We start from the raw sequence: 72089 nt of genomic DNA on the forward strand, positions 1-72089 counted from the left end.
AAACTGATAGCGAACAGCATGGATCCTGATCAGACTGCGCGGTAAATTCCCCCCCCCCCCAAAAAAAAACAAAACAAACAACATCTTTACATACTTCTTGTCACGTACTGCTATTACGCACACGTGCACAAACAAAAATGAAACAGCTTAAAGGTATATTATATATTAATTTGACTAGCATTACAACAATTGACTTTTTCTTTGAAATATGATAAAAAGTGTAAATTAGTATTGTGTGATAATAGGTGCGTTATTGTTATCACATACATGTATATATAGGGCTAGACAATCACAGTCCTATCAACGTGACTTCATGTGGATAAAATAATATATATTCTGTTCTTGCTATTTCTAATATTGCCTGGAAAATTAAGTTACTCGTCTCTATGAAGAAGTTTGATGTTTATTGTAGAAAATAAACGTCAAACTCCTTCATAAAAAAGTGTTACCCCTATAAAACGTAGGAAGTTGATACACTTCGTGTAATAGATACTAATATATCTTTATTTTGTTTAGAAAACCGTAGATATGTTAAGTCTAAAAAAAATATTAAAAAAAACAAATAAGGCAGAAGAATTTTCTAAATGGCAAACATACCAACACTTTAAAAAGTAAACATTGAATACTTTAAAGAAACGAGAATAAAAATCTAAGGCCAGCCGCACTGACATAAAATCGAAGAAGGCACAAACCTAACCGAGAGAGGTAACAAGCGGAAAATTGGAAGTTAACAGACATGTCAATGACTGATACTATTGATAATTTAATAAGTGAAATGATAAGATCTAAAAGAACTGTTACGGGTATAAAGTGACTTTTACTATTTGAAACCTAACATTACAATTGATACAAAACAGATTATCTTATACAGTATTTTTTATGATTTTGCAATGAAATAAAGTAAATCACAAAAAGGCTCAAAGACGTCAAAATGAATGCAGCACAATACTTAACAATATTATTCGAATTAGTTAAGAATGGTAAACCTTACTGTTTTTGTTTTATTTTCATAGAGTATACCCTGAATTTATGAATAAACGTATAAATCAACCGCATTGCCAAAGTGATTGATTCATACAATGCAAATTGGAGGGAAAAAACAATATAAAAACTAGATGCAGAGCTGAAAATATATAGTGAAAGGTTAATATCATCAGGATATCGTAGAATACTACCGACTTAAGACATTTTGTTTCCAACTTCAAAAGTAGTATAGGGGTCTCTTTGGCCCCAAGACTGCGCATGCGCGGCGGCCATTTTGTTTTCTATTGATAGTAACTCATTTGCATAGAAGAAATGACCTTACTACACATGCACGTCGGCCGTGTTGAATAACAGACGCGCGGCGGCCATTTTGGATTCTTTTTTAAGAATAACATCATCACGTTATAAATAGAAATAATATCTCCCGGAAGTATACGGAGCTGACTCGTATACACGATCTTAGGGCTTGAATCGCGGACATTGAAGGTCAGGTCCTCGGCCCTAGACGGGGAGATAATCACCATTATTTTAACTACAGATAACCTTTGTATAAATACGTGCTTAACTACACATATCAATTAGTAAAATCATTGTTCGAATAAAGTAGAATCTCTTTAAAAAATGCAAACTGCTTGATTACATTTTTAATTTGTAATTAAAACTGACTAAATATTAATATCTTATTTTTAATGTGTGTTTCTATAAACATTCCAAATAAAAGAAAATACATTAGTAATAAGATATAATTGAAAACCGACTGACTAATTGACTCTCTATAATACTATAAATAAGACAATTAATTTATTACTTTAAATTTGTTTCTTTATAAAATTCTTAACATATAACAAAATATATGAAATTTATTTTCAATTTAATTCGATATTATGACTCTGTCAAATAATGTTTCTATATAAAATAATAATAAGGACATTTACTGTAAAATAATTTAATAAATATCTGCGTAAAAACTGACTAAATATTAATATATTATTTTTAATGTGTTTTTCTATAAACATTCCAAATAAAAGAAAATACATTAGTAATAAGATATAATTGAAAACCGACTGACTAATTGACTCTCTATAATACTATAAATAAGACAATTAATTTATTACTTTAAATTTGTTTCTTTATAAAATTCTTAACATATAACAAAATATATGAAATTTATTTTCAATTTAATTCGATATTATGACTCTTTCAAATAATGTTTCTATATAAAATAATAATAAGGACATTTACTGTAAAATAATTTAATAAATATCTGCGTAAAATACATACATACGATGTTGACTCCTCGGCGGTCCGAATCCAAATGACACAAATCATCAGTGTATTATTTCTAAATGCTCTGATCACGAGTGTAAAGTCGCCACAATGTATGGCGTGTGTTTATTTAGGGACGGAAACACTAACAATGGCCTATTGAAATGTTAAAGTTAATCCCTTTAAAGTAGCCACTTGGTCTGGCGTATGTTTATTTAGGGACGGATATGCGGACAATGCTCCATTCAACTGTCAAAGTTTATCCGTCTAAAGTAAAAGCGGGTAATTAATTATTTATTGAAGTGTCAGTTTACCACTGGGGCATAATTTTAAACTCATTTTGGAAAAGAAACGTTTTAAAACTGATCATCACGAATGTGCAAAATTATATATAAAAAAAACTATTATAACCGAACAAAAATACAACAGAAAAAGCGTTTTTCGTCTTTTGTGCAACATTTTACGATATACATTTTGATTTGTTTCGCATCAAATGATAGACCTGACAAAATGCTTCAAAATAAACCCTAGGTTCTCGATTCGATTTTTAGCCGTTTTCGAGTTATGGCCAATTAGCGATTTTTAAACCATTTTTTTTAAAGTTTATAAAACCCTTAGATTTATATGCCGTTTGAAAAATCTCTGCCAGTAGATACAGAAAATGTATTATTATATGGATCTATCTTTTACTATTTCTGAGATAGGAGAGTTTGAATATGGCAGACAAAATCACTCATGCGGAAAAACGCGCATAACTTTTTCGTTTATGAACGAAACATAGTCGTGTTTGGTATCAAATTGAAGGTCTTGACGAGTACATTTTAGTCACGCGATCAAACCGGATGTCAAGTCACTCATGCGTGAAATCCATTTTTTCTCCTCAACCAACGGACCGATCTTATCAATACCTGTATCGAACGAAAGGTATTACTCACTAGATTCAGAAAATGTATACTTTTGTATCGCTGACTCGGATAGGGACCGAGAAATGAAGTAAAATCACTCCAGCGTAAAATGTGGATTTACACCTTTATTAGTCAATATAACCCGGTCATGTTTGGTATCGTACGAAATGTTTTAAGGCGCTCTTTATGAATACTGACTAAAAATCACTAGTGCATAAACGCTCTATTTCTATTAAACATTCTTCATTGAAAATACTGTACTTGAAATATAAACTCAACTTACTGCGTTAATGATGTTAACTCCAAAACGTCCAATCACCAAATGACTGAAGTCACCACTGCGATACATAATACGCATGCGCTGATCTAAATTTAGAAATGACATTGTCCAATCTAAAAGCAGTTTCTCTTTTCTTACGGACTGAATGTAACCAATCAGACAGAAGGATTATTTGACCAATGATTTTGGTCACGTGACTATTAATAACATAAATAGATGGATAACGGCTTGCCAAAAGTAGCACCCAATCAGGTTTTAATACGTATGTATAAAAAAAAGAATATGTTTTTCTGCGTATATTTCATAAACATGTATGACTGGAAAAAGGATCTGTCTTCTATTTATCTTTTGCTCCTCCACCACCACCGCCGCCGGCGGCTATGTATTTGTGCAATGGATTATTTTGTGCTTAGAAAATAGATATCAGTTCTGAGTGCATTGTTGTTGAATAATGCACGGTTTGAGTTCAAATGTGTACTAATATAATCACGAAGGGCGATAGGCCTGAGTGATTAATTACAAAGCATTTGAACGAAAAACGTGCATAATTATACAATAATACACGAAGAATTAATATATATTTCGACTCTAACACGTCAAGAAAAACTGTAATTATTATTATAAAGTTGGACTTTATGTTTGGTGGTTAAATTTGTTTTCCAATGGAAACGTTCTTTAAAATCTGGATACAAAGTGATCCCTCGGAAGCAATTAATCACAACAAAGTTACATAAGAATTGCAGACTCGGTTTGATTTAGTCTGTACATGAGGGATACTGAATTAGTGCTACATCCCTCACGCCCCCTAGCACCGGCTTGAGCGGTACTTAATTCTCAACACTTAATAGTGCTGGCATCAATGATCCCGAATGACCAGAGAAATATAACAACACTGAAGTGAAGTAAGTTTAAAGGCTGTTCCAGTTGGTTGAAAAAACTGTCGTTAAATCTAGTGTGTAGAAACATTATGAGAATAACGAATTTTGTAAACGTTGATAAAACTTTGTTTCTTTATTTTATTTCACTCTATGATTTTTTAAAGCGAAATACAAATTATTTGATATAAAAGTGAAATAAACGTTAAACCTAACTCGTTTGAGACATTAAAAAAGCGCTCTTGATTTGAATGTTTTGCACTTGCTGTTTAGCGCTACATTAAGACGTCACTAAACAAAACTTTAAACATCTGTACAGTGTTAACGACTGAATTAAAGATATTGGTGCTCGGATTCATTTTCTTAGTTAGACCATTTTCTTTCATTCTAGATAGTTTTCACAACGAAATTCGACAAAAAAATGTTTTTCATTTATCAGATTTTCAAACAAAATGGCACCCTCAATGTGAAAATACACAGGGAGATTATAAGAACGGCGAGTGCATTGTTGTAGAATAATGCATGCTTATTGCCTTCTTTGTTTATATAGAAAGATTTCCGATAGTGTTAGAACACATGTATACTCAATATGAACTCTGTTATAAGTCATGTTTTAAATCAGAAAGCATTTGTTTAACGTTATATATTTGGTATTAATGGAATTATCTAATGGATCCAAACGCAATGCTTAAGTTACATCTATAATCCTCTTAAAACGACTAAAAGCAATCTTAGGAATATATCAAAGGTGTCTAAAGTCAGTGAAAAAGCCACAGTCCCACTTGTGGGTGTTTAAGTGGTATAAAATATTTTCTTTTAAGTTTAAGCTGGATGATTAAAGAGTTTCATATTTGAAATTATAATTCTTTGAGAAAAAAGGATTTAAAAAAGAAAATTTACGTAACGGTAATTTCAGTTAAATCATCACAAAGAAAAGTCTGTGCATATGGTAATTACTTGCGACCTTTTGAGTATTTTAATTCCTTTTATAAACTTGTATCCTTTTATTTGATAATTAAGATAAACAATTTTGTTGATGCATAAATAGTAACAAAAAGAGCCGTTGCATGGTACTTTGGTCTGAAAATCAGTTTTTGTATTATACTAAGAAAATAATTAGGAACTCGTAATTGGAAATAATTTATACGTGATTTTAAAAGTAAATTAATCATACTTTTGTTCAATAGCATCTTAATTTCTTTGCTGTAAAATATAGAATACATTATGTTATAACCAGTACTTATACATAAACTTTCCTTTATATATTAATCGCTATATCAGAATTATTAAATTCTGGCTTAAAATTTTGAATACGAAAAACTGCGTAATTAGAAAAATTTATGATTTGATGCTGGAAGATGAAAAGGTAAACTGGGCTCATAACGTAAAGAAATTATTATATAGCTATGGATTCGGCTATATTTGGGAATCACCACAAAATGTTGATATTAACTGTTTCATTACATGTTTTAAGCAGCGGTTAATATATACTTTTGTGTAAGACTGGAATAGTAGTTTGACTAACAATAGTGTTTTATTTGTGTATTAGAATGTTAAACAAGATCTTGTGTGTGAGGATAACCTGAGTGTTTTTAGATAAAAAAAAGTGTTGACAAGTGTTAACAAAGTTTAGACTCTCTTCACATAAACTACGTATTGAGTCCGGTAGATACGGACAGAATAGAATATAAAGGAGCGAGAGAGTTTGCGAATTATGTGGATCAAATGACATTGAAGATGAATATCATTTTATTTTAACATGTACAAAGTATAAAAGTGTAAGAAAACGATATAAAGACAATGATTACTATGAACGTCCTAGTGTGTTTAAACTCACTCTGTTGTTTAAATCAAAGAATGTACACGCTTTGAACAATCTAGCTTGCTATCTGAATTGTGCATTGAAAATAAGGAGTAATTTGTTAACATAGTCTCATTGTATAAATTATTTGAGTCTGTAATAGTAATATATTCCAAAGAAGTACTAAAGTTTATTGCTTTTGTTTCAATATTGTATTGCTCTAGAAATACTTAGTAGCCTTAAAAATATAACAAGATAAGTGCATTTCTCTTGCCGAGATAACAATTGTTCGATATTTTAAGAAAATAATATAATTGAAATCGACTTTGTATAAATAACCATTATATTATATCACTCTCATGATAAATAATTATGTACTGATGTGTATATATATTAATATAAGAATATTCATACTTTTGTAATGTTTATGTGATACCTTGATATATACTGTATTTCTGCTAAGATGAAGAGCTTATGCTCAAGTCTGAAAATAATAATATATTTGTTCTGTTCTGCTCCGTTCATAAACGCTTTCATCATATAAAAATTCAAACTAATTAAAACTTGTTTTAAATCAATAAATGCGATTTTGTTTGCACGGGTGTTTGTTACAATCTCACTCAAATAAGTTATGAAGATAAAAGAACGTGTTAATATTCTTATGTTGTATTGCTTAATTCATACATTTCTGATGTCCTGTAGTTGTATTTAGCAATTAAAGATATTCATTTATTAGGAATCTTCTAGTTTTCTAAAATTTAGTAACAGTAAAATAATTTAGAAATTGAGGGATACAACTAGACAAAGAATATATAAAAAGTTCTGGAAAGATATTAATTGGTATATATAAGGGCACATTTTCAAGGCAAAGGTAACTTTAGGTATTTTTGGATATCAAGTGAAAACACTTTTAGACAGAATAAATACATGTGTTTATCAAAGTGTGGGAATTATTTTCAACAGTGATTTGGATATTTAGTTAAGTGTTCATTAGATATTGAGATATTTCCAGGATCAAATTTAAGATTTGTTGATTAATTTTTATTCTTGTGAGATTAAGAACATTTAAATATTATCTTATTTGTAACTTTTCTGTAATAAATTTTGTTATTGTTAAAAGTTTGTTGCTGGCTTAACGTTTCGTAACGCTTGGCTCGTAACAATTGTACGCATTGTGCGGACGTACAGACATATGGACACTGTTATAGGAATAATGACGTTATTTGCTGCTACATGCGATGCTTATATACTATGGTTGTGTACGAATTACAAAAAAAAACACCTTTTCACGGAATTTGCACGTCAACATGCGAAGCAAGACATCTAGCTCATTAATTTCTTTCAGTCGCATTTTCATTACTTTTAATGTATTTTCCGAGACACCTTACAAATTATTTCCCGGAACATCATAAAAAGCCATTATTCTTAGATAAAAGACTAAATTTTACATGGTGCAAACATGTTCTAGCATTGATTTGCAATTATATACGACGTTCTTATTGTATTAAATCATTGTTCTCAGTGTATTGTAAAGTGATATGTGTTTCAGATAAAACAGAATAAGACATCATGTCAATAGAAATTTCATTCAATTGCCTTTATGTTTTGGAAAATGTGAGCAATAGAAAATTCTATATTTATAATATATATATATATATATATATATATATATATATATATATAGAGGATATCTGTTTGTTTTGCATGTAATATTGAAATATATTTCACTGAGTAAGATAAAATATGTTCACAAGTGACGTAGACACGAGAGAAAATAAAATAGCCGGTGTTCACGAATGAAATATATTTCAATCTTACATGTACATGTAAAACAAATAAATTTTATTTCATTTTCATGCTTATGTGTGATTTAAAGAGACTTTTACTGATTTTGCCGCCTAACGTCGCCCATTCTCCTTTATGACGTCATCACATCTTGACGTTACATGATCAGTTTTGAAATATAGTTCTGTTTAACTCCATTAATCCATTTAGTTATGATATCCCTTTTATCCGCATTAAACCTTATTGAAGCTGGATTAAAACATTTTACATGAGACAAAATGTAAGGACTGTTTACTTTCTGAGCATTTCAATATGTTCTCAACTGAAATAATGTATTAAACGACAAATGTTCTTGTACATACGCGCTAATTAAGAGCGTTACACTAAAGGCGCGTCAATAACAAGAAATGGAATGTTGTCACTTAAACAGTTGGTTATGTGATAAATAGAATTCTTTAGAAACCTTGACCACTCGATCACGGACACACGTCAGTATGAGCAATAAATGTTCGTACTACAATATTGTAACAAGTAAAATGATTTCCTGCGGGGAACATTTTTAATGATAAAAGATATTTCATTTAACTACTTTCAACATTGTTTGGGGGGGACAACATATAGTCGATCAATATAGAAGAAGGTCTTTGGAAACAGGTGACCGTTGATGACCGGAGAAGGTCGAACATAAAACAATTATTTCTTTTTAAGAAAATGATTAAATAGGCCTACCATTTTATGAATAATTCCGAGCAAAAAAAATAAAGTAAACACACAAGTTATCGCAGAAAATATCTCTATTTGTTATGGCAGTTGCCACTACGTACGATCGAATATTTCAATTTTGTAGATTTTCAGTTGTCTGTAAAATTTGAGATACATATTAAAGAAACATTGATACTTTTCAAGCACATCATTCAAGTTTTTTTCAACCTTAAACGGTACAATATTTATAGAAAATAAGAAATATCACGTAATAGTTTTTGGTTCTAATTAGATGTAATTCTGCCTAATTCCCTAGAGGTAAATCCGTCACGTACCGGCAAACGGTATTTAGCCAAGTTTTCGAAAGGGTCAATTAACCAATCATGTAAGGTTTACAGATCACGTGCTCCTCCATGTACCGAAAACAGGTCACGTGCTCCTCCATGCCTCAAAAGTTAAACGCGTACCAATACCCTGCGGTCTCCAGACCGCAGGGAACAATGTTGAAATGAGTTCACAATACAAGTGAAATAAATTATGTCGTCTAAGGTTCGTTCTAAAATATCATTTCATAAACATTCTTCAAATCAATGTTTTCACGGACAAACACACATACACAATTGAAATAGCTAAAAGGGGATATCATATATTTGTTTTGACTTGCACCGCAATTGTATTTCTATGAAAAGTGATACAATATGTAACGTAGTATTGTGTGGTTATAGGTGTGTAATTGTAACCAAATATCTATATAAGGCTAGACAATCACAGTCCTGTCAACGTGACTTTATATGGAAACAATGATATATATATATATATTCTGTTCTTGCCATTTTCAATATTGTCTTGAAATTAACCATTCCCACACAATTGTTCTCCTTTTTATTGTTATAAATAAATCAGTCGCATTCACAATGTTTATCAACATTCAAGGTTTGTTTTGAGGGGATTTCGACTCTTTATGACCTCTTTATGAAAGAGTTTGATGTTTATAGTAAAAATAGTTTTCAAACAAGCCATATGACTTGAACAAACAATGGTAGTTATAATAACAGATATTGTGGATATTGTATGATTGAAACAAGTCTAAGTCATTCATTAACGTATCCAGAGTTCACTGTGATAACTATGATAAATAATATAATTGTGAAATATTAACGCTCTAACCTGACCCACGTGGTTCAAATTAGGAAACCGCCATTTTATTCATTTAATGGAGAAAACTTTTGTTCCTGTGACTGCTTATTGTATTCATTTAGATGACATTTACAGAATAATGAATGAAAAATTCAAATCGAAGAAATGAAAATTTTTGCCTTTGTCTTCTTTAAATCAGCTGAGGTCTTTTCGGGGAATTAAGAAAAACAGTCGCTGGTCCCACTTAACACTATGTGGGTGTTTTAGTGGTACAACAGATTTTCTTTTAAGTTTAACCTAGATGATTAAAGAGTTTCATGTTTTAAATAATTCTTTGAGAAAAAAAAAGATAAAAAAAAAGAAAATTTAGGTAATGGTCCACCATTTTCAGGTAAATCATCACAAAGAAAAGTGTGTTCATATGATAATTTCTTGGGAATTTATGAGTAACTATTTTATTTCCTTTTATAACTTTAGAAAAATTGGTTTGGTAAAATTGTTTGGTAAAATTGGTTGCCTTATGAGTGCACAATTAAAGTTCATTACTGGAACTGTATAAACTGTCAAGATGTTGGCAGATAAAACACAACAAAAGTACTTAAATACGTTCAATTCAGAGAATTTAATTTAATGTCTAGACGGGAAGGAAAACCGTAAAAGAGATAAATTTAACCATTGTTACATTTCTCTTCTTGTTTCTGATGACATTTGCCGATCTGCACGTACATGTACACGTAAACACTTATTTTTCATTATTTCAAACTGATATCACAGTATTCATATTTATATTAATATGTTAGGGTAGTAAGTAATGTAATTTGAACATATTTGTTGTCAACTATGTATCCTTTATTTGATAATTAAGATAAACAATTTTGTTGATGCATAAATAGTAACAAAAAGAGCCACTGACATGGAGCTGATTGTCCTTTAAACATTTTTTTATATTTTACTAAGAAAATAATTAGAAGCTCGTAATTGGAAATGATTTATCCCTTATTTTAAAAGTCAATTAATTATACTTTTGATCAATACCATCTTAATTTCTTTGCTGTAAAATATAGAATGCCTGATGTTATAACCAGTACTTATACATAAACGCTTTCATCATATAAAAATTCAAACTAATTAAAATGTGTTTAAAATAAATAAATGCGATTTTGTTTGCATAGGTGTTTGTTACAATCTCACTCAAATAAGTTATGAAGAAAAAAAAGAACGTGTTTATACTGTTATGTTGTATTGATTTATTTTATACATTTCTGATGTCCTGTAGTTGTATTTAGTTATAAAAGATATTCATAGATATCTAGATTTATTAGGATTCTTCTAGTTCTCTAAATTTAGTAACAGTAGAATAATTTAGAAATTGAGGGATACATCTAGACAAAGAATATATGAAACGTTCTGGCAAGATTTTAATTGTTATATATAAGGGCACATTTTCAAAGAGGTAGGTATCTTTAGGTTATTTTGGATATCGAGTGAAAACACTCTTTAGCCAGAATAAATACATGTGTTTTACAAAGTGTGGGAATTATTTTCAACAATGATTTGGATATTTAGTTAAGTGTTCATTAGATATTGAGATATTACCAGGATGAAATTTAATAATTGTGAAGTATTTTATATTCTTTTGGGATAACGTTCATTTAAATATTATCTTATTTGAAACTTTTCTGTAATGAAATTTGTTATTATTAAAAGTTTGTTGCTGGCTTTTCTTTCTCGTAACGCTTGGCTCGTAACAATGTGTACGTATTGTACGGACGTACTGAAATATGGGCACTGCTATATGAAAGATTACGTTATTGTCTGCTACATGCGATGCTTAAATAATATTGTTGTATACAAATTCCTCAAACAAACAACTATTTATGGAATTCGCACGTAAACATGCGAGGTAAGACATCTAGCTCATTAATTTCTTTCCGCCACAATTTCATTACCTTCAATGTATTTTCCGGAAAATCTTACAATTTATTTCATTGAACATAATAAAAAAACATTACTCTTGGATAATAAGACTAACTTTTACATGGTGTCAACATGTTCTTGTATTGATTCACAATTATATACAACGTTCTTATTGTATTTGAATATTGTTTTCAGGGATTTGTTATATGATATGTATTGTTAAATGATATGGTTTGCAGATAAAACAGAATAAAACAGCGAGTCAATAGAAAATATGATTTATTTGCCTTTAACCTATTTTCATTTTGAAAAAAAGTAATGTGATCAATACAGTATATAATATTGGTATAAAATTATCTATTTCATACTAAAGAAATATCATCATCATCTCCTTATTGGCAAATATATATATGAAGCACAAGATCACTAAGAAAGGGAGGCGTTCAAATAATGCAACCCCAACACGACCCAGCACCACAGGACTACCGTCAAGTAGTCCAGTAGGACACCAAACAAAAAAAGGATATGGCACAAATTAAGTCGCATGTATAATAATATCATTACTAGTCAATAAATTCAGTACTTATCTCGTATATATTGTACAATGGAAATACTTTTTTCAGATAGTATCATGCTTTATTCATAGAGCTAATCGAAACCTGAGCTCAAGGATTGTTAGATTTAATGATACATTAAATGGTGCCCAGTACACACCTATGGGCCATGATTATGTAACATTCGACATACAGTAAACTCCGCTTATAACGAACTCATTGGGACATTCAAAATATGTTCCTTATATCCGGAGTTCCTTGTAAGCATATAGCGAATTAGTTCCTTGTATCAGAAGTTTATATAGCGAACAGTTTTACATATAACGAACTAATTGTTTACCGTGGTCCTTCATTTAGAAGAGCATTTGATTAAGAGAAATAACTCTTGGGTTCGTCATTGTTTTCTCCCTTATATTGATTCAATAAAGAAAAAAAGAAATAATTGCAATGTTGTTTCTTTTAATATAATTTTTATGTATAAATATATCTATAAGATAATTATATGATATGTACCATATATGCAATATTGTTATTTATTAACGATACAGTATCATGCACAAAAAATCACTTTGCTTTAAAGAAGTCGGTAATTTTAGTTTGGGAATGTTTACAACTCTTCAGGTTAAATTTAATATCCAATTAACTTTTAAAAACTGTTTCTTCAACATTTGCATTTGACTCGAAGTATGACCTAATCTTGTGCAAACAATCAATAGTTTCATTTTTTGACACAAGCGGCAGATCATCTAAATTGATTTCGTCTTCGGAAGATTGACTGTCATCGTCATTATTTGTTCCTAATATATCCGGTACATTCGGCCAAGTTTTAATCTGTGGCTATGAAAACGAAAGTAGAAAATGCGTGATCTGTTTACGGATAGCCGATATTTTGGAGTTCGTTATAAAAGTGTAATTTTCTGTACTTTTTATGGCATTGGGACTAAAAAATTAGTTCCTTATAAGCGATAATTCCTTATAACCGTGTTCGCTGTAACCGTAATTTTTTACATTAAATACAGAAGGGCAAAATTCGGGCCAAAATATTTTGTTCCTTATAACCGGAAGTTCGCTATAACCGTGTTCGCTATATGTGAAGTTTACAGTATTATATAAGTAAACGCAAATTTGTTTACCAATTTTACCCTTTATAAGATTGCAATGAACGGAAATAAGTAAACGTTTAGTCACACAGACAAATGATTGATTTTGTATTAAAAGCCATGCATTTTTAGAGTTTTATTGTATGAAACAGTAATAGTTGGTTTTTTATATTTCGTTTGTGTTTACATGCCAAATATGGCGTCTATTAACGTAGCCGTCTGTTTGGTATGTTTATATCATTTCTGATCAACTGATGTAGCATATTTAAGCGAAACATCTTTAATAAATTGTGTTGGTTTTTGATTTTTTATCCTAACGAAACATAACAACATATCTTTCGAAATGTATTGCATTTTCGAAATATTTCTTATCAGCTTTAAGCCTTATCAAATCAGGATTTACACCATTTACATAAAACAGAATGTAATAACTGTATACTTTCTAACCATTTTAATATGCTCCCTACTGAAATAATGTATGCATGACAAATGGTCATGTACATATGCGCTAATTTGTAAGTGTTACACTTTGGGCGCGTAAATAACAAAAATGATCATTTTCATTTTTAAACTGTTCTTATGTTGGTTTTGTGATAAAAAGGATATAATATACGTGTAGATTCGTTACCTAATTAATTGCAATCGTTGAATTAAATGCTAGCCAAAGGCTCGCATACAACTCGTTCAATAATTTAAAATTAAAAATACCTATATCTGTTATATGTTTGTAGTCAAGTATGACTATCACTGTATACTCCTCCCTAATAAAACATATTTTGACATTTTGTGTTTAATATTGTATTACTATGTTTCTATTGACTTAAATACAGGATATTGAATGAGTATAAGTTATTTACTGAATTTATTGAACGAGTTGAATAAAATTATATTATTAGAGCCTCTGGCAGACATACTAAAGAATTCAATATATTTAGTAATGGACTAACACGAATTGGATATTCAGTTTATCACATACCAAAGACAAAGACTGATTAAGGCGATAAAGAATCATATTTCATTGACTCGACTAAAGTGTAACGCTAAAATTTTGCGCGTCCTAATGCTATGTTTATATAACGCAAATGACGTCACATCAAAATATATGCACGGCCCTGCAAGACAATTGTTACGGAGTCGCAAAAGCGGCACGGGTATGTTTTAAATAACAAAAATAAAATATAGTTATGTTTAAAAAAATGAAAACATTGCTAAATTTCAAATATTTACATTTTTAAAATAGATAAATACAGAATCCATAAAGAAAGCCCAACACGACAAAATTGAAAATGTTGCAGGCTTGGTTTGATTGAGCCTGTTCATAGACGATACTGAAAGGTTGAAGTTACCGTCAACGCCCCTAGCACCGGCTTAAGCAGAATTCAACATTTAAACATGAAATAGTAAAATTTTGAATTTAAAAACATCCGCAGATGTGTTCATACGGCGGTTATCGATCGTAGAACATTCAATGTGACACAGTAGTGCCATTCCATGGAAAGAGGCGTATGGTCCCCAAGTAATAAAAAGCGTTACCCTAAACGAGAAAACAATGGGCGGAACTAAATAAAATGGAATTTTGAAGGAGATCAGAGGTTATGAAGCCTGCATATCACAGAAAAGACGTCAAAAGACAAATTTAAAAGGCAGGCAACATATTCTGAGGGTGATTCAACATTATTCAAGTAGGAATATCGGAACCACCCAACTAGAAAATGCCAAAAAGTTGAAACTAAAAATACCACAAGCACAACAATCATGACGTTCTGAACGATCTTCAAGGATCGAAAATACATGTATAACATCATTGATTTAATAAAAATAAAAATTAAATTTACATATTTAAAGCACCTGTTTACTGTGTTACTTATTAACGTATGACATTTAGGTAGAACTCTGTCAGTTCATTTATGCTATTTTCTGAATAAATCATGTGGCTTTTTAATCAAATGAAGTGAAGGACATACTATATGACGAATACGTCAGAGAGGAAATAGTTTAGGTATAGAAAAATGCATATCTTGAGAAAGATGGCATTTCTACACTTTCCTTGACGCTATATACGTAATTGTGTGAGAGAGAGAGAAGAAGAGAGAGAGAAGAGAGAGAGAGAGAAGAGAGAGAAGAGAGAGAGAGGGGAGAGAGAGAGAGAGAGAGAGAGAGAGAGAAAGAGAGAGAGAGAGAGAGAGAGGGGAGAGAGAAGAGAGAGAGAGAGAGAGAGAGAGAGAGAGAGAGAGAGAGAGAGAGAGAGAGAGACAAAAAATAGTGTAGGTCAGTCTAACACTTGTTGATTGAAATATTTTTCGTAATACATTGTCAAATTTGAACTGTTTTCTTTTTCGCTTTTCATACTTATAATTATAATAAAAAAGTTTTAAGAACAATACGAATCAATTCTACTTATCTAGCTCGATGGCAACTAGTTATGGTGGTAACCAAGCTCTGTCGAATGTACGTTAAACAGTTACCTGAGAGCTAGCTATTTCCGTCCGTTTCTTGCATATAAGATATCAATTATATTTAGGAAAATAAATACGAAAACAAAATATTTTTATGTAGCACTTTTTTCTTTAAGTAGTTTTGAATTCCGAACTTTATTCATAACAGCAAAATGACGTTATTCTAAGAACACAATTCATTCATAAATGGCGCGCGCGAATGACGTCATTTAAATCACGCGTCTTACATTGGTGGTGTTAAATAGGTTTTTCTAGCACCGGTGTAAACGGTAGATAATCTGTTTAAGGCGGTAACGTGGCACTGTCAAGGTTCCGTTAAACAGTTACCCGAGAGCTAGATTCTCCCGTCTGTACCTTCTATCGGTATTTGATTCTTTTCCTTGCATATTACATATCAATTATTATCAGAATATAAATTACGAAATCTGATATTCTTATAACGCATTTTTTCTTATAGTAGTGCATGAACTTACAACGGCAAAATGACGTCAATCTAATTCAGCAAGATAATAATGTTGATTATTCTGGTTTTCACGCATTCCTATATCAAGCAAATGAAGTGCATTGGTAGTGTTATTTGTTGTTTTCAGTGAATCAACTTTTACAAACTACGTTTTAAACCATGCTTAACATATTTTACAGAAACTATGAGTTTTTTCGATTACATAATTGTTGACACACTTTGTTTCAAACAAAAAAGTTGTTGATGATGTTTTTTTTTCAGCAGGAGTCATCATAAACTTATTCATGTTTTGCTGTCGGTATTTCAGTTCATTTTCATATTGAAACTTCACTTCACTTAAGTGTTGTAATATTATTCTGTCCTTCGGTATCATAAACTCCAACATCAGTCGAGAAAATTTAGTATCGTTCAAGCTAGTGCCGTGGGGTGAGCCATGTTGCATTTGGCATTATTCCTCATATACAGACTCAATCAAACCGAATATGCAATTTTCACGTAATTTTGCTGATTTAAATGCTTCCGAGAATTTTTTTTTCAGAGATTTGAGCAACTTAATCTATTGGCATTATTTAATCTGTGTCATTCGATTTCTTATAACATATTCCAGAGTGTTTCCAGTGACATTTACACAGCTTGGCGTATATTTTTCTCTTTATTATGCTTCTGATGTTTCGGGGATTCTTTTATCGTATTACTCAATATAATAAAACATGTTTTAAAGAGTTGTCACAATTTGAACTATTTGAGTTTCTTCTTCAGTCGTATTTAGTTTGCATTGCACAAATGAATCGACATAGTATGTATCAGCCAACAGGTCGCACGAGTTATGTTCACTGCGTGAATTAGATTCCATTATGACATTACTTTTATTTCCATAAATGTTTTTCTTTCCTATATCCATAAACAGTAGATTGGCTTTCTTGTTTCTATTTTGTATCTTATTAAGAAATGATACACCTCTGAAACATACAATGCTTTCTATAATGGCCTGACGGAAGCTGCTGTGCCTGGCCACATATATAATAGGGTTCCAGACAATTGAGCATTTGGCAAACACTGCTGGGGCAACCTGTACCCATGGTGAAATAGATTCGTAGTTTCCTAGTGCAGTCCACATTGAAACAATCGAGTACGGAAGCCATGATGTTACAAAGGCACCTGAAAACGATAGATCAATGTAATTATTTTGTTTTGATGATAAAAAAATGTAATATGATTTATTATAATGGCAAAATGTAATATTATTTTGTCTTTCGTCTGTACGCTCTCCATTCATATTTAATAGTTACAATATAATCAAAGCACTACCCGTGCAGTTGCAATAGCTTACAATATTTTATTTTTGAATATGGCTAAGATGCATATTTAAAGTTTTATTTTGTGTTTATCACGATGTCTTACCAATCATTAAAAATACAGTTACAGCAACTTTTCTGTCTCTTGAGGTCCTCCTCAGCGAAGTGTTTTGAGAATGCTGGTGCACATTACTATTTTTATTAATCTATAAATAACAATAATGAAGAATTTACAGAATATTTTATCGACTAAAAAGAACCACTAAAGCATTACTGAGATGCTACTTTTGTAACAATACGGCAATAAATTTAAATGTTATAATGACAAAAGTACTATGTTACAAGGTGTCCTTTTTAACAAAAATGTTGATTTTTAAAATATCATAAGTCGATCTTAAGAAATAAGTTGCTTTCCATCGACATCGTTTTTTAAAAAGAAGTTTAAATGACAAAGAACTATTTGGAATACAATTTTCAAAACTTCAAATACAAATGTTCTTACTTGAGTATTTAAAACACATAGAATACTATCTTTAACATCTTGTTTGTTTCACATTTTTGATTTGTTTTTGTTGCTGTTTTGATTTTTAATCACTTTTTATTTTTTATTTGAATTTTGAAAATTGATAAAATCCCATGATGAAATTTAAAGAAACAGACAAGTATAATATATTTAAAGAAACAAATAACAAGATTATGCTAATATGGATTTTAACGTAAGACCTTACCGTCCAGACAATACTACTGTAACTATACGTGATGATTAACAATGGTACGAACCATCCAAATGTAAGTAAACTTATTGTAAATGAAAGATGACTGTTATCCTTTATGTCCCAACTCACAGAACATGATATTCCTTTTATCTCCTCTACATAACTGGACCATCCAAGAAGCGGTCCTAAAGCCCAACCTGCCCCGAATAAAAACGAAGATGTTATTATTAAACTACATTGGAAATAGGACTTGGAAAGTTTTCGATTGCATCGCACTATGATAAAATACCGATCCAATGCTAAAGAAGTTAACATTGCCACCTGAGATATTCCAAGAAATGTCGTTATAAAAGCTGTATATTGACATGCAGTATATCCAAAAATCCAATGTTTACTGAAACTTGATAAAACGACAAACGGCACTCCTAAAATAGCTTGTCCAATGTCACTGGCAGCAATGCCAACAATGAACAGGTTGTCAACTGTACGTACTTTACTTTGCTTCACATATGTATAAACAATGACAAAATTTTCCAATATTCCGAATACCATTACTAACACCAGAACGGTACCTACAAGGTAATACATAGCAGAATTTGTAAACAAAATTTCATGACTAACAACCGCTATCGATATATCAAAACTTATGCTCGTACTCCAACTGAAGGGAAAACACTACTAGCGATGCAGAGTAACAGCGAAGCTTTTATAGGAAATTTATCCAATATTTGTCAACTTTCAAATCGCGCATTTCCTGACCGTCGAAAGTGTTAACATCAAGAATGAAATGGTTACCTTATAGAACCTAACATTTTCATATACAAATGCATAAATTTGGCGAATATTTTTGTTCATTGGATATACTTATTTTTGTAAACCCAACCCCCTTGTGGCCAAGGGTTGCCTGGTTGAGGTATCAGACTTGCAGTCCCCTATTATTGCTGTGTGATTGAAACAAGCTGCTAAATTGGACCAAAATATAAGGGTATTTGTATCTCTTAGTTTCAGCAGGCGAGATGGTTCGACCCCTGATGTATATGATCGGTAAGAAAAACTAAGCTCGGTCCTAGCCTAAGGGAATGAAGTCAGGCTGCCCAAACCCTCGGTGTAACCTTATTTAAATGTTTTTTACTGAATAAACCAAGCTCGGCTCTAGGTTTATGGAATAATCTGCACAACGGGAAAATTGAAAATGCTGCAGGCTTGGCTTGAATGAGCCTGTTCATGGACGGTACTGAAAAGTGCAAACAACCGTCCACGTCCCTAGCACCGGCTTAAGCAGAATTCAACATTTGATATGAACTGGTACAATTTTGAATTTTGAAACACCCGTATAAGTGTTCATATGGCTGTTATCATTGAACCTTCAATGTGACACGTAAGTGCCATTCTATGAAAAGCGGCATATGGTCCCTAAGTAAAACATGTGCCCAAACGACAAAACAAAGGCCGGAACTAAATAAAATGGAATTATGAAAGAGAATCAAAGGTTATGAAGCTAGCATATCACAGATAAGACGTCAAAAGACAAATTTAAAAAACAAGCCACATATCCTTATGGTAGTTAAAAAGTATTTAAGTAAGGAATACTGGAACCATCCAACAAGAAATAGCAAAATGGAAAAAAAATGAAATACCACAAGCACAAAAAATAATGTCGTACTGAACGATTTTTAAGAACCAGAAATATAACATATATAATATGCCCTTTTCGATGTTCTGAACGGAAAATCATGCCCGGTTCTAGTTAAAGGAAATAAAGTCAAACAATGAAACACTGTCAAATCAAGCCAATATTTCTATTAAATTCCTTGTCAGGGACATCATTTTCACTTTCAAGCGAAACGGAAATTCTTATAATTATATCTTACTAAATCCTAACTAGCTTAGTCTCATATAAATCCATCTGTCACACGTAACAAAAGCATTGATCATTTATGCGTTCAATTTTAAATTATGAAGTGTCTTAAAAGCAATTTTTATTTGTTTTGGTTGATCTTGGGCATTAATAGCAGTTTGGCCACTAGCATTCTTTAAAGCTTCTGAAAAATAAGATAAAATCATTATATCGTACATGATGATAGACAAAAACATATTTGCAGAAAGTTCGTCGTAAAAGTCAAAGTGCATTTAAGTGCCTTACATTTTAGAAGATGAGACGCTTAATGTACAGGAAGACATATAAATCGCTTTATATATCAATCTCTACATTTGCGTGTTTTCACAGAAACCAAAGGTGCTAATTTCTTATTGATACAAGTAATATAATATGCATATTATTTTCATGCAGAATATACATAGTGAGAACATTATAAGTTACTTAAAAAGACAAATTCCCTACACTTACACATTTCAAATGTTAAATCATAATGTCAGACTTCAACAGAAATCTAGTGCATCTCTCTAATTGAGTTCAACAAGCAGCTTGAAATTACATATTGCATCAAAATATTGTAACATTATTATTGTTACAGCATTGAGAACAGTATGCATGATAATTATTCAAATGTTTCTGAATCAAACGAGCGATAAAACTTAGTATTGTATTTTTTTCCAAGGTTCATCATGATAAGATATATCCATCAATATATAAATGTAAATTGCCCTTGGATGATACAAGATGCTTGTGAATATTCCATATCCTTAAAAATATCTGAATAAGTGACATTACTTTCATGTAACTGTTTGATATCTTCAGCTACGTTGGTTATCACAAATGAAAGCGAACAAATAAAAGCATGATTACTGAATTGAAGATCACACGTCTTGTACGCAATAAATATAAACAAACAGATAAAAACCGAAATATGCTTATGATTCCATGTGTATACGTAATCACTTTATACAAGAAAAAACATTCACTTCTTTACATTCTTTGTCATAAAACAAATTTTACATAACGGATAATCTTGTCTTCTATTTTCAAATTGAATCTTATTGACGAATTAGATACATTTAAGCGATATGGTTCGACAACCCTTTATTCGAATACCCGACATTATTCAATACTAAAAAATTGTATTTGTACGCTTCTTTTTTGTTTGTTTATTTTTTCCACGATTGATGGCTGGAACAAATGTGTTGTTTACGGTAATTTTGATATGATGTGCGTTTTTTCGTTTGTCTACTACTCGTTTGTCCGACTAAAGTAGTCGGATTTCAATTATTCAAACCCACCGATTATTCGAAAAAACAATTCAGTCCCCGGCAATTAGAATAATTGAGGTTGGACTGTTGTTCTATGCGATATTCCGTAGCAATAACTGCTTGATTGTAACCACAAAAGTAATATATAGTTTTTAATGTTCGACTATCAGACTTATTGGGGCTTTGAAACTAAAAAAAATATGAATATATGCTTTATTGTTCATCTTAATATTGTAAATAGATATTATACCTACGCAAATATTCCTAAAGCGAATAAATCATTTATACAGATAAAGATGAGGAAAATTTAGTACTATAAATCAAGAAATATATAAGTAAGGTCTTCGTTAAAAACAATTTTCTTTACCTCAAAATATTGTTTTTGATATGATAAAATATGATAAAGAACTATTAAATAAATGCAGTTCCGAGAATCCGACTAATGATTAACTTAAAATATATCATTTTCAAATTGATAAAATTTTAATTGATTAATTAATGTGGCAGGATGTTTATTCAGGTTAATATATATATTTTAAGTAGAATATAATGACAATCTTATTAAAATCAGCTGCTAAATTACGCTTCTCATGGTCTTTCAAACAATCAATCATTGGCGAGCTTTCATTTTTTGAAAGCGATGCGGTTTCTAATTTTAACTCTTAGAAACAAATACTGAGTAGGTAATTTTCAAGATTTCGAGAACAAACACGACGTTGACCATATAGCTGACAGGTAAACTGGCAAAATAACAATTAAAATTAAAATTGAATTAAAATTAAAATTGAAATTTAATACAATTAAAATTGACACTTTTTTCAAGTTGATTTGTTAAAAATAAATCCAAACCTTTTTTCCAACAAATATCAATAATTTATATAACTTCCACAGGTAACGGGTTTTTGACAGTTCTTCTCATTTCTATCAGTAAAAAATTCTGGAGACAAAGTGTTCCTTTGGAAGCATTAATCACAACAAAATAACATAAGAACTGCAGACTCGGTTTGATTGAGTCTGTACATGAGGGATCATGAATAAGTGCAACATCCCTCACGCCCCTAGCACCGGCTTGAGCGGTACTCAATTCTCAACACTTTATAGTGTTGGCATGAATGATCCCGAAGGACCAGAAAATATAACAACACTGAAGTGAAGTACGGGGCAACTTTTTACGGCTGCCACACGGCACTTGACACCTGCTGTTGTGAAGTACAAAATTCTGGAAACAAAGTGATCCCTCGGAAGCATTAATCACAAACACCGGTTTGATTGCACGACTAAAAAAGCTTTTTTGGGAAATCCGAAATATAAAGAAAGCAAATCAAATACGGTCGTCATCAGATCTATGTGGAGGAAATAAGATCTAAACTTTATTTAGATCGAATATATTGTCGAAGGGTGTGTGTCATTATCACGTGTTTCATAATGTGTTGCTTAAGAAACTTTATGCCGATATAGTCATGTCTGCAAAATACATTTACATCTTAGATTATTAATGTCGTGGCATACTAACTTTTTAAAATACAGATTGTTTTTGGACATTTAAATAACATTTACTGTCTTTTGTATAGGCCTCGTACTGCAAACATGTTTCTAATTTATTATTATAATGTATATAAAGACACCGTGGCAACTTGTCTGGATGAAGCATACATTTTATACACAATGAATGTATTAGAATCATTACTGTATAATATTTACATCTCCAAACAGATGATTGCCAAATACTTTTTAAAAACAATGCCCATGAATAAGACATAAAAAGAACGTTAGAAAATATATCATGACAATTGTAAAACAAAGAGTTACTCGTACATTATGATAACTGTGATAAGTTTTATCATTATATATATTTTCATTAACTGAATGCAGATGGTAGAAATGGATAGAAAAATGGTATTTACAGTAAATAAAAAACAGTAATGTAACAAATGTCTATCAAACTGCGTGTAATCTTAACCATTTCAAAATTGTGTTTGGAATTTCAAACAGATAAATTTTCAGACAGTTTTTGAATAGCAGTATTAACATCGAGTACTTTCCAGCTTATAGAACATTATTCATGTACAGTTGTAACAGTTTATAAATTGTACAAGTTGTAATTGAGCTTTACGTTATAATGATTTTTTTATGGCGTAACTGCTATTGGATTTTTTTGTTCTTAATTTATTGAGCTTATTGTCTTTGTTGTAATAATATAGGTGTTATAACACCAGGGTTTATGTAATAAATTATATTTAGAATAATTCAAGCAAATGATTGCTCACATTGTCATTATTTTAATTGTTATAGATTTTTATAGGAATTATTACTTATTTGCTTCTGTGATATTCAATGGAATGGATTGAAATCTATGGTAAGATGTCGATTTTTAATGTTCTTACATCTTTCATCAGCACTTAGTTAATCTAATATGTTTGTGATCTAAATGATTTTCCTAATATAATTATTTTTATATATGTTTTTTTCTTCTCATTCCAGCGAATTATAATTATATTAGATACAATCTTACAATATCAAAGCAGTTTGAACTCGGTCTAGAAATTAGGTGTATTAGACACATTGAAGTATTTGTTGATCAAGAAAACATTCTCTATTTCAGATGAGAAAATGCAGATTTGCTTGATGTATATGATGTTAAGATAATTATACCATTAACAAGTACGAGGATGCAAAATAGCACTTCCTCCGACAAAAAACACGGCTTTACTTTCAGTGGTTTTTACTTTGTCCAACTAAATATTAAGCAAAGCTCTGGATTTAAATCATGAATAAGATAAACGACACAAATAAAAGGCTCTTTAGTATTAAATTAGATATAAAACAAAATAGTTTTCTTGAACTTTGATATAGCTTGAACTTTACGAAGATAGCAAATATCTGATATATGATTAAAGTTTAAAAAGAAGTATCAAATCCAAAATGTAAGTAAATCTTCCATACAATTACAAGATAACTCTAAAACAGCATCTTCATAGAACAAGATTCATCTTTTTACTAACAAAAATGGCGGACATTATCCCATGCATGTTACTCGTTTCTTTAAAGAATTTTTATCAACATATCCACAGGTGCAAAGATAAACGGCAAGCGCACTTTTTTTGTAAAAATATCAATAAGAGTAAACTTGCAAAAGCTTTAATGTGCTTACCGCGTTGGTGTTTTACGGGAAATTACAAATTCAGTTAAAAAGTTAGCGCTGAGTACGTGTTCAATGCACGCTAGCTAAATTATTTTACTTATAACTTTTGAATTTCAATTTCTAAGACATAGCCATAAGCGGTGGTAAAGTTGTTTAAGGGCAATGACATTACAGTAGTAACTGCACAAACCCAAAATATTGTCAGAAATCGGGATCATTATAGTAATTTAAATGATGTTATTAGCCTATTGTATAGTCGTTACACCATTGTGACTTAAATCAAATGAATCGGGAGAGAAATGAAAATTTGACATATTGTAGGATGTTACTAGTGTTATTGCGCATACCATGGTCTGAAATCGGATGGTGTAGTTTTATATAGTTGTAACATTGTTGTTTAAGATTCTTACAGAGTTGTTTCTTCACAGACATTGATATTGGTAAGAAGAAGAATTATAGAGTTACATAGATATTACATGGTTGTTACTTTATCGTTAAGCATTGTTACAAAAATTGTCTCAAAAATCAAGAAGAAAATGTAAATGTATTTCAGAATTGTAACAAATGTTACGAATAAATGTTTTTAAGTATTCTATTGTCGTACAATTTTGAAAATGCATGGGTCTGAACCCTGTGCATCGGCTATATAACACCTATATATAATTTGGGGTTTGATGTATCACGAAACCCGTAAGACTAAGTGCTAAATTGGATTGCATCGGACCGATTACCATGGCTCATTATTTAAAGTCATTAAATTATATTTTCTTGAGAAAAAAAATATTTATTTGAATGATTCAAACTATGATTATTAAAATAATTTATTACCATCATTGTTAAAGAAATAATACTAGTTGCATTTTATACATTACCTTTTAAACGTATTTGTCATAGTGCCTTATTGCCATGGATTCTTTTTAGAAACAATAACAAATAATGTCACAATGAAGATATTGTTTTCAACAAAGGTAATATCTGCATACAATAATAATAAAGAACCATGAAGAGGTATAATCTAATGTTTTATTTATCTCCTGATAAAAAGTAAATTATAGTATTTGATAACATGTATCACTTAACAATTTATATCTAATGAAAATCCGCAACTTTTAAGTGTCATATTGTCCTTTATGTCACAAATCATATGAATTGCGGATAGAACGTTTAATTCACAGACAAAATAGTTCTTAACTGAAACAGAATTCTTAAAAAAGAATACAACTCGAAACCCCTTCCTTTGCACATTTATGACATTTCAGACTCAAAGCTTTCGAGCAAGTAAAATGATTCCAAAAAGTTCACTTAAAAAGGTCACATGTTGGACTTGGGTTTTTAAGTGTACTAAGCCGAAGACATTTCATATAAAATATCATAGTGCAAAACGTTTATAAACCAATTGTTTGATTGCGTTGCAGTGTTGTTTGTTTGTTGTGATGTTGTTGTTTTTTTTTTATTTGTTTATTGTTGTTATTCTTTTGCTTCTTTCTTAGTAACCGTCAATCTACTGAATTTTTTAAAGCAACATTATGGAAACAATATCATTTTTAACTAACATTTACATTATTTCAATCGATCATGAATGTGTTATTAGAATTTTCAATTTGTTCAAAATATAAAAAATCAGGCGACTTCATATAAATAACAGATATGTTTGTAGGTGTCAGAAAAAATATCATCCTGGGGCAAATACTGTTACCTAAAGGATGGAATTTTCACTGTAACTCGCAAAGCTATGTGTTTTTGTTTCATTTACCCGAACAGATAGTGTTATGATTATTATTATTTATTTGTGGATTCCATGTACCCTCACACATCTATACTGTCCAATAATGAACCCAGTGAAGATAACTTTCATTTTAACACTTATTTCATGTCGTTTTACCAAAATCAAAACCTATTTTATGTGGTGTTATTTATAGACGTCCTGTGCAACTAAACTTTTATACAATTTTAGACTCTTTATGCTCGTCAAGTAGTGACTTTTTACAATGTGAATCTATAATTTTAGGAGATTTTAATACAGATGTGTCTAAAGTTAAGTCTTATCCTCTTTGGCAATGTTTTAAGTCATTTATTAATATGTTTCATTACAAACAATTGATCTCAGAACCTACTAGAGTTAGTATTACAAGTGCAACTATTATTGACTTGATATTGGTGTCTGATAATGATAAAATTACTCAGTCAGGTGTAATTCATACTTCATTTAGTGATCATAGCTTAATATTTTGAACAAGAAAAGGCAGTAAAATTCCTATTTGTTTTCATAACAATGTCACTTTAAGATCTTTGAAAAATTATAACAAAGATGACTTTCAAGCTAGTCTTCTAGATACTGACTGGTCTCCTGTTTTGCTAAGTGATAATGTAAATGATGCCTGGAATATATTTAAACAGTTACTTTTATCTGTGATAGACAATATAGCACCTGTGAAACAGACCAGAATTAAACAGAGAACAGAACCATGGATTGACTCAGACATTCTTAGTGTAATTAATGAAAGGGATAAAGCTTTTAATAAATATAAATGTGATAGAAACTGTGATAATTATGATTCATTTAAGACTCTCAAGAACAAAGTTCAGTATCTTGTTGCCAAAGCAAAAAAGGAATATTTTACTAATACACTGGATGAGAACAAAAATGACTCAACCTCTTTATGGAAAACTGTTAAAAATCTTGGTTTGCCTTCCAAGAAGGGTTCATCTTCAACCAGTTCAAATATTTGTTTAAATATTGATGATAATGTGTGTTTTGAAAAGAAACTTATTGCTGAATCATTTAACAAATTTTATACAACAGTTGCATGTAAACTTGTTGAAAAGTTGCCAGAAAGTATGCATAAATTTGGTACGAATTTTGTTAATACTTTTTATGCAAACAAGGGTGTTTTTGCAAACAGTTTTTCTTTTTCCATTGTTTCTGAAAGTAAAGTTCTTAAATACTTAACTTCATTAGGTGTCAAAAAAGTTCTGGCTTAGCTGGTTTACCTTTTTATCAGAGATGGATTCCCAGTTATTGCTAGTCCATTAGCTCATATCATAAACTTATCCCTTATCCAAGGTCAAGTCCCTGATGATCTTAAAAACTGCAAGAGTTGTTCCCCTCTATAAAAAGAACGACAAATTGTCTGTTGGTATTACCGGCCTGTGTCCATTTTAAATGTTGTATCTAAAATCCTTGAAAAGGTGGTTTATGACCAGGTTGAAGCTTATTTTAAGGATAAAGATCTGCTGTATAAATTTCAATCAAGTTTCAGGAGTGGCTTCTCTACTGATACTTGTCTGATTCACCTTACAGACTTTATCAGGTATGAAAATGATAAAGGTAATGTTGTTGGTATGGTGCTGCTGGATTTGCAGAAAGCGTTTGACACAGTCGACCATTCCATTCTTTTAATGAAACTGCAAGCATCAGGTCTTAGTATTGACGTCCTAAATTGGTTCAAATCATATCTATCAGATAGACAGCAGCTTGTAGATGTCTCTGGGACTTATTCTTCCAATTCCAAAATAAAATGTGGTGTTCCTCAGGACACAATCCTTGGACCCCTTCTCTTTTAATTTATGTAAATGATATGTCAGCTGTGGTCAAAAATAAATTGCTTTTGTATGCTGATGACTCTGGTATCCTTGTATCTGGTAAAAGTTTATCTGTTGTTGAAAAGGCATTGACAGATGATATGGAATTGGTCAGCCAATGGTTAGTGGACAATAAGTTGTCATTGCATTTGGGTAAAACCGAGTCAATTCTATTTGGGTCCAGGCAAAAACTTAGGTCACAATCTAACCTGCATATAACCTGTGATGGTACATCCATTGAATCAACTTCATCTATCAAGTATCTTGGGATTACTATAGACCAAAATCTGTCATTTTGCGCCATGGCCGAGTCTGTTCTTAAGAAGGCCAACTCTCGGTTAAAATTTCTTTACCGCAAGAAAGAGTTTCTTACTCAGCATACCAAGAAACTTCTGGTTATGTCTCTTATTCAGTGTCACTATGATTACGCATGCTCTGTTTGGTATAATAGCTTGACACAGTCTTTAAAAAATAAGTTACAAACTTGTCAAAACAAAATAATGAGATTTGTACTTGACTTGGACTCTAGAGCCCACATTGACCCATCCCACTTTAAGTCCCTTAACTGGTTACCAGTCCACAAAAGAGTTGAACAGATAATGTTGTGTCATGTTTTTAAGATAAACATGGCCTATCTCCGGATTACATGTCTGAACACATTTTATTTCACAAGATTCCATTCATAATTATAGTACAAAACTTAGTCAAAAGGGTGGATATTGTCTACCTAAGGTCAAAGGCCAGGGTTCTAAATCATTTGCTTTCTCTGGTATTAAATTATGGAATGATTTACCTGTAAAGTTAACGGAGATCAACAGGTTACAAAGTTTTAAGGTTGCCATCAAAAGTCATCTTATGAACAGTATTTAAAAAAATTTTTTGAACATGTTTTTACATATTTCGGCTCAGGATTTTAAATTGTCTGCCATTTATCTTATTACAATTTTAGTAATGTGTTTTAAATCCTAGCTGTAACCAGGAGTATCATTAACTCAAGATTTGACTGTGATATACATTTTTATGATTTATTAGTATTTTTAAACATGATTATATTAAGGTTTGCCTCTCTATGTCATACCGCCAATACAAAGGACCACAATGGAAATAAGAGCTTTTTTGCCCTTTTTTGTGTTATCCTTGGTTTTGGTGAGCATGTCATAGTTTTACTCGTATGTGATATAGTATTTAATAATGCTCATTATTTTATACTATGTTATATTGTCAACTATGTATATGCTTCCTTTGCCGAAATAAATCTATCTATCTATCTATCTGAAATTTTCGACTTAATCGAAGTGTACAAAAATTGAACCAAGAGCAACATAACTCAACAGTCCTTCCATAGCAAGTTGTAATACTAGTATACTTGAATAGCTTTTTTTCTTTATAATTTAAGAAAATAAAGTATCAATATTTTCTGATACAAACAATAAGCTGTGTTTCATTTACATAAAACAAAACAAAAACAAATAATTCCTGTTGTTTGAAACAGGTTGCCAGATTTTATACGATTAAACTTATGAAACAGTAAAATTTTCGAAGTCACGTGGCATACTTGCAAAAAGAGCAACTCTCATTGGCCTTTCTGGAATAAGATGAGTGGTAAGGACATCACTAACGTTTGATACATTTTAAACATAGTTGTCTTTCAAGAGGCAATAAAACATAATGTCACAATGATTATTTTGCTCTAAAGAATGGCAAAATCTGGTCGCTTCTATAACACGAGTCATAAGAACAACTCTTGAGGTATTTGGTAAACATCTCAATTAATTGTTAATTGTTAATAATTAAATTCCTGAGTGAGCTTTACGCACAAAATTCTTTTATTATTTTATCTTATTATTTGAATGAAAAAAAATAGTGTGCATTTTTACCCGCCGTGAATGATTAAGTGACTGCCTTTGTTCTATACATTGTCTGCTTTCTATAATTTACCTCGACGAAACTAAATATTATATTTGTTATCTCAGTAAGATTATGAAAAGATTGACAAATGTTATTATCGATACAAAAAATTTAATTATTAAACTTGGTCATGAGTTTGACTAAAGACTTTTGTAAATTGTACATATATTTCGTTTACTTTAAAACAATTCATAAATGTGGGATAAAAACAAAGTAATTCTAGCATGATTTTGAAAAAATCAAATCCAATCTCGATATAAAACAACCATTCTTTGCATATAAGAAACAATATTTTATTCAGGTATCTGATATTGTTGTGTCCAGGGCGGAAAGTAAAAAATGACTTAACAAACCTTTTTTCATACGTAAAAGTGTACTGTTTTGGAATTGCTCTTTTTTTTAAAACATAAATCGCGAAATATTCTGTTACATTTGTTACAAGTATACAAAACGTATACATTCAATGATCAGACTTTTAACCACATCTTATTTTTAACCACATGGGTTAACTCAATTTAAACCACATCTGATCAAGCAAAAGCAAATGTCTTCGTTATTTTTCAGATTTTTCTGATTTATAGGCTTGAATTTCATTTTCTATGCACCGTTATATAATTTTAATTGCAATTAAATATTGCTTCATAAAACTCTAAAAAGAAATTGAAAAATTGAAAATGGGATTGCGTCGGTTATTTGACAATTTAAATGATGTATAGCTTTTTTAAGTACTAAAAAGAAATGTACTCAATGGCATCTTATGTAATGGTATTTAAGTGGGTTTTTTTCTGGATTTGTGTTCAATTTTTTCTGTAGGAAGTAAAACGAAAGCAACATGACATAATAAGAGATAATACAATTACGCTGTTTATCATACTTTATCCACTGATATGAAAACAAACTTTGGCGTAAAGGAGCAAATACGTGTCAACGGCTTATTAAACAATATTTGTTTTTGAGAAAAAGGATGTCTATGAAATAAAATGTATAGTTTTTAACTGCTGAAATGTACAACAAAATCGTTATGGCTTATGTGGGTTAGATGCACACTTTTGTGGAAAGTTCTTTTTTTGTTCTTGGCGCGCGCAGTAAATTTAGTTGTCACACATAAAGATAAGAAATTTTGGATTTATAAGAAGACATGTAAACGTTTGAAAAATAAATGGTTATTCATACTTCCTCGAACATATCAGCATTTAGTTCGTCAAAATTGCATGTTTTATTTTTTGCATAATATCATTAAATGTATTTGAAATGATCGATTTCCCCACTCAGACAACTGTAATTCCAAATTTGCTATCGGCCTTTGAAAGAAATAAATAGATTTATGTTAAGTAAGTTAATTGCATGAAGCTTAGTACTTCAATTTCACAGCAATTCGTGCATTGTGTTCAGTGTTTTATCATATACGCCATAATCTATTATATCCTTGATTTAGAATTCAGTATTCATATTATTTGCAATAAAAAAGTCGTAAGACACAGTTCTTTTCTTTATTCATATAACATCATTGCCAAGTACTTCAAGGTTTTTCATAACAGCAAAAAATAAACATATTGCCTTTGGATAATAAAGTATACATATTGAAATACGCATCGGTCCTTAATGTATAAGAAAAATGGTCATGAATCTTTTTACAATTTTTTGGGTACAATTGGTAAAACAGCGTGCAAACATATAAAAGACATACATGTAAGACAAATCACTGAAAATATGTGGAGACATTATTGCAACTTCGTAAATAACATGATCAATATAATTATACCAAAAACCACTGACATTTCAAAGTATGATTTCGTTTCTTTAAAGACGACAATTTGTCATTATGTTCAAATTACATCTACTTTCTCGTATTTTAAGTCAAGCGCATTCCAATTAAATGTAATTGACGAGTATTTCTACCACATAATGCTTAATGACTGCTGCAGAAATGTAAATGACATTGCTAAAATGTGACTGTTACAAATGAAAAAAGTGATTTTGCCCGAATCATTTAAAACTCTACTATAACATATATTGTTTTACTGTTTAGTTAATCATAAATGAAATATCAAAATAATCACATTGTATTAATTAGATATACAGTCTTGTGTATCATTTAGTTGCTGCATTGTCCTTTCTTTATTGATGCATCTCTTTGAGTCATTTTCCCATGTCTGTAACTCATTATTACATGTAGTTTCTTTATTGACGCATGTCTTCTGTTCACTGTTCATGACTTTTGTAAATTCTCGCATTCTTTTCAATATTGCTGCGTTCATATTTCCTTGAACTGTCAAAGGGTAAAGATTAAAAAATGAAATCAGTAAATGTCAATTGTGTAATTCCAAATCCGAAATAAAAACTGGGAGTTATAACAAAACATTGGACATTTAAACTAGATATCATTTACACAAGTCTACACTCGTCTACCCTTTAAACATACCAATTGTGCAACAAATCTCATAGCTCTAGGCCCCTCTAAACAAGTGGCCCAAAGTTGATGATTACCAACATTGTCAACAAATTTGAAATTCAGTTTCAAAATCAATAAGTAATAAGCAAATAATGATTTTAATTTCAATCCATATCGTGAAATATGCAATCAAATAATAATTCGCTATTAGTATATTAAGATCTTGTGTTGAAGTTGATACAATCATATGAAAACATTTTGAAGTTTTTACTAAATTAAAAATGGGATTTTTCTTTCGATCATTTTAAAAGTTTACTTCTGGAAATGTGAAATCGTCAGTTTGATGTTACAAAATATCAACATACAGAGCCTTTCCCATACAAAACATTTACTTATTGTCGATTTCATTTAATTAGAAATACATGCGACATGTTTCTCACTAAATTAATCATATTTCATATCAATAATCTAAAAAGGAAACAACTTAAATAAGCATTAGGTTGCTTCCAGTCTCATTCTTTTTATTTTAATGTCATGTATGTAATAAGTTCCGTAATGACGAATAAAATTTGTTTAAACCAATAATGAAAAAATGCATACGAAATCATTTTATTGCACTTATAGCATGAAATATTCTGGAAAAGATATTAATGAAAATCTCTTAAAGAACATCTAAAAGTATGTATTAAACGACAACATCATTATAAAGACTACCTATAAGCCAGACTCTATTACTTAACTGTAATCAGTTGGTCATTGATATTCAAATTTATATACAAACAAATAAAGGTTGTTGTTGTTATCAAAACTATGTTCAGATATTTCTTAGAAAGATACACATTTACGTGTGCATATTTTATGACAAAGATCAATTCAAGACAGTTTATGATGTATCTTTATTAAAAATTATGTAGTCTGGTGGTATTTTCAGGCGGCATAATTACTTTACTATACCTTACCTTGAAAAAACAGAAATTGTTGTTAAATAACTAGACTACTTTTATATGCTTCCTTTTAATTTAAAAAAGTTGCTCTTTCTTGTTTTAGATTATGTGTCTTACTGGGATTTGGTGGAATTATAAAGGTGATAATAGGCACGCTCAATGAACTTATTATGATTTTTTAGCGTAAGGAGTAACATTTCTCGTAGTGAACAATTTGATTGTAAGATGCTAATAGTTAATACACGGTAGAGTATGGCGAGAGGGTGATAATATGTACGCTAAATTAATAATGACACACTTATATGTCATGAAAAAGATATGATTATATTGTGATCAAATTATGCAGGAAATTCATTTATTTCTTAGTATACTTTATTAAAAGAAATCTTGGGAAATGAATATGATACAAATGCTTGCATGTGTTACAGAAAGTAAATGATAATATACAACTCAGATGATTTTATGATGCGAAAACTTTTTGAAGCGTTTTTTACATGTCTGGGTAACTGCGCTGATCAAATCCTTTGCCGTGCATTAAAATCAGAAGAAGCAAGACGGCGCATTACAAACCCAAGACCACAGTGATTTGATGTCAGTTTGCTTCTCATGATAAAACCATACAAATGGAAATATGCCTTTAGGTTGACACCACTGGTGATTGCTGGAAAAAACATAATACACAAACTTAGTAGAACTAATTAAGGTAACTGAATATTTGCAGATTTTGTGACCAGGAGGGGAAATTCAATGCACGGGTGTTAATATGTTATAACTGCGAAGGTTTCCGATACACTGCTTCTCAAAAATAAACGGAAATGCTTAAAAAGCTGACAATTGTTTTTGGAATTCAGTGTCAATTTAATTGGGGTTTTTAGAAAGGAATGCTTGTTTTTATGATTATTTAACGAGAATTATTTGCATTTTAACCATTACTTTTAATCTTACAAGTTGACAAGGATAGCAATACGAATTGTTTGCGTATAATGCATCCATTATCAAAGTTGTAAGGATGGACTGACCTTCAAGCACATAACGGATAAAAAGGCATTAAGTCATCCAATAATAGTTCAACATTATTTGACAATGTCTAGACGAGAAGTAATAATGGACTTATTTCATCATTAATACATTCTGTTTTATCTTTTAGACGACATTTACATATCTAAAAATAAGCACATATAGCCATTGAAATACACATAATTATATTAGAATGAAATAAACATCACGTAATACTTAATATTCCTACAACATTATAACAAATACCTTATTTACAAACACATTGAATTTACCCAAATAATATATCAAATTTATGTTGAAAACTTATCATGGAAATTGTTATTGATTCAGTAGTATCTAAAAAAAAAACCTTTCTCTCTTAACATATATAAACAAATTACATTTTATAAAAAATATATGTATATCTATAAAGCAATATATTTGGAACAAAATTATTGTCTGGATTATAAAAAAGAATACTGAAAAACTCTAGTTAAAAAAAAACATAGTTAGTAATTGCCTTAAAGTGAGTGGTGCATGCACAAAATCATTGCAAAGGATAAAACCCTACTTAAAATAGCATTTAAAATAGTGATATTTTGTTCTGAACATTTTATTCTGTTTAAGAAATATATTTTACCCCTATACATTGTATCCTGTTAACGTACTATATTAATGTGTGTTAAATAGCAGAGACATCTTACGTTACATTTCCATCGAGAATTAACCATATGATAATGAAACCAAAATAATTTTATTGTTGATAATTTTTTTTAAATTATTTCATAAGATATAGCGTTATACCCTTATATTCTCTTGAGGCAATATCTAAATAATATCGAAATAATAAAATATAACATTTAGTATTTACATTTTTGATACTTGTAGTATAGATGAAAGGTCATATTTACAAGAAATTTAATAACATGTCTTCTTATAAAGGCAATATTGAGCTGATATTTATGTGAATATACTTTTAAAGTTTGTACTTTACAAGTAAATGCTTCTATGTCTCAAATATGACTTAACATCAGATACAAATTGTCCATGAGTGTTGCAAATATTTAATTGCAATTACAAGTCTAAAATCTTTGATCAAATGCAAGGACACATGCCGACTATTTCTTTTATGTTTTACAATGCTGGAAAAAATAACTTCAGATTTCTGATACGGTAGGTTTCGCGACATAATTCGTATAGAACGCCACAATCGGCACAACTAAAACTGTGTGAACTTTTTTTTTTTGTAAAGGAAAGACAGATGGTTTGTTTTTAGAAATTAATAAAAATACTCGGATATATGAGGTTTAGACAATCCCTTTGAGGAAACTGATTTTCGATTTGGTAGTTATAATGTGATATTTTATATAAATGTCGATAAAGTAATTGAAACTGTGTACAAATGAGGATATTGTATAAAAACAGACATTCAAATCAGTGAAGCATGATCTTACTTATATTAAGCAAAGAATTTGATTCCCCAATATAAAAATTGATTCAAAACCACGGTCATATTAGAAAATTCGTAATTTATAGCAGACGACGTAATACGCCTGTTTTGTACGGTTGTAAGCAAATCACATAAATAGGCAAGTCTGGAATGTAAAATATAGATCCCGTCAGAAATTAAATGTTTGCCATTTTGTTTTATCGACTAATCATTTACATGGAAACTCCTGTGTTAACAACTTTTATGGGTAAATTTGTATGGAAATTGGTCATTTGATCTATATAGCATTGCAATTGATGAAAATAAATAACACTAGCTCATGGTAATCTATTATAGGAAATGGTGATAAATGTCATAATAAAGGCGAAATTATAGATTACACTCAATCTAAAGAACAAATGAAGCTTTAGAAAATTAACCATCCCTATTATTAGCCTCGTATACCTTGACCGTGACATACGTTGCATTTCTGAATTGCCAAAATAAGAGAAATCTTAATTATTCTCATTTCATTATTTGCACACTTGTTTCTTTTTAGTATAATGTTACTCTGTACTTTTTTTTGTCTAAATTTTGTTTGAATGTTTTAAATGGAATCTAGAAATTTACTTTTAAGAAAGAAAAACATACATCTAAAGTGAATATATCTATAAAGAACAAATTCCAATTCAGTATGTCAAATATCATAAAAAAAACAATCATTCGGATATTGTTTAAATACAAAGCTTATAAGATCATGTTGATAAAATTTAAAATGATTTATTATATAGACAATATACCAATGACATTCAAATAATATTAAATTTTCTGTGGCTTGGTGTAACGTCTGATATTAATACTATCAACGGTATTATTACTGCTTAGTAGACCTTCTTCTACAGACGAAATAGACCAATTCACATTTTTTAATTAAACTAAAATTATAGTTTTACAGCATGTTAGATGTTTATCACCTGAAAAAGTCTCAGTAAATGTGAAAGTATGTGTCATAAAATCAGCAAAAAGTAAACAAAATGTAGCATTTTGGCTTCCATACAAATTCTAAATCACAAATGGAAATAATTGCCAAAAATAATCAACAGAAGCTAAACATGGTGCATGTAATTTGCAAATGAATATATTTTACTAAAAGAAACCTAAGGGAAATAACAATAAAATATTTTCTGGGACATAAAGGACCTTAAAGAGCCTAATAAGATTTTTGTACAATATTTCAGATTTTATGATTTTAAGATGGTAAGTTTCTTTAATTTATAAAAGTAAAATAAAAACATGTATATACCATTTCTGAAGGATGTAAAATGTCTCATTTAACAATACAACTAATTGGACTTATTGATGTTGATAAATTGAAATAGTATACATGTATATCATTATTGGAGAAAGTTTGTCGTTATATATGTTTTACAAAGACATATAATTGATACGTGTTTGTTGAAACAAAAACAGGTGCGTTATAAAAGTTAAAGAGAAACAGTGATCGGTAGGTAGTTAAAAGTGCTGAAGGGTGCGGGGCTTCTTTATCTTTACACCTGAATGTCATTGTCAAAGTCAGATACAAAAACTAAGATTTAATATCCAACTAAACATTATAATATTTTTAATGGACAAAACAAATATTTAGTAACTCAAGGATTCTCAAATGTATCTCATTTAATAAAATTGCTAATGACGTAAAATGTCCATTGGTCCTTAAATAGATTTAACAATTGTAATAGTGTTTAATGATTTGTTCTAACTCTTTTAATTCCATGAGATGCAAAGTGTAAAGAAAATGAAAGGATTTCCTGTCAATAGATTTATACCATTTCTGTCAGTTGTCTAAATATAGATATGTTAGAATTTTTATGTGTGTTCCAAAACAAATTGCCCACGTTTAAACACTGAAATTTGTTTTTTTTATCTTCCTTTTATCTTCCTTATGAATTATTATGTTCTCTATATGGTACCATTAATATAAACTATCTTTGTTCCGTCGTTTTGTGTTCGTTAAATTTTCAGAGCTTTGTTTATTACCAGACATATATATTATTATTAAATTTAAATAATTATTTGAAATGCTACAGATGGAATCTTCTGGGACAAATTCATACAAAATAGTTTCTTAATAGTGACACCGTAACAAAGTTATCATAGTTTCATTTTCGTGTACAAGATAATGACCTTATTATTTTCCAAAATAAATCAAGCGACGTCAAAAATTCTGAATCATATTGGTAGTGTCGTACTACAAGTCCAATTATGCCTAAAAATACTTTTAATTTTATTTCTCAGAAGTTTTTAATGTTGTTATTCTTGTATAGTATCCAAAAAGTTACCAATTAACCAATTACCTGAGTCATTTTTCTTTTTGGCTGTAAGTATAGTGCTAGTGAATGAGTATTTTGTATGAAAGTCAACAAATCTACTTTGTTTACAATTTGCTACTTTAATGACCAATAAGTTTACATTTACCGCTACCTTCTTCAGGGAACAAGCATCTTTTATTCTCTAAAACGCAATTTAAACATTATTAAATACATTTATGCCCTTTCTAAAGAAGTAAAAATGTATTTATTTCGTCCTTAACTCAATTTGTGAATGAAATTTATATAAACTTGTTAAAGTAGTAATTTACTAAGAAGTAAGTTATAACATAACATTGGTACATTTTGTATCACAAAATGTTCTCTTTTTTTTTTCGAAAAAAAAAAGAAATATTAAGAGGATATTTTTTTCGTTTGCGTGAAATATGGAATATATTTTCACGAAACATGATAAAATGCCACATATTTTCACGAGCCGGTACGGCGAGTGAAAATATGTTGCATTTTATCATGTTTCGTGAAAATATATACCATATTTCACAAAAAAAAAAACGAAAAAATATTCATTATCAAAGAAAATGGTAACGAATCCCCTTGCTTGCAACCAACTGCAATTGTACAGCGCGCAGTAATCTATGCGTAAGCACGCGCTGTTTGGCGCTACATTGTGACGTCATGTAAACAACTCTATAAACGTCTGTACAGCATTAATTACTAAATTAAAGATATTGGCGTTCGGATTAATTTTCTTAGTTAGACCATTTTCTATCATGCTAGATAGTTTTCAAAACAATATTCAAGAAAAAGTTGTTTTGTATTTATCAGATTTTTCAAACAAAACGGCGAAAGAAGTCCCTAAAAATAAATTTGAGTTTTAACTCCGCCCACTTTCATATTTATATTTCATATTTATTTTAAAAAAAAATGAAATATATTTCACTGATATAGCACCATTTTTCATGGGTAAAATTAAATAATTAAGAAATATTTAAGAAATATGATAGTTACACTTAACCCGTAATTTGCTTGAACAACGATTGATCAGGATCCATGCTGTTCTCTTATCAACTCTATTACAAATAGAAAAAATGATAGCGAACAGCATGAATCCTGATCAGACTGCGTAAATTCGCCGACTTGTCTGGATCCATGATGGACGTCAACGCACTATGTTATTTTTTTCATGACGCGGCTCGTATATGTTTATGAAAAAAATTGCGATAGTGTCTTAAAGCCGGTGTAAGGGACGTGAGGGATGTTGGACTTTTACATTATACCTCATGTACAGTCTTAAATCGAGTCTGCAATTTTCATGTAAATTTAATGTGTTTAATTGGATGACATTCTATCCAGATTTTGATATGTTGTAAAGTGTACGGAACATATTGTAAAATTATTTTAGAGACAGAGCATTTTTGAGATTGTCAAAAAGAATAACAGTAGTAAAAGTGTTACTAACACGTTAGTTCTTATTTCTATTTATCATGTAGTATCATTACAAAGACAGGATTTGATACTGATAGCGCTAGCATCGGAGAGACTTTTATAAAATGTTACTGGCGACCTTTTCGTGCTTACAAACTTTTGCCAAAGCACCTGTTTTATTCTACTCTAATAATTAGAAAGCAGATACTCATCTTAGGCCTTAGATAATATCTCAATTAGAAATGTGTCTCAGTGATAGAAAACGCTGCAGCAACGGTTCTCTTAAAACTTTGCTTTTTGTAATACATGTAATAATATATATATTCTCTATACCTAGAATATTGTATACGTGTATACGATATGAGAAACTATTGCGGGGGAAAACTAACAATAATAACCATTAACATTTGATTGTAGAAAAGGCTTAAGAGCCTCTATGAAACACCAATGATGCCCCCTCCCTTCCTTTTTCCTACAAAGAATTTATAGCAATTATAGCATTACTTTCTACGGTTTTTATATAGAAAATGACAGTCTTCGCACCTACATGTTCATAAGAAAAAGTAGTATAACCAGAAAACTCCTTCAATTTAATATAAGGATTTCACGGCAATTAGAGAAATAGCAATAATAAGTTCTTTATATGTAATATGAAAGACAATGACATAATTGCCAAAAGTACAATAAAGAAATATCTTGGGAAATAAAAAAAAATGCATTGACATCAAAGCCATAAATAACGACATTATATTTATCACTTTCATAAACAATTATTGTATAGATTTTTTTCATGTAATACCCATGAGGATAACATATTCACAAATAAGCAACATATGTAAATAAAATGTATACTTATGTAAATGCATAAAGAAATCAGCAGTTTCGTAAATATTTTATCCTTATTATCTGTCATAATTCATCCGAAGTAAATATTAACATACATACGTTCTGCTTAATTTTACATCAGGATGCGAGGGAAAAACGCCTTTAACATTATAGTTTGACACTAAGAACGCTGATGGAAACTGTAATTGTTGATTCCAATGTTTCTATTCTTTGAATCTGTCATTTGATATCATCTAGACGAATCACAAGTATTGCATATTAATGGGCATATAATACAGTTATTTGATTTTAAGATTAAAAATAACATTTTTAAGGTTTTGATTGTTACCACAACACGATCCAATATATATTTGAATATGTTTTTAGTGCGCCTAAAACCGGTTTTAACTCCCCAGTGATGTGACTACCACTGACCGTTCCATTGTAGTATCACTTTGTGTTCCTTCACACGTTTCTAGTTTCACATTTCTGTATTGTTACTTGTTTTATGAATGACGAATGGCAACTATTGCATATTAATTAGCATATAATATACAAATGTAGTAAAATTTTTTTTTTTGATTAAAAATAATATTTTTCAATGTTTTGCTTGTTACCACGACACGATCCAATACATATTCGAATATATTTTTAGTGCGCCTAAAACCGGTTCAAACTCCCAGGTGATGTGGCTATCACTGACCGTTCCAAGGTAGTACCCCTCTGTGTTTCTTCACGAGTTTCTAGTTTCATATTTCTGTATTGTTACTTGTTTTGTGAATGATTGTATGTTTTATGTGTCCATCTAATTAAATTGTCGCTGACGGTATTTTCTCTACCTCCCCCCCCCCCCTTCTCCCGTTTTTTTAGCCCTACCACTTCTTCACCCTCAAACATGTAGCCCTTGTCATTTTTATTCACATATTGGTCTTACTTGTCCTTCTCCTTCTGCGGCCATTGTGTCCACTTCTCGTTCTGATATGGTGCCTTCTGTGTGTCCTGCTGTGTCTGAGGCTGCATCCTGTTTACGTTGCTTTTGCCTTTGTTAATCTTTTAGAGGGTATTTTACACCAACGCGACTTTTTATCATTAACAGTATAATATATTGCAATAATGAAATTGTAATGGGCAGATATTTCTTAACTACTTACAATTAAAGTACAACCGAGATCAATAACCTTCGCCAAAAGTTACAAACTGACACGTTAAGAAATATGTTTTTTTAATGAAACACGAATGAAGCTATACAGTTTAATATTTTAATGGAATCTAATACAAACTGCGGATATATAGAGACAATGCAATATAACAACCCTAACAATAAACAAAAATCAGTATTTATTTAGTATTTCAAAATATTTTATCATAATTTTAATGTAATATTAAAACATTTATGAAAAGAAAACAAAGATTTGGGATTTTTTTTTGTTCTTAGAACTTTTATGTGATCATTGTACTGAAGATTTATTATTCTTTTCATATTTAGTTTGAAATGCTTGTTTACTTGTTGATCCGAATTCAGGAAATGATGGCAATATATAGGCACAATATTGGATGTTTATAATTTGCATACACACATACACGTTAATTTAAGAAACAATGTTCTGTCTGTCATGTCTGTTTGAAAGTGTAGTCACACACATATTGTTTAAACATCTCATACAGCCTTCTTCATTATTTTTGTGTTTCGTGTACACAGTTGATAACTTGTCATGTGTGTCGATATATTTTATACTTCTCAATACACCGATAAGGCGATCAATCATGCTTGTCTATTACAAGAACGTGTCGGATGTTTTATATTGTCTGCTACGTTATCAACAATTGTTTTAAGTTACATCATTATATAAAGTTATTGTCGCTAGTCAGATGTGCTGAAAGATTGTATTGCATCTGGCAAAGCTGTATGTTTGTCTGCCCCATCTGCATTATATGTATTGTCAAAATTGATCCTCCCTCCGACAAAACAAACTATAAAGCAAGCCTGATATTATCTAGAAATATACGGATGAAAGATTTATAGCGCTTTCTATTTCAGTTTAAATTTAATGAACAATTATTTGGAAAAGAGATATAAGTATTAATTTTATAGATGGGACATTATCAACAAAGACATGATTGATAGGTTGCTATATCCAATAATACTCCGTTTCTTTGGAATAAGAATATAATCATCACAATATGTGATCTTATTTGAATTTACCACAGATTTTATGACTGATTATTTACTTCTGTTCCGAATCTTTCAAAAAAGTCTCATCCTACAGAAATACAAAGTTTCAGGCATTGAGTCCATATTTCAAATTCCTCAACAAAGTCCCCTTTATATATATCTTTCAGTAACTGAACAAATGGCTGACCAAAATCCGTTTCTACGTGTCTATCTTATAGCGATGACAAGGAAGATGTCATTTTAGTATATCAGTCCAGAAAGAGAAAAGAAACTCTATTAGAAGCTGTCAATTTACGCAATCGTTTCCTTCACTTGGTTTGAACAAAATCAGACTATCAGACTTTATTTAAACTTTGTTTGCAATAATTACTTACTTACTTCTATCAAACATGAGTTCAAATTTTACTTCATCCGTTTAGCTAACAAGATGTCAGTTTAAAGAAACTTAAATGTTTCTGCTACTAGTACTTCATACTAATCATCACCCTTGCTTTATCATTTCCCATTGTGCTTATCCAGTATTGAATATGCCATCACAAACTTATCACTTTGAGTGGGGAGTAAATACCGAAAGGTCTGTTCGCCATTAACAGAGTCTACAATTATAGTGAAATCTTATTGAATTAGCCATTCTTAATAAGTGAACAATAGTTAGTTAGATATAAATGTTTTACTGAGACTAAGCTGAATAACAATTAAGCAGTCTTATATAATTGACTCGATTCAAGCCATAGCATACAAAACGAAGTTAATTAGAATCATTTATCTAGAATGTCAGATCTTTTTTTGTCCGAAAAGAAAGAATACATTCTTACATGATAAGTGTACTTTATTTTTCTCTTTTTTGTTCTATGCAATCTTGGTTATTAAAATTGATATGTTAAATAAAACACGTAACCTATCATGTTTTCCGACGTTTTGATACTTTTCAATATACCGAGATACTATGCTTGTCTTTTACATATAATTCTTGAATGGTTTATGTCGTCTGTTACGTGATCAACAACCGCCTTTTTATATAATAAGGATTGTCATTTCTTTCTCAATACAGATGTTTTCAAATATCAAATTGTATTTGCAAAACCCTCTTTTATCAGACTGAGCCACATCTGCATTAATAGAGTTGTAGAAATTGAGCTCTGATAGATAAAAACCATTGAAGGAAAATCCGAAATTGTCTGGAAATATATGGATAAGATATCTTTAGCTTGCTTTCATTTTTTATTTATTTAATCATTTATTTATTTATTCATTCATTCATTTTAAAATATTTGATATAGAAATTAGAGACGAAATAAAACATGAAACATTTAAGTATTCAATTCTTATCCATTCGTTAGAGAGAAATACATAATAGATAGACCAGACCACTTTAATATCTAGTAATACTCCATTTTTATGAAATTTGAATAACGTTTATTCTAAAAGTCTTATGTGCTAATCCTTTACCACAATTTGAGTAGTTAAAATAATATTCTGCTTAGAAACTACTCCGGAAACAATTATAAATAACTATCTATTGCACAAAATGTACCAACCTCCAATGTTAAAACCTCTTTATCAAGAAGTATGCTGTTTATTTTATGAATCACATAATTTATCTTCAAATGCTTAAAACGGAGCTAAATGTGATTTAGAAAAAAACATTGATAAATGCAAACTCATTGATAAAGATGCTCGTCGAAACATTGGAAATTTGTAAAATATTATGTTTATTTATTTCTTTAAAAATGGGGTGTTATTGCACCTCCGGAGAAAATTTATTGCAACCGAGCAAAATAGTTATGTCAAGTGTCATAAAGATTGATTCGATGCTATGAAGTACGATCTGAAAATCAAAAAGAGAATATTTCCAGGTTGGTGCCTATTTTCTTAATGCTAGAAGTGACGCCTCCCTTTGCTTCATTCTTATCCAGTCTTGAAAGTTATTCATCAAACGTTCAAAGTTATACACCTTTTTCATTATTTCTATCATTGTAAACGGATATGCCTAATTCTTACGGTATAACGCATACTTTTTTTATCTTTTTATCTTTCTGTAAAAAGCAATCTTTAAGATCGTAAGACAAGAAATAATATGTACTTGAAACAATGCTGTATATATGATAGACACTCCGACGTCAAAAACGAGTCCATGCGGTGTTTAAGCCGTCAAACATAGTCATGTATATCTATCTTACCAAAGATGTTATAGCGACGTTTTTTGCGATCATTCAGCACGGCGTTATTGTCGTTTTAGTGTTGTTTTCTATTCCTTGTTGTTTTTTTTTTTTTTTTTTTCATTTATTTGATATTTGAAGTATAACAATACAAACATACATATTAACATACAATTCATAGACTCATACCTATAATTTCAAAAATAAAAAAACTACATAAGTATGAAAAACATCCATTTACTCCATATTTCTACTATATATTTATTCATTTTGAATAATAGAAAGAGTATTTCAGATAAAGGGACTGAAAATTTAAAGTACATGTATATTCAAAGACCTTTTTAATATTATTTGGAGAAAGGGAGAATGAAAAAAAGAAGGATTTTTGAAGTATATTCAAAAGTATTTAACATTATTTGGTGTAAAAATAAGGAAAGAGAGAGAAAAAAAAACAACAAAGAAAATGTCAGAGAAAATATACATACACAAACATACACACAGACATTCAAAAATATACTTTTTTCCTACATACATACAAAACATACATACAATCACAAAAAAGAGACAAAAAAAAGGAACAAGCGAGCTAATTTCAATTAATTTTCTTACGTTTTATGGTTTTGAAAATATTTTTAACTTTCTCTTACTGTTGGTTTGTATGTTAGAGCGTTAAACAAGTTACCCCATTTTTGTTTGTGTGATTCAACGTTATCATTTAGAAAAGCAATTTCCTCTTCAATTTGTAATCTCAATAGCAAAAAGTTTTTGAAAATATCAAAAGTTGGTTCATGCTTTTGGTATTTCATTTTAAGGATAAAATATTTCATAAGTATGATGATATAATTTACTAAAATACTATTAATATTGTTTTTCAGTTCTCCAAAAAACACTGTTTCTAAATTATATGAGAAAACAATATTGATTGATAAAAGAAAAGAATGTAATTTTGACCATAAATTTTGTACAATAGTACATTCCCAAAAAAGATGGTAAAGCGTTTCTAAATTGCTACCACAAAAATCACATAGATTTGAATTACAAAGGCTATACTTAAATAACATTGTATTAGTTGGAATAAGTCTATGAATAAATTTGTATTGAAAATTTCTCAATGACACGTCTGTAGTACTTTTAAATGGAACCATATATATTTTTTGCCAATCCAGCTCAGTTTCTATTTCTTTTTCCCATTTCTCTTCATTTGTATTTTTGAACCTTTCATCATTTTCAAGTTGAATATTATATAAAAGCTTATTTGTAGATTTTGATTTTTTAACTTTATTTAGGAGTGTATCTTGTACTTCGTTATAATTTCTTGTAGATTTCAGACTATCAAGATATCCTTTTGGTATATTATTCACAAGCGTGTAATATTTTAAAAACTCAGCATTTTCCATACCATAGATATTTTTAAGGTCTTCAAATTTGTAGAGTTCATTTTTCCTATAATCATATAGATGTTCTAAATATAGAATACCTTTTTGATGCCATGTTTTATAGTACACCAATTTATTATCAATTTTAATATTCGAATTGTTCCATATTATATGTTTAAGGTTATCTTTTTTATTATTGTGTTCTTGTTGAATATGAAACCATGACGAAAGCACATTGTTTACAAATGAATTATGAGGAAAAAGCTTATTGATATCTGATTTCGAAAGATTACAGTCAAATATAAGGTCATTTCCATACTGTTTTATCTTTTGATTTATAAAAAGTTTCCATAATCCTCTATTGTCCTCATTTATATATCGTTTGACCCAATTTGCCTTTACTGCATTTAAAAAATTATTAATATCGATCATTTTTAAACCACCATTTTTAACATTAAGTTTTAATGTTTTACGTTTGATTTTTTCTGGCTTGCCATCCCAAAGAAACAAAAACATTGCTTTAATTATTTCTTTTATCTTATTACTTGATGGGTTTTCTAAAACTGAAAATGGATACAACAGTTTAGGTAAGGCAAATGTTTTATTACCATCACTTTACCCATAAGGGTCAGTTTTCTGTGTTGCCATTGTTTTAAGCAAATAAAAAAGTTTCTTAGTTTTGGTTCTAAATTTATATCTGTATTTATTTTGTAATTAGACGAGAAAAGAATACCTAGAGTTTTTGCTGAATCAGATGTCCAATTGAATTTTTTATATTTACAATGTTCTATATCACTTTTTGTGAGCAATTCCGCTCGTAGAACTGTGGATTTTTTTGTATTAAGTTTTAAACCAGAGATTTTGCTAAATTCCGTTATGACATATACAAGTTTTTCAAAAGACTTCACTGATCCATCATTAACAAATGTTGCATCATCTGCAAAAAAGGATTGCTTTATTGTTTTGTTCGCGATTTCTATTCCTTTAATTTCACTATCTTTTTCTATGAAATTTGATAATATTTCTATACATAAAATAAATAATGAAGATGATAATGGACATCCCTGACGTACACCCCTTTCTATACTAAAAGACTCTGAAAAATGTCCATTATTGATAACTATACTTGCTATATCAGTATAAAAGATTTTAACCCATTTTATAAGATCTTTTCCAAAATTAAATTTATCCAGTGTATCAAATATAAATTGATGGCTTAGACTGTCGAATGCTTTTTCATAATCAGCAAAGAATAATAAACCCGGTTTATTTTCTTTCTGCAGATGTTCAATAATTTCAAAAATCAGCCTTACATTTTCACCAATATATCTATTTTTCATAAACCAGTTTGATTAAAACTTATTATAGACGGCAGAACTTTTTTTATTCAATTTGAAATTGTTTTTGTTGCAAGTTTATAATCAACATTGAGCAAGCTTATTGGTCTCCAATTTGAAATATCTGTAAGATCTTTATCCGGTTTAGGAATAAGGGATATTATTCCTTGTCTTTGAAGTGTTGTTAATTTTGAAGTATCAAAAGAGTAATTAATGGAAGCTAGATAATAGTCTTTTATGCTATTCCAAAATAATTTATAAAATTCAACTGTTAAACCATCAGATCCTGGACTTTTATTATTTTTCATTTCTGATAAAGCTATTTTACATTCATATTCATTAATTTTCCCTTCATTCCTTGTTGTCTTATCTAGTTGGTCTTGTCCCGTATTTCTTCCTGAATATAGTAGTATCAACCTTTGGATATGTTGCATGTAATTTGACCTGTTGATTGTGATATTCACGCTACATAACCGCTAAACTATTTCTAAATTCCATTTGATTTGTTTTTCCTAATGTTTCCTCCTTAAAGGCACAAACATTCGTCCACTTATAGAACATTTGTCACTTATCATGGAATGGTACGAACATGTCATATTGTAACTTTTATACAGCTGTCATACTAAATAGTGGAGCGTGTTGGCCGATCGGTTAAGGTCGTTGACTTCAAACCACTTGCCCCTCACCGCTTTAGGTTCGAATCCCGACAGGGACTTTGGATTCTTACATGTGTGGAAGCTATCAAGCTAGCTTACTGAACGTCGGTGGTTCTACTCAGGCGCATGTTTGTGTCTGAAATAATGCACGGAAGGGCACCTGAGGTTTTCTCCCGCCAGTAATGCTGAAACGTCGCCAAATGACCTATACTGTGTCGATGTGACGTAAAACCTAATCAACCAAACAAACAAACAATACTAAATTGTAGAGCTTAAAGAATCGGATAGTATGTTATATAGAAATTTAGATGTGCTATAGCCGGTGAGCTTGATTTAGATGATTTTTATAAGTGACGCTTTTTCCGGACATACGTATTTCCCTATCATTGTTTTTACATTTTGTACGTTTACTCACAAAACTGATATAGTGAAAAGTGAACACTTCCATGCTTTCATAAGAAGTGTTTTTGCCACAACTTTTGAGGCACTAATTTCCTTTAAATAATTTGTTATATTTTTGAAAGTGTTTTGTTTACATTCGTCAAGATTTGTTTGTGTTAAATTCTTGCTAACGAAATAATTGTTATACGTGTTCTGGGTAAATTTTCACACATGTACACTTATTCATCTCACGGATGCCTTTGTAAGACGGACACGAATGAAATGGTACTCATTTTCAATATCAATAGTATTCTGTCAATGCCAAAATCGTTTATTCTAAAGTGACCGATTTCTACTTAACACATAATTAAAATCCATAGAAAGAATAATTTATCTAGTATACTTTGGTAATTAATAAGAAGTTAAATTTAATACCTATAAAATTCAAAATATTCACGGCTATAGCTTCCAAAGCATAGTTGATGTATTTAGTGTTCGCTATAATCTAAACAAAATTGAAAATAGTAAATGTTTAAATGTTTAATTTGGTCTATTTAAGAATAAAACGAGTAATATAACTGCTGAAAAATCAATTTCATATTTTAACACAAAAACCATCGATGTTAAAATAATATCATTATTAAGAAATGAATGCTAAATTGCTTTGATTTTTTATAAAGAAATAACATAACTCTTAAGATGCTGTAAAAAGAGCATTTATATCATCTTTATTATATTATTCAAGTCAATTGAAATATAACAGTTTCAAAGACTTGTGTTTGTTTGTTTTAATTTTTATTTTTATTTTTTGCTCCTAAGATTACACAAATAAGTATTCCAATAAACATGCAGTTTTCCATAAAAAAACTATGGAATTCTATGACAAATGCTATACATCACTCTATTCATATACTTTTAAAGGATCAACTATTTGCAATTATTCATATTTATTTAGTCGTTGTAATGCAAACTCCTAGGAAACAAGGAACAAACTTCCAAAAGGAACACCGATTCTGTTATAGTTAGACATTCACAAAGTATACAGTTTAAACTGTTAACTAATATTAGATAAAAAGAGCCCCTAACACCTTAACACAGGATCTACAGTTTTGTTTACTTTAAAAGTAAATGAATGATGTTAAACTGTTAATTGTGTAGAATAGTTAACATTTGTTATAGTATTGTATTCAATGAATCTCTGTAGGCCAAATTGAATGTCAAATACATACACATACGCATACTGTTTTTGAAAAGAATAAACATAAAAAGAAATTAATTAATTGAATTATAAGTAATTATCCTAAGTAGTTTATAAAACTCCTTATATTTCAAATGATAGATTTAAAGAAATAGTGTCATATCACCGTTACAGATGTTTTAAAAGGAAATTTATTCATTAAGTTTTTTTTTATTAATACTATAGTCTATATTACTATCTTCTATATCTTCTAGGTTGTTTTGCTTAAAAACGAAAAACAATTTAAAAGTATTCATAGATAAGCAATAGATACACAATCGTATTGTTTTTTCTTTCGTTTGTTTCTTTTAACCATTAACAATTTTAATATTAAGCGTTAAACATATATTCTTGTATTTATATTGAATTTCATAAATTATATAAACCACATGCAATGGTCTCGTGTCATAGGCTAATTTAGCCATGATATGACATATTTGATATATCTGACTATTTACTTCGTCAAACCAAGTTGATGATCAATTTAATACTATGTAGCATGAACAATTCAGATAATTTACCATCAGCTTTAATTAATAAAGTTGTCTAATGCTTTTAGCAATCATAACAGTGAATACTGTATCACTTTATGTTGATATATTGTTTTAATGTCATGCATATGCCAGACGTTGGAGGAAAAAATAATAAAAAGTACAACGTGAATAATGAAAAGTACAAACTTTACACCAGGTGTCCGATTGTACTTTTAAATTATAACAATAGATTCTATAAAGTCATTTTTTAGAGAAAATAGTTCAGTCGCAGTAACTTACTGTAAAGATATAAAATATGCAATATGGACAGAATTTCTATTGAGTGTAACCAGTTGTCCCAGTTTCTTGTGTTGGAACTGTCAGTTTAGGAGAATCAAGATGAAAGTTTAAGAAGATGGTAGAGTCAAGTAAAGAAAGACTTTATAAACAGGTTCATTATTTATACAGAAATACATCCCGACAATTACCAATTAATTAAATTTGTAGTTACTTGGATCTGAAATCATCAATACTAACAACAATACTTTGAAAAACAAGGCAGATCCAATTCACGTCAATAGCTGTTTTTATATAAAATGCGATGCACAGAAGAGTATGTCTGTTTCACGCAATTAATTTTCTTAAGAGGACTTTGAATCATTTTTTAAGGAAATGATAAACAGATTTTTTTACATTTGTAACTTAGTTAAGATGTACAGAATGCACATAATTCAAACAATATACGTGTAGGTCTCTGTCTGCTACTGAAAAAATATTAAACCGTCTTCCTGTCCGAATAAAAAAGAATGTTTCATCATTGGGTATCATTATACAATGATAATATATTTAAATATAATTTTTATTTTTTAATAAAAAAGCTGTTTAATTTTGCTGTTAAATGTGAAGCTGAACATTAATAAAAAAATAGAAGTAAATGTGCATTGTTATAATAAGACTACTGTAAATTGCAGCTAAAATTAACACAATATGAGCGTTTAACTGGAAACTATATCTGCAGCCATATGTTTCTTCATATGTTTTTGTCCATTTGTGTTTTCTCATAATACTTATTATATTCTGCAATGTGAGAAAATATGTATCATTAATTTAGGTAGCGGTGAACACAGTTTTATAGTTCAATCAAAAAATAATATCTATCTAATATACACTTATGATTTCAATTGTAAAATTGCAATATAAGTAACGATTAAATAGAGACATATACTTTTCTCAAATAAAAGTAGTTGAAAGAGAAATGATCGAGAAAACAAAACAACGCAATATTTCTTGTAAAATTATAAGTATTTCTTCACTATATGTTGAGTTGAATACTTTTCTATAATGTTTAGAGTTTCGCAATTTATAGCTATAACTAATGCTTAAATAGTTAATGTTACATTTAAATATACATTGATATTGAAGGAGTGAATGGATTTATTACCTTAACAATTTAAAATATGCGTACTATTTTCATATATTAAATGTTAATCACTTTCTACAGTATTTATGTATTTTATACCTAGACAAATCAAGTCGGGTAACTTAAATTGTTAAACAGTTGTTTGTTTATCTTGTTGAATTAAAACTATTTTAGTATTGTTTAGATAATCGATCAACCTATACTTCTACGGCTTTAGTTATCTAACAAGGAATTGCTTTTTTGGTATCAAGTGACCGACATGATATCCGGATCAGCGGTGACAGACAAATGTCAATTGGGTCCAATGACTGAGATCATTTATCAAGGAGGAATTTAGCAACGGCCGATTATCAAAGAAACGGTCTCTTAAATCCCGATTCGTTCGATGAGCTTTTCAGTTTGAGTTGCACGGACGGACAAGACGTATTTACTATAATATTTAACAGTTTATTTTAATGATAAGGATATGACTATACAGTGGAATAATGATTTTTTTAATTCGAAAACGATTTCAAGAGAAAAGTTTAGAATAAAACATACTGAAGGTGTATTGGATATTTCATTTTACTCTGTGATTGATGTGGCAGCTGGTTTTCCTATAAAAGCTGGGGAAGACTTCTTCTGCGTCAGTTTTGCTCAATATTGGACTTATGTTTTTACTAGTGAAGCTGAATCATGTACTTATTGGTTAATTTACATTTTTCATTGCTGAGCAAGAATTTAACCAATAATGTTTTTGTTAATTAATTTACAAATTATACAATGTATAACGTTATTGGTAGTGTTATGGTTATTATAATGATTCTGGGAAATTTGGAAAATTTTACTGTAATCTATACATACGCTACGAATAGGAAAATACGTACAGTTGATAACTTGTTCATTGTCGGAATTGCTATCAGTGACATGGGGCAAGCTATTTTAGGAGTACCACTTGTTGTTGCATCTAGTTTTAGTAAGCATTGGATATTTGGATATAGTTCATGCCAGTATTATGCCTTCATTACAACTTTTCTAGGAATATCTCAAGTTGCTTTGTTAACCTCGTTAGCAGTAGATCGTTACTATATTATAGTACGATGTAGCAGAAAACTGTCGAATTCGTTTTGTCGGAGTATTCTTACAATTACAACTTCGTTCCTGTTTGGTTTCGGGTGGGCTTTAGGACCACTTGTCGGTTGGTCAAGTTATGAAGAGGAAATTAAAGGAATAGCATGTTCTGTCAGTTGGGAAATAAAAGACAATAATCATCTTTCATATACATTCAGTTTGCTCACATTTGGCTGGTTTATTCCACTATTCATAATTGGTTTTGGTTATACAAGTATTGCCTGGACGGTAAGTTATTGAAGCAAATTTACTTTTAACAACTGCTTAATCTTAATATTGAAAATAGATATCCTTAGTATTTTGAAATGACTTCTGTAGAATGTTCAACAAATTTTAAGTAAAATTTAACGTAAAGCATAAAAATGAATAAAGAAGATGTCCATGTAAAATTTGTATCAGTGAATAACAATTCCTTAGAAATATTTGCATCATAAGAATATTCAGCCCACTTCAAATACATCACAAGTATCCATAAACCTTCAAAATATAATCATTTTACGATTCAAATATGATTAAAAAATGCCGCAATCCGGCAAATCTGTAAGTATTGCAGAGCATATATCGGTCTAAATTAGGAAACTAAATGCTATATATGGTGTTATATCTTTCAAACATTTTGTAAATCTGAAATAGAGTAGATTCTTAAAAACATTTAAACAAGTAATCATCGTAGGAACGCGAGTACCACATTTCATACATATTTTTCTGTATGCATTACCCTTTACCTTATTTACACACATTCTTTTTTACACTTTGAATATATTTACTTAATGGCATTACATTTACAACCTTGTTCAGATCAATTTACAATATTGGAAAAAATATATGTACGTGGAAGATAAAACATTACTTTCAAATAACAAATGACCTTGATATTCATCCAGAATTGTGTGTTTTTCATTAACAGTGACAGGAAAAAACATTAGATTACATGTACATGTTACACAATAGTACCTGTACAATTTGTAAATTGGCGAAATGATAACCGTTAATTGCGAATGAACATACAGAAGTATCAGGAATGAAAAAGTTTTGTTCGTTCACACGCTTGTGTTTTGACCAATTATCTTTGAAAATGTTTATGGCTTGTAATTGGCAATTATATGTGATCGATTGAACTAAAATGTTTTCAGTTATTTTTCCTTGACGGTTACAATCCCCCAGTATCTAATATCTTAGAGCATGTAAATATATTCACAGATATCAACGAATCCCGAATTGTGACATATGACTTTCTGACGCATGAATGTTGGAAAAACAAAAACTGTTAAAACAATGCATGGCTTCGAGATTTTATCTCCGAAAGTTTAATTTGCTATTTACGCAAGTGATTGGGTGAGAGAGTAAGGAATCTTGACACCAATGGAATGCTTATGGGAAGAAAAATTGTAAAAAAAACGACCTACGAATCTTATATTTTATTACCCGTTAATCAACAAGTTTAATGGTACCAACGTCCAAATAGGCTCGTATGTTCTTATCACCCTTTCAAAGAAATATACTTTAGTAATAAACTTATTAACGTCTTTTAATTGCTTTTTGTATCATTTATATATTCCTGTCTTATGTTTCAAATAATTGATTCAAAGGATTCCCGAGCTTCCATTGCGAAATTGAATCCTGTCTTATTTATGGTCAACTTAGGCAATTTTGTATGGCAATAAAAAATTGTTATGTTATTTACAGATATATCAAGAAAAGTCTCTCCATCAACACTTACGGAAAAAGTCGGTTCGGAGGTCAAGTAGAGACAAGAAAGTGTCTGTAACTTTATTTTTAATGATTGGTGAGCTACTTTGTCTACAAACATATAGAATATAAAACTGTATTTAAATTACAGAAATAAAGCATTTTAAATATACCAAGAGAATATTATTTACGTTAAACTTTTTTGCATAAAATCATGTTCCATTAATATGGCATATCATCAAAATTATTCTCTAGAATTCTTTTATTTTCAGGTGCTTTTATTTTATCGTGGCTGCCATACTCTGTTGTGTCGATGTGGTCAGCTTTGGGAAACTACGAATCTATTCCTGCTTGGTCACAAGTAGCCCCAGCTGTGTTTGCTAAATGCTCAATTATTTGGAACCCTATTATATATGTGGCAAGACATAGTTGCTTTCGGAAGGCAATCAAAGAGAAAATTATATGTTTTACACACATGAATATATTAACTATAAGAAGGAAAACGGACAGAACAATAAACTTATTATATCTTAATATGATTAACAAAAACAAGAAAGAAGGAACACACGGTGAAAACGTGTTATTGGATTCAAATTTTCACAACAACCAATCATGTGGCGATTTGGCTGAAACACTTTACATTGACGCATCTGTAAATGATAAGTTGGATATGTCTGAAATGGTTTAATCACAGAAACCAAAAAACAACAAAACAAAAGAATATTTTTCATAAAAGATGACGAAATGTGTGCAAGAATTATTAAATGTAACATATTTTGGATTGTTCAGTAAATACATGTCTAATTGAACACCTCACTGACAGAGAAAATATTTTAAAACTGTTTAAATTTGTTTATAATTTGATTAAATATGACATTTTCTATCTTTTTCACACAGAAAAACTTTCACATAAATTGTTTGGTTTGAACATAAAATTATAATTTGCAAGACATAAAAGCACAAGAGAACAAGCCATTGACAGGATTATAGCTTTTTAAAATACCAATTAAATTAAACAAAATAAATGCTAACTAACAATAGAATGTGTGTTATTCCATTATATATAAACAGTTCGTCCAACAATACATTCATTACATAACAATACATTGGTTCTCTTTGTAATTAAAGCATTTTAGAGCATATCAATGCTTGTGTTTTGTTTTCAAGTAAACTGGTTGCTACTTTCAAATTTTCATAAAATTATTTTCTTTTTAGATTTTAGCGCATGAACGTTGAAAAGCATGCCTCTTTAAAAACCATTTGATGAAATTACTTCATAACATATCATATTCCTTTGCATGTTTGTTACTTTCTTATGACGTCACAAATTAAATAGCGTACACGGTGCATTTAAATTAAGATACGCATTTCTCAGGTCAAGCATATGGAAAATTTACCAGACTTTATTTAGGATTTTATTTTGCAATCAATTTTTTTTTTTTTACAAATTGACGAACAGCTGTTTATTTCCACCTAAGAAGAAATTCAATCAATACTTAATTTGAATTGCCTGTATACTTGCCTAATATGACAAAAAAGTTAGAAATACTGTTTCAAGCTAGGTTCGATTAATGTAAAACAACAGTTTGTCATAAGAAGCGCCACTTATGCATTATAGTTTGCATAAACAACTAAACTCTACTTTACTCATACGTACCTTAATTTTCCTGGAACAAATCAAGACAAAATAAGATTTACCTCTTGTTTTAGTTGATTAACTCTGGACGTTTATTGTAGAATTAAAACAATTTGTGATTCTGAAACAATAGCTTGTATTGATAATTATAAATGATTTTGGTGTGTCGTATTTCTGAACTTTTTGTACGTGAAAAAAGAGAACGCTCAGAGCGGTTAATCTCATTTGTTTTAAATCATATAGAAGGAAGATGTTTTTTCACTGCCGAAGAGCATTAGGCTTTCATACTCCCGCTGGGTATACAATGTTTTTATGTGAGACGTCGAGACATAAGAAATTACTAAAACATAAGCATTTGACAAGTTTGAGTTTAAAACTTCTCCTTTAAAGAAGCACGAAAACAAAACAAGCATATTAAATTGTAGCCTCGGTTTAATGTCATGATTAAATATGAACAATTTATCACGCATCCTAGCTTAAGCTGCGTTCAGTTATTAACACTTAAAGTAATTGAATTAACATCATTTAATCCAAACATTAACATAATATTATTGTTTAAAAATGCTACCAATTTACTCCATGAATAGGACTGAATCAAAACTGAGAATGTTCAAAGCTGTCAAATTCATTTTTAACGTTTTAACATGTATTTTAGTAAGTTATAAAAATATATTTACGTTTATGCGCATTGCTTCCAGGCGTCAATCTTTCTTTACACGTTAAATGCGTGTTGCTAAATTATAAAACATTTTATTCCGTTTGTAACCTTGTTTGATTCATAATCAATGGTTCTGTTCAAGACTTGTTGCACGGAATACTTCTTACGATATCTCTATGCAAGGATGAATTCATTACGTTTGATAAATGTTCATTTAAGCAAGTTTAGGCTAACTTAAGTTATTATTGTAGACATGTATTCATGCTGAACTTTTAGTGACACAATCTCTATTAAGTTTTATTTTTATATTGCTTAATTATTTGCAAAACCAAATCTGTCTTACAACAAAATGAATACCCAATTAGTTAATGATTATTTGTTTATGTGCAACAAAGTGTGTAAAGTTTTATATGCATTTAGTATCACTCCTAAGTTTTTCACTCAAGCAATTTCAGTCAGGTCGTATTGATAACTACAAGTAGAAATCTAAATAAAAATTGAGTATATCCCCTACTGAGACCTTCTTCTGTCTTTGTGTGCAAAGTAAAATATCTAAATGTGATGTTTTAATCAAACAAAGGTGAATAGCTTATGTGTATAGCTAAAGTGTCATTTTTTCTCTCAAGTGCTATTGGATATCAATAGAGAAAAAGACAAAATACAAGTGTATATAAATTTATATAAAAATATAATATAGTAAAAAAGATTGTTATTCGGTGACATTTTTATTTAAATGTGGTAAAAAATCATACGAACATATGTTTTAAAGACGTTTTCCGGAGTTTATATATAGACATATATGAACAATTAAAAACAAATTAATGTACCTTGTCATTCTATTTTCAAATTAAGGTTTTTACATGGAATAAAAACCATTCAACTTCATCCGACATATGATATTTATCTGGTCCTTTACGAAGAATGGTGGCAGCAGGTGTATATTTTCATTGTTGTTATTCTCTTTCTTTTTTCATTTTTTATCAATGGATATAAAACAGGTATTTTCTCTCAGCTCGAAAATCTAAGTCTCATTGTATTACAGATATTTATTTTAAATCATATGTATATAATGTTGTGAGAATAAGAAATATCTCAGTCGAAATATTTTGATGATAAAATAGTTCATCATATACACTCATATACAATTTATGAAACAACATTAAATAAAGAAACATTTTTTGTTTAGTTTGACTCTGTAATAAGGTTATGTTTTCGAATCATTTGCATTTTGTATCTTCTTTTAACTTATTATTTTTAACAAGTCTATTAATATTTTGAAAGCGTGTCTTTCTCAAATCTCCAATGCTACGATAGAGACCAAATGAAAAGTTTCACATCCGTCCTTTAGTGACGAACTATCATAATAAATATATAAATCTCATCATATTTGGGAGATTGTGCTGTCGAAAAGTATAAAGTTAATTAAAAATGTTCCAGACCATAATGTCATAATTTATCTGTGTTACTGTACAGAAGCAATGCAATTAACGAAATAAGTAGAGACATATGTCATCCACAATCGAAAACATGTTTTAAGACAACAGCATAATGATATAATAAAACTAATTGAACATTGTATTGTAATATTTCATGTTAAAGCTGCAGTATACTTGTACCACGTAAGAACTGAATATCATTCTAAACATACATATATGATGTGTCACACATACAAGCAGTTACTTATTATAACCATGTAGCAGCTTAACAAAATTGATAAATATGGTGACTTAATTGAATCATAAGTTACCTAAAATATTAAAAGAAAGACATGTTTTAAACATTTATTTTATGAATTTTATATAATTCATAGCCGCTTTGCACATTATTAATACATTTTCATCTTAACTTATGTGCCTACATATATATAATCTAAACGTTAAAAGTAAATAACAATATCACTTTTAAGAAGCCAGATACAATAAAACTGATTTAAGTTATTTCTCTTCTTTTCTTTTTTTTCTTCTAACTATTAAGATTAAGTAGCGTTTGGGTGTAATAATGATTTTGTAAATTCCAGATTTTTTTACATAATTATGTAGAAATAGGGTCATACAAATACTTATAATAATAATAATAATAATAATAATAATTATAATGATACAATATGATTATAATAGTAACTTATTTACAGACGGTATCACATACAGATAAAACGATTTGCTATATCTGATGTACAATGCGACTTTCAATATAAAGTCAAATCAATGGGATTTAATAGAAATGATTAAATGGTTATCAAAGTGTTAACATTTATACTTAACTTTCAATTTAGCATTAATTATCATTAAACATCAAGATTTACTTTAGTGCATTATTTCAAATCCGCAATAAACAGCAGCCATTCTAAGACAACCAACCGTTATTAGAAAAATATTTTTAAGACAAGTCAGAAAAATATACTTATTCAACTTAAAAAAACGGTCTTATTCGTATAAACTCACTATAGTTGGTTTAATTAATATTTTTTGAAGATTTTTTAATAGTGACAATAAAGTTTTTCTTCTAATAATCAGTGGTATAAATTTCCATTCAAGTCATTGAAATAATAAGTACGTGGTTTGTTAAACTATTTTTTATTATCCTTTGATATGGTAGGTTGAAAGGGAAATAGTATTCAGTAACTTGAACAATAAACAATATTCACTTGAAAGACAATGTTTTTGATATTGTGTATACATTTTCAGATTGTTTTCTAATTTGTGTGTCTAGAATAAATTTGCAAATTCGGGCTTGTAATTTATATATTTATATAAGTAATGTTTTCCATCCTCCAAAAATAACAACTTTGATAAAAAAAAATTGATGCAACAGCACTTTGGTTAAATTACGCTTTTAAATAATCATATTAAAGCTATATTGTATATAGAATTCTGTACGTCTAATTAACGTTTCCAAATTCAATTATTTGCCTATGATTGGACATGTTTAAATGGTGTTTCGGAAAAGTGAATAAGTTTATAAAGCTTATAAAGAAGACTTTCACGATAAACTAAAACAAAAGCCTTTTACAGCAGGTCGAACAATACTGTACCTATATATTTGCTACTATAAACGTCTTTTATCCAGCAATCTTTAAGATGAATAATGGCCGTAAAGCATATTATGAAATGATTATTTCGAGATCCTGATTGCTTGTGGTATCAGCTTAACTGATTATATTTTACCGTTCAAAGATCTTTAATATTGTAGGGAGAAAATAGAAATTGGAGGATAGTTGCCTTTTCACACACATTTGAAAATCGGAATGACTCGTGCATTATTCATTTCATCGGGAAACGTTTCATGTTCAGTAATATTATGTAAGCTATATATTTCATGTGTAAGCATTTGATCAACCCACTTCAAATACATAACACATATCCATAAAGTTTTATTTATTTACATTGTCGACAGTTCTTTGATTCAGATTTACAAAATTGGAAAAGTTATAAATATATTTTTTATTATTTTTATTATAATAATTCATCTGCTTGAGCTAAGTAAAGTGTTGCAATTGATGGCAGTCATCATGTAACCATCTTACAAATCATTACAAACATCAGAAATATAGCAGATTGTCAAAAGGAATAAAACAGTTGAAAATTGTATGAGCATTTTGAACAAATCTGTTCTCGACAGACAGTGTAAGTTGAAATAAATCTACATTTCGTAGCATCTTAAACTTGCAAATACGTTTCTCGGGATTAATTACCCAATATAAATTCATTGTCTACTACAATAACAAATCTATTTTCTGTTTGTTTTCATTACGCTTTACTAAACTCATCATTCCCATTCCAATTTGAATATATTTCCTCTTGAGCTTTTGATACTGGCGTTCAGACCCATTTACGATATGGTTTGATATAAATTTGTTTGAAAGGGAAGACATTTATTATACATAAATTCCTGAATAAGTTTTACAAGCAAAATTCGATTATTAATTTACAAAAACAATTTCAATTATCTAATGTTCTGAATGAAAATATAATTGTGTGCTTTTTTCATCACCATGAATGATTTGATGACTGCTTTTGTTCTAAACCTTGTCTGCATTCTATAATTTACTTCGACAAAACTATATACATTTTTTTAATTATCTTTGTTATCTTGGTAAGATTATTATATGGTTGACAAATCTTATTATCGATAAAAAGTTGATTATACAACTTGGTTATGTGTGTGAGTAAAACATTTGTTCATTGTACATATATTCCGTTTACTTAAAAAACAATTCATAAATGTTCGATAAAACATAGTGATTTGAGCATAATTGGGAAAAGATCAAATCCAATCTTAATATAAACCAATCTTTCTTTGCATATAAGAAACAATATATATTATTCAGGTATCTGATAATGTTGTGTAAAGGGCGAAAAGTAAAAATATGACTTAACAAACCTTTTTCATATGTAAAAGTGTACTGTTTTGGAATTGTTTCTTTTTTTTAAATAAATCTACCGCGTAATGTTCTGTTACATTTGTTACATGTTTACAAAACGTATGCATTAAATGATCCGATTTATAACATTTACCTAATTTAAACCAACTCTGATCAAGCAAAAGCAAATGTCTTCGTAATTTTTCTGATTTTTCTGATTTATAGGCTCCATGTAAAGTTATATAATATTAATGGAAATTGAATATTGCTTCAAAAACATCTAGGAAGAAATTTAAGGATTGAAAATGGGATTGCGTAGGTTATTTGACACTCTAAATGATGTATTGCTTTTTTTAGTACTATAAGGAAATGTACTCAATGGCATCTTATTTAAAGATCTTTAAGTGGATGTTTTTTGTGGATTTGTGTTCAATTTTATCCGTAGGAAGTAAAACGATAGCAACATGACAGAATATTAAACTGCTGAAATGTAGAACAAAATCATTATGGCTTACGTAATGCTAGATGTGGAAAGTTCTGTTTGTGTGCTAAAACATCGTTAATGGCGCGCACAGTACAATAGTTGTCGTACATAAAGATAAAAAATGTAGGATTTATAGGAAGACATGTAAACGGTAGAAATATAATTGTTTGTCCATACTTCCTCGAACAAATCAGCATTTAGTACGTCAAAATTGCATGTTTTATTTCTCGAATAATATCATTAAATGTATTTGAAATGACAGATTTCTTCACTCACACAATTATTGTTCCAAATTTGTTATCGGCCTTTTAGAGAAATAAATAGATTTATGTTAAGTGCGTTAATTGTATGAAGCTAAGTACTTCAATTTCACAGCAATTCGTGCATTATGTGCAGTGTTTTATCATAAAAAAAATAATCTAATATATCTTTGATCTAGAACTCAGTATTCATATTATTTGCACAATAAAAGGAGTCGTAAGACACAGTTCTTTTTTTATTCATATAATTTCATTGCCAATTACTTCAAGGTTCGTTTTCCATAACAAAAAAAAATGAAAATATTGCCTTTGGATAATATAGTATACATACTGAAATACGCATCTGTCCTTAAAAATATTTTAAAAATAGCCATTAATGTGTTCTTTTTACAAAATTGTTTTATATTCTCGGCTACAATGGGTACAACAGCTTGCAAACATATAAAACACATACATGTAAATAAACAAATCACTGAAAATATGTGGTGACATTATTGCAACTGCGTAAATAATATGATCAATATAATTATACCAAAAAACCACTGACATTTCAAAGTATGCTTTAGTTTCTTTAACGACGACAATTTGACATAATGTTCACATTACAAACTGCATCTACTTTCTCGTATTTAAAGTCTAACGCAGTTCAATTAAAGGTAATTGACGAGTATTTCTACCACGCAAAAATGCTTAATGACCGCTGCAAAATGTTAATGACATTGTTTCTATGTGACTGTTACAAATGTAAAAAGTAATTTTGCCCGAATCATTTTAAACCTTACTATAACATATATACTTCTACTGTTAAATGAACCATAAATAAAATATCAAAATAATCACACTGTATTAATTAGATATACTGTCTTGTGTATCATTAAATCTCTTTTTTAATTACTGCATTGTCCTTCCGTTATTGATGCATGTCTTTGAGTCAGTTTACATGTCTGTAAGCCATTGTTACATGTAGTGTCTTTATTGTTGAATGTCTTCTGTTCACTGTTCATGACCTTTGTTCATTGTCGCATTCTCTTCAATATTGCTGCCTTCTTATTTCTTTGTACATGTCGTTTCTTGATTGTGGCATGTCTTTTTGTCATAATTCGTGTCGTGTATTCATTGTGCATTCGTTTTATCATTAGTTTGACACCTAACCTTTGCTATCCTATGAGCCTGTCAAAGGGTAAAGATTAATAAATGAAATCAGTAAATGTAAATTGTATAATTCCAAATCCCAAATAAAAACTGGGAGTTATAAATACATTGACAATTTAAACTATATATCATTTATACGAGTCTACCCTCGTATACCCATTTAACATACAAATTGTGCAACAAATCTCATAGCTCTAGTCGCTCTAAACAAGTGGCCCAAAGTTGAGGATTACCAACATTGTCAACACATTTGAAATTCAGTTTCAAAATCAATATAATCAATATAAAAATAATAAGCAAATAATGATTTTAGATTTCCATCCATATCGTAAAATATGCAATCAAATAATAATTCGTGAATAATATATTAAGATCTTATGTTAAAGTGGATACTATAATATGAAAACATTTGTTTTCGATGACTACATTACAGAGAATCGATTTTACGCAATAAAAATGGGACGTTTTCGATCATATTCAAAGTTTACTTCTGGAAATGTGAAATCGTCAGTTTGACGTTAGAAAATATCAACATACAAAACATGTACTTATTGTCGATTTCATAGTGACGTGTAGACACTCAATCAGAAATACATGCGACATGTTTCTCACTTAATTAATCATATTTTATATCAGTAATCTGTAAGGGAAACGACTTAGGTTGCTTCCAATGTAATTCTTTTTATTTAAATGTCATGTATGCAAATAATTATGTTCTTTTATGACGAATAAAATATGTTTAAACCAATAATTTAAAACATACATACGAAATCATTATATTGCACTTATAGCATAAAAAATCTGAGAAAGATCTTAATGAAAATCTTAAAGAACATCTAAAAGAATGTATTAAACGACAACATCATCAATAAGACTACCTATAAGCCAGGCTCTATTACTTAACTGCAATCAAATGGTCATTGATTTTCAATTTTATAAACAAACTTAGGTTGCTGTTATCAAAATATGTTCAGATACACAGACTTAGTAGAACTAATTAAGGAAATTGGATATTAGCGGATATTGTGACCAAGAGGGGAAATTCAATGAACGGGTGTTAATAGGTTATAACTGCGAAGGTTTCCGATACACTGCTTCTCCAAAATAAACGGAAATGCTTAAAAAGCTGACAATTGTTTTTGGAATTCAGTGTCAATCTAATTGGATTTTTAGAAAGGAGTGCTTGTGAATATGTCAATTTAACGAGATTTATTTGCATTTTAACCATTACATTTTCTCTTACAATTTGACAAGGATAGCAATACGAATTATTTGCGTATAATACGTACACTATTAAAGTTGTGAGGATGGACTGACCTTCAAGCACGTAACAGATAAAACAGGCATTAAGTCATCCAATAACAGTTGAACATTATTTGACAATGTCTACACGAGAAGTAATAATGGACTTATTTCATTATTAATACATTCTGTCTTATCTTTTAGGCGACATTTACAGATCTAAAAATAAGCACATATAGCCATTGAATTACACATAATTCTATTAGAATGAAATAAACATAAAGTAATACTTAATCTTCCTATAAACATTATAACACATACCTTATTAACAAACAAATTGAATTTACCCAAATAATAATATATCAACTTAATGTTGAAAACTTAACATGGAAATTGTTATTGATTTAGTAGAATCTAAAATAGAAACCTTTCTCTCTAAACATATATAAACAAATTACATTTTGTTAAAAATATATGTATATCTATAAGGCAATATATTTTGAATAAAATTATTGTCTGGATTATAAAAAAGAATACTGACAAATTCTAGTTTTAAATAAATATAGTAATTAATTGCCTTAAAGTGAGTGGTGCATGCACAAAAATCATTGCAAATGGTAAAACCCTACTTAAAATAGCAAAATAATATTTTGTTCCGGAACATTTTATTCTGTTTAAGAAATATATTTTATCCTGGAACATTGTATCCTGTTTACGTACTATATTCATGTGTGTTAAATAACAGAGACATCTTACTTTACATTTCTTTCGAGAATTAACCATAAGAGTATGGAACCAATATAATTTTATTGTTGATAAATTTTATAAAATTATTTCATAAGATATAGCGTTATACCTTTATATACTCTTAAGGCAATATCTGAATAATATTGAAATAATAAAATATAACATTAAATGTTTATATCTTTAATACTTGTATTATAAATGAAAGGTCATGTATACAAGTAATTTAATAAAATGTCTTCTTATGAAAGCAATATTGAGTTTATATTTTATGAATATATCATAAACTAAAGGTTAATATTTTAAAAGTAAATGCTTCTATGTCTCAAATTAAATTTAAGTATAGTACACGGAAAACATCAGATACAAATTGTTCATGAGTGTCGCATGTAACTAATTGCGTGTACAAGTCAAAAATAGTTGATCAAAGGCAAAGAAACAAGCCGACTATTAATTTTATGTTTTACAACGCCTGAAAACCTTTTCTGGTTTCTAATGCGGAAGGTTTTGCGTCAAATCTCACAGTTTTATTCCGAACACCGTCAGGTTAGTGTGCCACAATGTGTAATTTATGATTTCAAAACATATGTTAGTTTTTGTAACAATTTAGAAAATATGCACACATGATTGCATTTCGAGTTTTTGAACATTCGCATCATTCATGAAAATATTAAAAAATAAACGTCCGCAAGTGAGTGAAACATTTGAGATAACAGAATTCCTATAGAATGCAAAACTAGTAATGTTACCGACTCAGTTTGATTGAACCTGACGGTTGTGATAAATGCAAGCTTCCATTGGCCTCTGGCACGGGCTTATGCAGTATTGTACATAACACAAGAAATATCAATGTGACGAGTTCGTGCCTTTTTAGTTGTAAAACAGCGAAGCCATATTTGACAGTTCTTATTTTTTATCGTGAACGTAATGAAATTCATAAAATGAACAGAAAAAATGTAATGAAATTGCATATTTCTTAAAGCGCATGTTTTCATTTGTATCATTTTATGGCATTCTGCTCTATCTCCGTTTTCACAAATAATCAGGATCAAATGATCCTGGCTTTATTTTCCATCCTTCACGAAATTAATTGCATCAAATTTGGAACAAATAAATTCTGGGATTAATGTTGAGAAAATGTTTCTAAAAATTAATATGAGGCTTAGACAATCCCTTTCATGAAACTGATTTTCGATTTGGTAGTATGTCGTGATATTTTATATAAATGTCGGTAAAGAAGTTGAAACTGTAAACAAAAGATGATATTGTATAAAAAGACATCTGAAATAAGGGTTGTTTGATCTTACTGATATCTAGCAATGAATAATTTAATTCCCCATTATGTAAATTATTACAAAATCACTGTCATTTTAGAAAATTCGTGATTTAATGGAGACGACGTAATACGCCTGTGTTGAAAGGTTGTAAGTAAATCACATAGATAGGCAATTCTGGAATTTATAATAAAGATCTCGTCAGAAATTTAATGTTTTGTATTTTGTTTTCTCGATTAATTATACGAGAAAATGATTGCATTACGAGTTTTTGAACATTTGAGATCACAGAATTTCTATAGAATGCCTAATGTATACTTGCAAATTCCTGTGTTAACAATTTTTACGGGTAAATTTGTATGGAAATTGGTCAATTAATGTTTATAGCATTGCAATTGATCGACAAAAATAAAAAATAGCTTAAGGTTTCCATTTTTGACCATTATATTTTAGCAAATGGTGATGAATGTCGTCATTATGGCAAAATTATACATTGCACTCTATCTAAAGAACAAATGAAGGTTTCACAAATTAAACATCTCGATTATTTGCCTCGTTTACCTTGTCTTATGACAAAAATCGAAGGTGTGTCTTTTATGTGGCATTTCTAAATAACAGAAATCTCAATAATTTTCATTTCATTGTTGACACACTTGTTTCTTTTAAGTGAAATGTCACTCAGTACATTTGCTCTGAAAAATACTTTATATGGAGACTAGTAGGGTTTCATTGACATCAAGTGACTTGTTGATAAAATACAATTTGGTCAAGGTTATTTCTAATATCTTATGTGCAAAATCATTCGCCCAAGTATGTTTTTTCCAGGATAATTATTTTACTGTTCTGTGCAAAAAGGGCCTAAAATGAAACGAGTTTATTAATAAATGTTTTCAATTCAGATCAGTTTCTTTTTTTAAAAAAACACTAAATGCTCTAATTTCATGTTTTTTGGTCTATTTCTTTATGTTGTTTGTTACTATATTTAAATGATTATTAATCATTAGAAACGAAAAAATATTTACTTTTACGAAAGAAATGAATTTAAAGTGAATAATTATATCTATAATGAACACACTTCAAATAAGTATTTCAAATGTTGAACAAAATAACAACAGATATGTATCATTCGGATATTGTTTAAAAAACATTGCATAAAATATTGTTGATAAGATTTTTGATTCAATATAGAAAATAATAGTTTGTTCTAAGTAATTTTATTACCTGCTTTATAAATATAACTAATATTGCATCATGTATCTCACACTTACCATTGACATCCATATACATTATTTAATTAAATATTATATCTTTGAGGTTTGGTGTTATGTCTGATACTAAATACTATCAACGTTATTGCATGACAGACCTTCTTCTTTCGACGAAATAGAACAATTCACTTTTATTAATTAAATTAAAATGATGGTTTTACAGCATGTAAGATGCTGATCACCTGAAAAAGTGCCATTGAATGTGAAAGTATGTGCCATAATATGGAGGGCGTTCGTTGCCAAACTTCCAGACATGTAAAGTGTTCCTTTTGAAAACTACTTTTAAAAATGCAAACGTGTATGTCTAGCATTTTTGATTGTATTTAAATACAATAAAAATGCTAGACATATACGTTTGCATTTTCAAAATTATCTATGAAATAATAATCAAATAAATGTGTGTACAAAAATATCTTTCAGTCATAACGATATGTTTACGAATGCCGGTGTTTAATTCATTCCAACAAAAAAGGCCGTTTGTCTAATTTATGTTGCATCTTTTTTTCTTTAAATTTTTCTACTTCATTGTGTTATATTAATTACAATCGTTAGTGAATATATAATAATCTATGATATCATAAGTATTGAATTATGATGAATAAGACGGCATTTACAAGACGGCACATTACATTTATTTGTAGGAGTATTTAATGCTATAAATATAAATAACCTAATATTCTTATCCCAAATGAATAAAAGTGAAAACTTATTCATCAGTATCTACGGAAAAAACTCAAAATAACCTCAAGAATTTTTTTTAAAAATCCAGATACAATATAAACTTTTTTTGTGAATTGCGTTTGTACTTTAAAAGCCATTGACGTCATTGACCTCTTACTTGATTTTTTTTAAAGTGACTTTGAATGAAACAAGTGGTGAAATAAAATGAAAGTAGTAAAGAGCATATTGGTTTTTAGCATGCTCAATTTACTTTTGTAAGAAGAACTCGTGAGTTAGAATAGGTTATAGCATTTATTTGACGAGTATTGACATATCACGAGTATATAACAATATCAGCATTTGTTGAATGAATGAATGAATGAATGAATGTTATCGTTATGTCCAATCTTTACTTATGAAAACTTTGATTATGTGTCAAGTAAAGCATAAAAAGAACAGAAATGCAATAATTAAATTAGCTCTTTACTCAATGTATGCAGTTTGCCATATTTGGGGTTCATGATAAATATCTTACTATAATATATTATATTACATTATTTACGTAAAATCAAGGCATTTCATAAGCATATACATGTATCTTGTAAATAAAAGTATATCTCTGACACAAGTGAAGGAAATTACTGACAGGAACCCTATTTATTGTTGTCTCACTTATCATTACATGAATCATCAATAGTCGGTCGTCAGTCAATCAAATTGTCGAAAAAAATTACATAAGTTACATTAATTTAACACGTTAGTTCTTATTTTCTATTGATCATTTAGTATCATTACAAAGACGGGATTTGATACTGATATCATCGGAAAGGTCTATATAAAATGTTACTGGCGACCTTTTCGTGCTTACAAGCTTTTGTTAAAGCTCCTGTTTTATTCTTGTCTAATACTAAGAAAACAGATACTCATCTTTAGCATAGGATAATATCTTAATTAGGAATGTTTCTCAGTGACAGAAAGGGCTACTATGATTTCTATGTAAAGTTCTCTTTTATAGTTTGCTTTTGGTAATAATGCACATATTCTCTATACCTTGAATATTGTATACGTGTATGCGATCTAATTAACTATTTATAACGGGGCAAAATTACCAATAATTACCATTACCATTTGATTGTAGAAAAGGCTTCCTTTAGCACATCAGAATATACAGGTGCCTGTATGGAATACCAATTATGCCTCTGCTCGTCAAAAGAGATAATTACATTACTTTTATAGTTTTTACATAGAAAACGTATTCACACAAGACAATAATATTTTGTGAAAACTCCTGTGGGATATAATGATTTCAAACAGAGATTTTTATTATATGAAATCCGACAACTGAATTGCTTCAAGGAATGATAAAGACATATTGGTAAATATTTAGCATTGATGCTTTGGTATAGATTTTGAAGATCTTATTAAAATAAATTCCGGAAGCTCTTAGACCCATGAGGACAACATATTTACAGATTAGCAACATAGGTACATAAAATGTAATTATGTAAAATAATATAAAGAAATTAGCAGTTTTGTACATTATAGATATTGTAATCTTATTTTCTGCCATTATTCATCCTTTGGGATAAATGAATATATGTAAGACAGATCCAAAGATATGATTTTTGACCGACATTTCCATGCAAGTATTTAATTATTTATAACTATATGAACGAAATAAAAATGCAAATTAGCGGATTGATTTTTTTGCAGCTGTGGATAAGACCAGAGTTTGTTTTAGCTGTTTCAGATATTTGTATTTCTTTCTAAAGTGCTTAAATGCTCATCAGAATATGAGGGGAAAAACACCTTGAACGTTTTAGTTTGACCCAAAGAACGTGACTGCAAATTGAAATTGCCGGTGCCAATGTTTCTATCCATTGACATTATCTAGACGAATCGCAACAATTTCATAGTACATGTATTAACGAGCATATAATATAATTTTTTTTTAGATTTCAACTATACTAGTTGAAATGGAAATTAAAGGCATTACGCGCTTTTATTACGTGCGATATCATACAATTATTGACTAGTGAGCCATTGAATATGATGAATATCACATCATATTCAATGGCCCGCTAGTCAATAATTGTTTTATTATATGAATATGCTAAAAAGATTTTAAAAAAAACACAAATGTACAACCTTATATACATGTATAAATTTTGCCTCGTTGAATCGCGGGAAAAATGACGCACGTGTTAGGCGTGCAACGAACGTTGCGCATACACAAATAATTCAAGTTTATACTCATCATTGCGGTGTAGTCTTTAAGTATAAAAGTAAAGTAATGCTTTTTTAATCGAGAAATATGCCATAAAGAACAAAAAGCGACAATTATTTTTTATTAACACGTGTAATTAACAGTCTACGGTGTATGACTATTGAATATGAGTGTCAATCTATTTTTAGACTGGGAAAATCCAATACAGCCAGTGAATATGATACTACACCCACTGAATATGGTTTTATAAAAAGTTCTGTTGACTACTGTTCGGACCAATGAGATTGCAGTTATATTTAGATCATATAATAATGAATCTTATTTAAGTGATTGGATATCAGAAATCTGAAACAGCGTTGTGAGAAATGATGTTCCACAACACGATCCAAAATATATTCGAATATATTTCATGTGTTTAATAAAAAAAAAACTTCTATGAGCTCAAGCGACTATGTTAAGTTTTTTTTATAAAAGCTGGTTTATATATGTGCTTACACCTTATTATGTATGAAATATTCTTTCGTGTTTATCCAGTATTAAATGTGTCCTCACAAATTCCATCAGCTTTACGTGGGTACTATGTGCCAACATATCTGTTAACCATTAACAGTGTAATATATTATAGTGGAAGAGTAATGGGCCACTTTCGAAGTGATGCACAACGGATATAAATTACCTACGCCCAGAGTTACAAACTGACAATAACGACCCTCCACTAATATTCTAAACTTAACACATTTCAAGCAGGTGCATGCAACACTTAGTTTATTCTTATCACACTTTAAGAAATATCCTTTTTTTAAAGTAACATAATCATATTTACAATGAAAGTATCATAATTCTGTATTTCTATAAGAGAGAAAGTTAAGTAGTTCCTTTACTTGGCATATACTTTTTACAATTGGATTATGAGTTTTGTCATGTAATCGTTTTGCTCAATCAATTATAATCATTGAAGGCATTTTTCCATTATAATCTTAGAGTAATACTATAAAAGCACTTACAAAACACACACCGTTCATGGATAAAGCGGTACAGCTCAATATTTTCTTGGAATTTTATACAAATTATAATACATAGAGACTGAAAATGCAACATAACACCCCTCACAATAATCAATATCAGTATTTATTCAGTATATTGTAATTGTCTAATAACGAAACATTATTGAATAGAAAACAAAGATTTGTTAGTTGTTTTTTTATTTCTTAGAACTATTATGTGACAATTGTACTGTACATTTATTGTTCTTTTCATATTTAGTTTAAACTGGTGGTTTACTGTGTTGATCCGAATTCAGAAAATGATGCCAATATATAGGAGCAAGATTGGACTATTTATAATTTGCATGTAAATTTACACGTTAATTTAAAACATAATGTTCTGTCTGTTTGAAAGTGTAGTCACACGGTTGTTGTTAAGACATCTCATACAGTCTTTTTCAATAGTTCTGTGTCTCCTGCTTACAGTTGATAACTTGTCATGTTTGTCGATATGTTTTATACTTTAAAATATACCGAAAAACCATGCTTTTCTATTACACGCACGTGTCGGATGTTTTAGATCGTCTGCTACGTGATCAACAACCGTTTTTTAGTTTATAGTTGGTGTTGTCTGTCGCATATCAGATGTGTTCAAAGATTGAATTGCATTTGGCAAAGTCCTATTATTGTCCGCCACATCTGCATTAAATGTATTACCAAAACTGATCCTCTCTCTGAAAAAACAAACTATAAAGCATGCCTGATAGTGTCTAGAAT

At 29.6% G+C, this 72089-nt stretch overlaps 2 protein-coding genes across 2 annotated transcripts; one reads left to right on the plus strand and one right to left on the minus strand.

Moving 5' to 3' along the window:
• Nucleotides 1-16856: 16856 nt before the first annotated feature.
• LOC132742040 (visual pigment-like receptor peropsin) lies at nt 16857-41373 on the minus strand. Its single transcript, XM_060730323.1, has 5 exons — nt 41288-41373; nt 18786-18808; nt 18249-18433; nt 17627-17726; nt 16857-17383 (listed from the first exon to the last, which is right to left on the minus strand). The coding sequence occupies exons 1-5, from the start codon at nt 41371-41373 to the stop codon at nt 16941-16943; spliced, it is 837 nt and encodes a 278-aa protein (XP_060586306.1). The 3' UTR covers nt 16857-16940.
• A 10845-nt stretch (nt 41374-52218) lies between these two features.
• LOC132742053 (visual pigment-like receptor peropsin) lies at nt 52219-55494 on the plus strand. Its single transcript, XM_060730342.1, has 3 exons — nt 52219-52903; nt 54362-54461; nt 54637-55494. Exons 1-3 carry the CDS (start codon nt 52328-52330, stop codon nt 55050-55052), a joined length of 1092 nt encoding a protein of 363 aa, XP_060586325.1. The 5' UTR covers nt 52219-52327; the 3' UTR covers nt 55053-55494.
• The last annotated feature ends 16595 nt before the right edge of the window (nt 55495-72089 follow it).

This window comes from Ruditapes philippinarum, unplaced genomic scaffold (assembly GCF_026571515.1).
Source record: "Ruditapes philippinarum isolate M1 unplaced genomic scaffold, ASM2657151v2 ctg3887_1_1_1_1, whole genome shotgun sequence".
Taxonomy (NCBI): Eukaryota; Metazoa; Mollusca; class Bivalvia; order Venerida; family Veneridae; genus Ruditapes; species Ruditapes philippinarum.

What these genes read in the sequence shown, in the direction of transcription:
- LOC132742040 (XM_060730323.1), bottom strand. Translation starts at nt 41,373, where the DNA reads ATGCAGCCTCAGACACAGCAGGACACACAGAAGGCACCATATCAGAAC. An exon ending in CCGCAGAAGGAGAAGGACAA is followed by an intron (nt 18,809 to 41,287) that starts GTAAGACCAATA and finishes ATTACCTTGTAG; the next exon opens with GTACCGTTCTGGTGTTAGTA. An exon ending in CCGTTCTGGTGTTAGTAATG is followed by an intron (nt 18,434 to 18,785) that starts GTATTCGGAATA and finishes TATTCGGGGCAG; the next exon opens with GTTGGGCTTTAGGACCGCTT.
- LOC132742053 (XM_060730342.1), top strand. Translation starts at nt 52,328, where the DNA reads ATGTATAACGTTATTGGTAGTGTTATGGTTATTATAATGATTCTGGGA. An exon ending in ATACAAGTATTGCCTGGACG is followed by an intron (nt 52,904 to 54,361) that starts GTAAGTTATTGA and finishes TGTTATTTACAG; the next exon opens with ATATATCAAGAAAAGTCTCT. An exon ending in AACTTTATTTTTAATGATTG is followed by an intron (nt 54,462 to 54,636) that starts GTGAGCTACTTT and finishes TTTTATTTTCAG; the next exon opens with GTGCTTTTATTTTATCGTGG.